Genomic DNA, 72089 nt, shown 5'->3' with positions numbered 1-72089 from the left:
ACAACAATTTGTTTTGTGCCAACAATGCATCTTGGGAGGTTAACTCCAATAAACTCTTTTTGGTAGGAATGTGAGCTCTATCTCTCAAAATAGCAATGTCGCTTGCAGCCATATTTTCAATAAGATCCATGGCTTCTTCAGGGGTCTTCAATTTGATTTTCCCACCTGCAGAAGCGTCTAATAGCTATTTCGATTGCGGTCTTAACCCATCTATAAAGATATTGAGTTGTATCAGTTCTAAGAATCCATGAGTGAGAGTCTTTCTCAATAAACCACGAAATCTTTCCAAGGCCTCACTCAAAGAATCATCGGGAAATTAGTGAAAAGAAGAGATGGCAGCTTTGCCTTTTGCAGTCTTAGACTCAGGGAAATATTTCTTCAAAAATTTCTCCACAACCTCATCCCATGTCTTAAGACTATTACCTTTGAATGAATGAAGCCACCTCTTGGCTTCTCGCGATAAAGAAAATGAAAACAAGCTCAATCGGATTGCATCTTCAGGCACTCCAGCCAACCTAATAGTATTGCATATTTCTATGTAAGTGGCTAAGTGTACATATAGGTCTTCATTTGGAAATCCATGAAACAAATTATTCTAAATCAACTGAATCAATGGTGGTGGATAAGTAATGGTTTGTGCTTGAACTTCTAGTTGTGCAATGCTGGTGAAAAATTGTAGCATATTAGAACTTGAATAATCTTCCAGAGTAACTCTTCTTGGCTCTTCAGCCATGATGTAGTCTTCACTAGGATCTAAATGAGAATGTTCTGCAATAGGAAAACTAGAAGATGTCTCAGAAGATTGAGGTTCTTCCTCTGGAATTGCTGCTGCCTCTAAGTCCTGCAAAAAATTTCTAATTCTCTCTTGATTACGCCTTCTACAAGTGGCGTTAATCTCCAAATCAATGGGAATCAAATCACCTGTGTCATACCCTAATTTCGTCCGAGGATTATTACTTGATGACATGCAAGCTTTGGTTAGCCGCTTTGAGATACTTGGAGTCCTTTGTTGCGCAATGAATGAAGTCCCGAGACGTCTCAGAAATCAAAAGGAAGCAGGCTTGCGCGATCCGTGAAATTCCGTAATGTGGCGGCAGTCGAAAAGAGGTGTTTTTGCGCAATCCGTGAGTTTCCGTAACTTCTTCGAAAGCTAAAAAAGAGTAAATACATAATCCATAAGGATTCGTAACCTTGCGGAAGGAAAATAAGTATCGTTACGAAATTCGTAAAGTTTCATAACATTACGGAAAAAGAATTACCAAAAAATAGGAAGGGGGTGCACTTAGTAAAAAGGGGGGGTGCAAATAGCAATCTGGCCCACTTGGGCCTTCCAGATCCTTCCTCTAGAGGGCTGTCCTTCTGGAGGAAGCAACCTTGCTCGCCTGGGCGACCTGGGTGGCAAGCTTCTCCCCCATTTTGCTATAAATAGGGGGAGAAGTGAAGAAGAAAAGGGTTCAGCCTCTTAGGCACTTCTCTCTCTCTCGAAATTGCTGAGGAAAATTATTTCCGTGAAGAAAATCCAAGCCGAGGCGCTTCTGTAATGTTTCCGTGAGAAATTACGCGAAGATTCTCGACCGTTCTTCAAGATTCATCGTTCGTTCTTCGTTTTCTTAAGTCTTCAACGGGTAAGTACCTCAAACCAAGCTTTTCAATTCATTCTATGTTCCCGTGGTGGTCCACATTTTGTTTCATGTATTTTTATTCTCGTTTTCATTTGCTTCTTATACCCCCTTTTGACGTGCTTAAGCCATTTATTTAAGTCGTTTCTCGCTTAATCTAAAAATAAAATAAATTTCCACCGATCGTTTGAATTGTATCATCCGTTAATTTTGGTTCAAATGAATTCCGACCGTTCGGTCGTGCCGTAACCACGTTGGAAATCAAAAAAGAGGTAAAATAATAATATAATAATCAAAAATACCTTTTAGTAAAATAAAAGCGAAAGATCAATCGGACGTTTTCTCTTTGGGATTTCTCATTCTTAATTGAATTGACTAATAACTAAAGTGAAACTAAGGCTAAAATCAACTCGCCTAGTCAAGCTCGTCCACAAAAATAGGATTTTGAAAGTTTATCATTTCTGTTTCTTACCAAGTAAAATGAATCATTTTTAAGGTCCAACGCCTTAAAATGATCACCTTTCAAGTAAAAAAGAATCGCTTGATTCACGCCTAAGAAAGAACTACGTAGGTCTGATTTCCTCTCCAAAGGAGGGTACGTAGGAGCAAAAGCCCCACTTTTGTCGACCTCAAAAAATAAAAAGAAATAAAAGTTAAGATAACACAATTCCACAATTCTAATAAATAGGTTGTTGTCCTTTGAGACAAACGTGAGAGGTGCTAATACCTTCCTCAAGCGTAAATACAACTCCCGAACTTAGAATTTTCATTTTGACCGGTTTCCTTCATTTTTTCCAACGTTTTCCACAAATAAACATTGGTGGCGACTCCGCGCATCTTTCCTCCTTTGGAAAGCGCACCCGTGAGCCTCGCCCTCGCTCGCCCGCGAAGGGCACGTTGCGACAGTTGGCGACTCCACTGGGGATTGATTTTGTGAGTTAGGCCTATTTTAGGAATTGTGGAATTGTGAAACTTTGTGTGTGCTTTTATTGAACTGTGTAAAATGTAAATAATTGTTGTCTATTTCGCATTCTTTACACTGCATTCTAAGCACCCACGGGTTTGAGTAAAAAAGGGGCCCTACACCCGGGTTCATGGGAATTTAAGGAGTGGAGGTGAATCTATCATCATGCTAGGTCTCCGACTTGCTTGATAATAGTGAAACCCTGTCTAGAGCTTTCTCTCTTTATAATGTGTTGTCGCTGGTATTCCATACCGCCACAATATTATTATCTTGAGTGATGATACCTCTAGAGAACGGCCGTGTGAGTTGTAAATTGTTGGGAAGTTAGTTATTAGCAAACCCCTAGATATTATCCCATAGGTTCCCAAATAGGGGCAAAGAGCAAACACGCTCCGTGCCATCATGCATTTTTGGTAAATAGCACTAGTTTATAGTTTTGCTAGTGATGTTTGGTGTCTTTAGAGTAACACGTAACCTTTTTAATACTACGTTGAGGCGCCATCATGCCCAAAACGTAGCATTAAAATTGGATATCTACAGTCCCGTATGTATAAATTACTCCTTTGTGTTGTTTTCCTCCTGTTTCATGCATATGCATTGCATCATTCATGTCGGAGTCTTGATCCACCCCCTTTTTTTAGGTAAATGATGGGGACAAATCAAAACGGCAAAAGGTTTTATCAAGTCAAGGTTAAAAGTCTGGATGTCACTAGCCTCAAGGAATTAGGACGATTGATGGGACCTCTCCAAAGGCAAGCCTTCCGCAAAGTGTACGGGAAGATTCTAGATTTGGCCGCAGCGGAGGTATTTACGGAAGCTGTCGTATCCCTCGCCCAATACTATGACCAGCCGTTGAGGTGTTTCACGTTTGGGGACTTCCAAATGGTCCCAACTATTGAAGAGTTTGAGGAAATATTAGGATGCCCTCTTGGGGGGAGGAAACTGTATCTTTTCTCCGGCTTTCTTCCTTCCTTGAGCAAGATTGCGGCTGTGGTTGGTGATTCAGCAAAGGAGTTGGATCGCACGAAGCAAACTCGGAACGGCGTAGTGGGCTTGCCTCAGAAATACTTGGAAGGTAAGGCAAGGGATATGGCGAGCCAAGAGAAGTGGGGCCCGTTTGCAGATATTTTAGCTTTGCTGATTTTTGGGGTTGTCCTCTTCCCGAACGTCGATGGTTTGGTAGACTTAGCCGCCATTGATGCTTTCCTCGCATATCACCATAGCAAGGAAAGTCCAGTGGTGGCTATCTTGGCAGATTTGTTTGACACCTTTGACCGAAGGTGTGAGAAAAACAGTGCGCGGATTGTCTATTTTTTACCCGCTCTGTGTGTGTGGTTGATTTCACACCTATTCCATCAAGACACGAGACACCCGTGTCCGCTTCAAAGCTATCGCTCATGCGCCGAAAAAGGAAGAGTCGATTGGGACCAACATTTGGCTAGGATAGGGGGCAGCGCGATCAATTGGTTTCCTCATTGGAAGGAAGGCAAGGAAGGAGTTCTTTTCTCGTGTGGGGACTACCCTAATATTCCATTGATAGGGACTAGGGGGTGTATTAATTATAATCCCGCACTCGCCATAAGACAACTAGGGTACCCCATGAGGGGAGCGCCAACCGAAGAAAGTCTCTCACCTTTCCTTGTGAGGAATCTAGGCGCACAAAGTCTCAAGACGATACAAAGAGTCCACAAGGCGTGGAGAAGTCCATTGAGGAAGGACAAGGAGCTTAGGGGCATCCGTAATGGCGTCATCGGAGGTTATCATGGATGGCTAAGAATTCACACGCGGGGGTTAGATTGGCTCTCCAAGTTGAAAGTTATCGATGAGGAGGACTTCGAAGCTCCGGAGGAAGATGAAGAAGTCCGAGCTCTAAAATTAGAGTTAGGGAATGCAAGACTCGCCAAGGAGAAGTTCAAGTCAGCTGCTACACACATCCGGAAAGAGTGCACCGAGTTACAAGAGGAAAACACGGCCACTGCAAAAGCCCTTGAACAAGAAACCAAAAAGGCCCGCAAGGAGGAATATGGCCGAGAGAAATTCCGAGGAGCATTGTGGGGTAGAAACAATGAGCTCAAGCTCTGAAGAGAGGAGAGAGATCGGTCACGGGTGCATGGCATGATCTTAAAAGAAGAATTAGTTACTTGCGCGAGGTCCAAAAGGAGTTTGGCTCAACACTTGGAAGCCACGGAGCAAAGCATGCTAGCTATCATAGGGCAATACAAGGAAGAATTGAACCAGTCCATGGCCCATGAACAAAAGCTAGTGGAGGATTTTGCACAAGTGTATGCCAAAAAAGAAGCAAGAGGGAGGGTGATTGATGCGTTGCATCGAGAAGCGACTATATGGATGGATAGGTTCACCTTGACCTTGAATGGAAGTCAAGACCTCCCGCGTCTGTTAGCCAAAGCAAAAGCCATGGCCGAAGTGTGTAATGCCCCCGAGGAGATTCATGGGCTAATCAATTACTGTCAGCACATGATAGATTTGATGGCCCATATAATTAGGAATCGTTAGGTTCTCTTGTAGCACCTTTGTATAATCTTGGCTAGATGAAAGCTTTGTTCTTTTTATAAAATGAGAAGTTCTGGACTCATTACGTTATCTAAAAACCTTGTGGTGGATCCAAGTGCTCCGATCATCCATTTGCATACTCATGTTTTGGTGGCATACTCACCGTTGTTTATTTCTTTAGGAATTTCATCATAAATAAGAAAACACCAAGGCACCCCTATAACACTCGATCCAGAAAAATGGATAATGAAGAGGGCGTGCAGGAACAGATGAAGGCCGATCTATCGGCCTTAAAAGATCAAATGGCTTCCACCTCGGATGTCATGTTAAAACTCCAGAAAACCATAGAGGATAAAGCCACGGCAACCGCCTCCAGTACAGTTAGGGAAGCGAAGCCGGTGCTGCAGCCCGCCTTGAATCTGGGCCTAGACAGAAACACGGCCGTGTTCGGTCGAAGGTATAGTCCGCAAGCTTATCCTTATGGCCTGCCTCTGGACTTCACCCCCCGTGCCACCCCGGAAGATTTAAGCCAAGCCCCTACTTTCGAGGGGCAACTCCCACCTTATGAAGACTATCCCGGGCAAGACGATGGGGAAGGAGATACCCATCTTGGCCCCCTCAAAGATCCGTCCCCGCATGAACTACCCCAACCGAACATAGTCAGCCATATCCCGGCCTCACCCACACCCGTAAAAGAATATGTTCCCTTTGCGGAAGATAAGGGAAAGATTGAGGCACTTGAAGAGAGGTTAAGAGCAGTCGAGGGCCTTGGCAATTACCCATTCTCGGATTTGGCAGATTTATGTCTTGTGCCCAACATCGTCATCCCTCCCAAATTCAAAGTACCAGACTTTGATAAGTACAAAGGGACGACATGTCCAAAAGGGCATCTCCGGATGTATTGCCGGAAGATGGGGGCGTATTCCGCGGACGAAAAGTTGTTGGTCCATTTCTTTCAAGACAGCTTGGCCAGAGCAGTAGTGGCATGGTATACCAATCTGGAAGCTTCCCAGATCCGATCATGGAAGGACTTGGCAACTGCTTTCATTAGGCAGTACCAGTACAATACGGACATGGCTCCCGATCGGAACCAGCTTCAGGGTATGACTAAACGAGAGCATGAGTCCATTAAGGAATATGCCCAAAGATGGAGAGATCTCGCAGCCCAAGTCGTACCGCCCATGACGGAGAGGGAGATGATCACAATTATGGTAGATACGTTACCCACATTCTACTATGAAAAGTTGATAGGCTACATGCCAGCTAACTTTGCGGATCTCGCCTTCGCCGGAGAAAGGATTGAATCCGGGCTACGAAAAGGCAAGTTCGAATATGCTGCCAATATGGCCCCCAACAACAACAGAAGAGCCCCAGTAGTGGGCGCGAGGAAAAAGGAAGGAGATGCCCACGCGGTCACCACTGCCCCAACATGGATGAAAGCACCCCAAAATATCCAAAGCTCATACCAGCCCAATCCCCCAAATTTTTTAATCCGAGCTGGGAACTCCCTCCCGACTCAAGTAAAAGGACCACCCGCAGCAGAAAGAGCGCCGGCCCAACGCACAGCTCAGGCCGCACCCCGGCCAGTTAATAATACAGCCCCCGGCGCGACCTATAAATATGCACAGCACCCGAAAGACAACTTCCCTCCTATTCCCATGGCATACTCCGAGCTATGGCCTTCATTATTGGAGAATCATTTGGTGGTGGCCATACCCGGGAAGGTTCTCCAGCCACCCTACCCCAAGTGGTATGACCCAGGTGCCAAGTGTGTGTACCATAGTGGAGTTCCTGGACACAATATTGACTCCTGCATCCCATTCAAGTATAAGGTGCAGCACCTGATTAGTGCCGACTGGCTATCGTTTCAGGAGGAAGGCCCAAATGTTAAAACCAACCCACTAGCTAGTCATGGAGGGACTAGCGTGAACGCCGTCAAAGAGGATGGGCCGCCATGGACGAAAAGGTTAGGAGAGGTAGCTACTTCTAGACGCTTCATCTATCAATCACTGCAAGCGGCGTGCATGGTCTCCAGTGGTGGAGGCGAAAGGGATGAATGCTTGTTTCACCTCGGGGAGTCGCATGACATGGAAACCTGTCCCGCGGTAGAAGAATTGCTTCAGCGGCTCATGGATTGCGGGCAGCTTGAAGTGTCCATAGAAGGGGGGGAAGAACCACAAGTTTGTATGCAGTCGGAAGAGAAGAGGGTTCCTCTAACCCCCAAGGCCCTAGTAATATGTTTTACTAGGAAAGAGACCGGCTCCACACCCATATACCCCCGGGCGGCGCCCAAGCCGACGCCATTTGCATATCAAAGTAATAAGGTCGTTCTGTGGAAGTATACCCCTCCCGCGTCCAGTGAAAGAGTTGCAACCGAAGTTGACTCCCTATCAGCTAAGGTAACCAACATCACCGGCCTCAGTGGCATAACCCGCAGTGGTCGGGTGTTCGCTTCCCCTCACCCGGCGGAATTGCCCTCTAAAGGGAAAGCGCCTGTGGTCCAAGAGCCCACAGATATAGCCACCCCCTCGAAAGAAGTAGATCCTCCAGTAGTAAGAGGGGCCGAAAAGAAAGAAGGACTTCAAGGAAAAACAGTGACTTTGGAAGAGGCCCATGAGTTCCTCCGCCTCATCCAACAAAGCGAGTTTAAGGTAGTCGAACAACTGAATAAAACTCCAGCAAGGATCTCTTTGCTTGAACTACTCATAAACTTCGAGCCTCATCGTGCGCTGTTGATGAAGGTTCTTAACGATGCCCATGTAGCCCATGATATCTCGGTGGAGGGTTTCAAAGGCATCGTTAATCATATAACCACCAACTACATCGCATTTGCGGAAGAAGAGATTCCCGTTGAGGGGAGAGGACACAACAAGGCTCTACATGTGTCGGTGAGATGTATGGACCACGTTGTCGCAAAGGTACTTATCGACAATGGATCGAGTTTAAATGTAATGCCGAAGACCACTTTGGAAAAGCTTCCTTTTAGTGCGTCACGTTTAAAACTGAGCTCGACGGTGGTGCGAGCCTTTGATGGTACTCGGCGGGAAGTAATCGGGGAAATCGACATTCCCATTCAGATAGGGCACCACACTTGCAATGTGGTGTTTCAAGTAATGGATATAAATCCCGCCTATAGCTGCCTCTTGGGAAGACCATGGATTCATGCCCTGGGAGTGGTCCCTTCAACGCTTCACCAGAAATTGAAGTTCGCAGTGGGTGGACTTTTAGTGATAGTGACGGGTGAAGAGGACATGTTAGTGAGTTGCCCCTCCTCCGCGCCGTACGTAGAAGCGGCGGAAGAATCATTGGAAACGGCTTTCCAGTCCTTTGAGGTGGTGAGCTGCGCCTCTGTGGAACCAAGTCCGTCGCTACCTTCTCTCTCCAAAGCGGCCATAATGGTGGCACGTGTTATGCTCAGGAACGGATTTGATCCCGGAATGGGTCTAGGCAAGGACTGCCTCGGGAATGCCGACGTGGTCAATATCAAGGGAAATCCATACAAGTATGGATTAGGGTATGAACCCGGGATGCCGGGGAGGAGGAATGTGCCGACAAGATTTCGGGCGGATAGGATATGGCCTGGCCGTATTAGCCATTGTTTCACCAGCGTTGGAATGGTGTCCGAGGAGGAGGTGGCCGCAATAGAAGAGGAGTTCCCTCAAGACCCACCAAGTTTTGTGCAACCATGCCACCCCGATTCCCAAGTGGGGAACTGGCGCGTGATAAGCCAGTCAGAAGTCTATACCGCTGATTCAATGTAGTTAGAGCCTATAGATTTCCGGACTCTTTTGTTTTGTGAAACCTACCTTATTAAATAAACAAAGAGATCTTGTTTCATCTGTTCTTGCAGTACCACCCTTTCTCATATCATTTTGCATGTTTTTTGTTTCTTTTGTCTTGTTTGGTATAGATATGAGGGTCGATTCTTTGAGGATCCTAACAACGAGGGTTTGACAATCGATTTCGATCGAGATATAAGCCAAACGATAAACGAGGAAGAGGAAGAGGACGTCCTGTCACCAGAGTTAGAGAGACTGGTCGCTCAGGAAGAACGTGAAATGAAGCCTCACCAAGAAGAAACCAAATTGGTAAACTTGGGGACCACGGAGGAAAAGAAAGAAGTAAAGGTAGGAACCGGTATGACCGCGCCTATCCGTCAAGGCTTGATAACCCTTCTTCAAGAGTATCAAGATGTCTTTGCGTGGTCATATCAAGACATGCCCAGTCTCGATTCCGACATTGTGCAGCATAAGTTGCCTTTGAATCCTGGGTCTTCTCTGGTTAAGCAAAAGTTACGAAGAATGAAACCCGAGATGTCTTTAAAAATTAAAGAAGAAGTAAGGAAGCAGTTTGATGCAGGATTCTTAGCTGTGGCGCGGTACCCGGAGTGGGTGGCCAACATTGTCCCAGTCCCGAAAAAGGACGGCAAGGTTTGAATATGTGTAGACTACCGGGACTTGAACCGGGCCAGTCCAAAAGACAATTTTCCCCTGCCACACATTGACATATTGGTAGATAATACAGCCAAATTTTCCCTTTTCTCATTTATGGATGGTTTCTCGGGGTATAATCAAATAAAGATGGCACCCGAAGATGTAGAGAAGACCACTTTCGTCACCCTATGGGGGACATTCTGCTATAAAGTGATGGCCTTCGGGCTGAAAAATGCTGGGGCAACCTATCAGCGTGCCATGGTGGCGTTGTTCCATGATATGATGCATAAGGAAATAGAGGTCTACGTAGATGACATGATTGCCAAGTCTCGGACTGAGGACGAACACCTTGTCAATCTGCGTAAACTGTTTGGAAGGTTGCGGAAATACCAATTAAAACTAAACCCAACCAAGTGCATCTTTGGGGTGAAGTCGGGGAAATTGCTAGGATTTATCGTAAGTCAGAAAGGGATAGAGATAGATCTCGAGAAAGTGAAGGCCATCCTTGAAATGCCGGAACCACACACAGAGAAGCAGGTTCGGGGGTTTTTGGGCAGGTTGAATTATATCGCGAGATTTATCTCACAACTCACCCCTACCTGTGAGCCCATTTTTAAGCTATTACGTAAGAACCAGGCGGTCCTGTGGAACAGTGACTGCCAAGAGGCCTTCGAGAAAATCAAATAGAGTCTCGCGAATCCCCCGGTGCTCATGCCACCTGTAACAGGAAGAACTCTTTTCCTGTACATGACCATGTTGGACGAGTCTATGGGGTGCGTGTTGGGTCAGCATGATGATTCTGGGAAAAAGGAGCAAGCCATCTACTATCTGAGCAAGAAGTTTACCGCATGTGAGATGAATTACTCAATGCTGGAAAGGACGTGTTGTGCTCTGGTGTGGGCATCACATCGACTTAGGCAGTACATGCTCAGCCACACCACGTGGCTTATTTCCAAAATGGATCCCGTGAAATACATCTTTGAAAAACCGGCCCTCACGGGACGAATCGCTAGGTGGCAGGTATTATTATCTGAATTCGATATCGTTTACGTCACCCAAAAAGCGGTAAAAGGAAGTGCCTTAGCGGATTATTTGGCCCAGCAACCCCTCCAGGATTATCGACCGATGCACCCCGAGTTCCCAGATGAAGATATCATGGCCCTATTTGAAGAGAAGCGGACGCACGAAGACATAAACAAATGGATTGTTTGCTTCGATGGGGCATCCAATGCTTTGGGCCATGGAGTAGGGGCGGTCCTTGTATCCCTGGATAATCAGTGTATTCCTTTCACGGCTAGGCTAGGTTTTGATTGTACCAACAATATGGCCGAGTATGAAGCATGCACCCTCGGGGTTCAGGCGGCCATTGATTTTGATGTAAAACTACTCAACGTATATGGAGACTCAGCTTTGGTGATACGCCAGTTGAAAGGAGAATGGGAAACTAGGGATTTGAAGTTGATACCCTATCAAACTCACATCTTGAGGTTAGCCAAGTACTTTGACGACATTTCCTTCCACCACATACCTCGGGAAGAGAATCAAATGGCTGATGCGTTAGCCACCCTGGCATCCATGTTTCAACTTGCCCCACATGGGGATCTGCCATACATCGAATTCAAATCTCAAGGCAGGCCGGCATATTGTTATGCAATAGAGGAAGAGCAGGATGGGAAACCATGGTATTTCGACATCAAGCAGTATGTCGAGAACAAGGAATACCCACCAGGGATTTCTGACAATGACAAAAGGACGTTGAGGAGATTGGCTACTGGTTTCTTTGTAAGTGGTACCATCCTGTACAAACGAAACCACGACATGACCCTCCTCCGATGCATAGATGCCAAAGAGGCGAACTTCATGATTGAGGAGATCCACAAGGGTTCCTTTGGGACACATGCCAATGGGCATGCTATGGCCAGAAAAATCCTTAGGGCCGGTTATTATTGGCTCACCATGGAAAGCGATTGCTGCGCTCATGTCGGGAAATGTCATAAATGTTAGGCATACGCGGACAATGTCAATGTTCCGCCACATCCTCTGAATGTTATGTCCGCCCCTTGGCCTTTTTCTATGTGGGGAATAGATGTCATTGGGGCCATCGAACCCAAGGCATCGAATGGTCACCACTTCATTCTTGTGGCGATAGATTACTTCACCAAATGGGTCGAAGCAGCTTCTTATACTAATGTCACAAGGAATGTGGTAGTTAGATTCATAAAGAAGGAGTTGATTTGTCGATACGGACTCCCCAGGAAGATCATTACTGACAATAGCACCAATCTGAACAATAAGATGATGTAGGAGATGTGCGAAGACTTCAAGATCCAGCATCATAACTCTACCCCTTATCGGCCAAAGATGAATGGGGCTGTAGAGGCTGCGAATAAGAATATCAAGAAGATTGTTCAAAAGATGGCAGTGTCATACAAAGATTGGCATGAGATGTTGCCTTTCGCACTACACGGGTACAGAACCTCGGTGCGAACTTCTACTGGGGCAACGCCGTATTCCTTGGTTTATGGGATGGAGGCAGTACTCCCATTTGAGGTAGAGGTTCCTTCTCAGAGGATAATGGCGGAGTCAGGCCTAGAAGAGTCAGAATGGGCTCAAGCACGCTACGACCAACTTAACCTTATTGAAGGTAAGCGTTTGGCTGCCATGAGCCATGGGCGTTTGTATCAATGAAGGATAAAGAACGCATTCGACAAGAAGGTACGCCCGCGCAAGTTCAACGGGGGGGACCTCGTGCTGAAGAAGATGTCCCATGCTGTTAAAGATAATCGAGGCAAGTGGGCCCCGAATTATGAAGGGTCTTTCGTGGTGAAAAGAGCTTTTTCTGGGGGTGCTCTGATACTCACCCACATGGATGGCGAGGAATTGCCTTCGCCCTTGAACTCCGATGTAGTTAAACGATATTACGCTTGAAGTCTGGGGCAATCGAGGGGACCGTTGCAGTTTCCTTTAATTCTGAGTTTTTTTTTTCTTCTTGGTTTCCTCCAGGGATTCCCTTCCTCTGTATTTTTCTCGTTCTTTTAAGAAAAGATGGGCGAGGTTTTTGTCATTCCTTTGGTTTCAAACCTTGTGTTTTAGATTTGTTATAGCTTGAGCCCTCTTCGCTCGGTGTATGGGGTGCCCCAAACGCTTATTTAAAATTGAATCTAACCGGCCGCCACTAAAAGAAAGTCATCACATTAGGAACATTCATACATGCACATACGCATGCATATTTTGTGGTAACGGGGGTAGGGCCTTCTTAGGTCACAGTTAGAAGTCAAGACAAGTTGACTGCGGAAATCAACCAAGGTAAGATGATGACCGGACACGATTGGCCACGGATTTTGTTTCCTACTCGCAGGTACATGGGGACGGATGCAAGTGGGGATAGGGTCACGACCGACCGGTCGTTTCCCCTTCCCGGCGCTAAACAAGCAGAGAACATCGCTGCAAGGCAGCCCAATATCCTTTGCATTTGCAGTTTCTTGTACTATTGTTTGTTTTAAATAAGTAATCGACACCTAATTCTAGTTTAAGTAGGTTCAAGTAGGCAAACGCTAGCCCGTAAGGGAGGAGGGGACATGGTTAATGTTCCCCTAAAAAAAATGTAGCAGGTTAGCTTGCCTGGGCGAGCAACCCCTGCACCCAAATTATAAAAAACGAGGGAGGGGAACGTTTTGGCATCCAAAAACTCCCCCCCCCCCCCTCATTCAAAAGATAAAGAACACGAAGGCTTGCGGTTTCTTGCTCCCCTAAGCCACTTTTGATCGCATTTTGCTTTCATTTTTGGTGTTTCTATTCACTCCAACAAGTAAGTATTCCATCCTTGATGTTTTTGCTTCCCATTGATGTGTTTTCTTCATCTTTTGGTGCCTTAAATTGTGAGAACATGCTTATATTTGTGAGGCAGTTTTGGTTTGCTTTGGTGCTTGTTTTCTTGAATTGAGGATTTGAATGAAAAGGCCTTAGTCCTAGGTTGTATTCTGAAGCAATGGGGTATACATAGGTAAATATAAGGAGCATGAAATTCCTAGCAAAGTATGAATAATGTTTTCTTGAATGAATGTATGATAGTGTGGAATGCCCTTTTGAATGCAAGTGTGTGCATAATGTAAATAGCTTGCCAATATGAATAAATGTGAAGGAAACAGTAAAAAAAATTTTGATATATATTTCAAACATATGTAGGTAGTTTGTGATAACAAATGTTTAGGATATAAATTGGGTGTAAAGTTGGACGCAACACTTTGAGCATAAAAGTGTGTTTTCTTTTTAGAATGTATATAGGTTTATGGCAATTAGAATATATTGGATGTTCTTGTATGTCGACATGAGTAATAGAATATTTTCTAAACATGCGCGTGTGCATAAATGGATTACATAAGTTTGGTCTAAATTAGAGGGATTAGCACGACCTTTTTGCGTTAAGATAAACGTTATCTTGTAAAGCTAACTTCTGAATGTTTGTTCTCGCAGGAAATGGCCCCGAGGAAACTTGCCTCAAAGAGATCCAGGAAGGATAAAGCGGCCGAAGGAACTAGTTCCGCTCCCGAGTATGATAGTCACCACTTTAGGAGCGCTGAACACCAGCAGCGCTTCGAGGCCATCAAGGGATGGTCATTTCTCCAGGAGCGACGCGTCCAGCTCAGGGACGACGAGTATACCGATTTCCAGGAGGAGATAGTTCGCCGGCGGTGGGCATCGCTGGTCACCCCAATGGCCAAGTTCGATCCAGACATAGTCCTCGAATTTTATGCCAATGCTTGGCCAACAGAGGAGGGCGTGCGTGATATGAGGTCCTGGGTGAGGGGTCAGTGGATCCCGTTTGATGTAGATGCTATCGGCCAGCAACTGGGATATCCTTTAGTGCTGGAAGAGGGCCAGGAGTGTGAGTATGGCCAGAGGAGGAACTGGTCCGATGGGTTCGATGAGGAGGCCATCGCCCAGTTGCTATGTATACCGGGGCAAGATTTTTCCCGGACTGCTGCCGGGAGACGGGTGCGGATCATGCGCACCAACATGACCACCCTGACTCAGATATGGATGACTTTGCTGCTCAGCAACATCCTGCCCAGCGACCATAATTCCGACCTCCCCCTGCCGAAGTGTCAGCTGGTGTATGCCATCCTGACGCGGATGAGCATTCATGTGGCTCAGTTAATCGCTGATGTCATCTATATATTTGCAGGTATGGCGCCTACCAGGCACCCTCTGGACTCGGATAAGTCCAACAGGGCTCTGGGATTTCCCGCCTTGATTACAGGACTCTGCCAGTCGTTTGGCGTCCCCGTCGCACCTAGCAAGGTAATTCGGCCGCCCATCACCCGAGCTTTTATTGAGAAGTACTACACGCAGAGACAGGTCCAGGGTGATGCACCACAGGCCACGGACGCGCCGCCACCTCATCAAGTTGGTCCAGCCGGATCGTTTGATACGGAGCAGTATTTGCGGCATTTGGTTCGCCAGCAGGCGGCCAACCACCGGGCACATGTACAGACCCATGATTGTCTTTATCAGATGAGTCTCAGCCTGCAGAGCCAGGGCTTTACTTCTTTTCCGTGCCCTACTCCGGACCAGTTCAGGGCAGAGGTCGCATGGCCTGGAGATTGGCCTGAGGCCCAGGCAGGAGAGGCACCAGCAAAGGCACCAGCAGAGGCTCCCGACGAGGCAGATGAGGCCCGCGAGGACGAGGAGATGACCGATTTACTGGATTTCTTAGGAGGGAGCGGGGCCACATGATTGGGAGATCTCTTGATCTATATTTCTTTTTGTTTCCATTTGTTTTTTCTGTTACATATCATCTTATTTTTGTTTGACTAAGGGACTAACGTTTGTTTCATGTTTTGACTTTTGTTTTGTACATACATATCGTTTGAGTTGTTACGTCGGTACTTGTTTCGTTGTTGTCAATAATATTTGTTGAAATTCCGGAACCGTGTAGAGTTTTTTTTCATTTAGGAACGTCGTCCTAAAAAATCAAATGAACCAAAAATCCTAATAAAAAGAGAGAAGCATTGTGAATAAAATGTCTGCGTATACAAAGAAAAAGGAAAGTGTGTATAAAAGGATTTTTGTGTGAATGACGCGTGGAAAGGAATTCTTGTGTGTGTGAGTAACGAGTATATATGAAGGAACTTTTGTGTGAACCATAAGTGTGTGTTGGGAAAAATGAAAAAATCTTTGAATGTAAATATGGTTTGTATATAGACCGTGTGATGTAAAAAGAAGAGTTCTAATGCGTGTACAAAAAAGTTTGTCATATAGATGTACAAAGAAAGGTTTTCCTCATGAAGGACCACAGGTGTATAGTTTTAGTGAACATATATGAAAAGGAAGCAAAAAGTAAAAAGAAAGAGAGACCACGAAGGTCGACATGTTATAGTTAAGAAGTATAAATCATTCGTAAAGAGCAAACGTATCTTCTGGAAACAAGGGACTGATGCTAAGAGTGTATTTTCCGGAATGAACCAAGATAAAGATGGATGAATTCATTGAACTGATGAAAGAACATAACTTGGAAACGTGGGGTCTGTCTGTGTAAACTCCCAACCGTAGTATCACAATGCCATAAACAGGATGCTTGAGTGCCCACCTGGCTGTAGCCATGACTAATTTTGCACGTTGTTTTCAAATCATCATTGTCACGCGTGCCTTATGGAATAATATGGAAGTTCGGCCCGAAATCGACTGACACCCAAATTTGTTTCGCCCCAGATATCGAGATTGGGGTTCCCGCGATAAAGGACCCCATTGAAATACAACCTTAGACCATTTTGAACCTTGGCCTGTAAAAAAGGAATCCTCATTCTTTCCCCCGAAGCAAAGGACAGTGGAATCTCCTCAAGGGAGAGCAAATAGAATGATAAACCCGATTTCCCAAAGAAAGGGATGGGGAAGGAAAAATGAAAATAAAGAAAAGAACAGAAGAAAGGAAAGAAGGATTCCCGATCAAAGATCGAAAAGAAGTGAAAAGGGAAAAGAAGCAATTCTCGATCAATGAAAAAAGAGGACAGAAATTCTTCAAAGCCAGATTGCCACTCAGAATCATTCTTGACTGGCAATATCCCACCCCACATGAACAAAGAGGAAAAGACCGAAACACCCAATTTCCTCTCCAAAAAACACTACCCTCGAGAAAATCCTATTGATCCGTGATCGTACGTGTGATCTCTTATTCGATAGGAAATCGTGTGCAAAATGAAGTCCTGGTGCAGTTATGGTTTGGGAATAGGATAAAACACTTGCCTTGTGAGTTTTATACACTATGAGTGATTTATTTTCAGCTCAGCCCGATGTTTCCCCAGCATGTTCATTTAAAAGCTAAAAGTTGACGTCCTGCCCTTCATTCTCGGTTACAAGGAAGATTACCCTTGGCACAAGTATATTGTTTCTCTAAGATATGGTGCTCTCACGAATGATTTATTTTTCTTTACAAAAAGCATGCTTGCCTTTCAGGTGGAAAAACCCGGTGGATCGTTCGGTCCCACCAACACCCTTTTTCGGAGCCACATGAATGTTATTGCTTAGGGCTGTTCATGTGTCCTCCACTTTCGAGTTTGAAGCTGTGTTTCATGATTGCCTAAGTGAGGACCCTCAAGGCAATCCTCCATTTTCAACCTTTTTCGGAGCCACATGAATGTTATTGCTTAGGGCTGTTCATGTGTCCTCCACTTTCGAGTTTGGAGTTGTGTTTCATGATTGCCTAAGTGAGGACCCTCAAGGCAATCCTCCATTCTCACCCTTTTTCGGAGCCACATGAATGTTATTGCTTAGGGCTGTTCATGTGTCCTCCACTTTCGAGTTTGGAGCTGTGTTTCATGATTGCCTAAGTGAGGACCCTCAAGGCAATCCTCCATTCTCACCCTTTTTCGGAGCCACATGAATGTTATTGCTTAGGGCTGTTCATGTGTCCTCCACTTTCGAGTTTGGAGCTGTGTTTCATGATTGCCTAAGTGAGGACCCTCAAGGCAATCCTCCATTCTCACCCTTTTTCCGGAGCCACATGAATGTTATTGCTTAGGGTTGTTCATGTGTCCTCCACTTTCGAGTTTGGAGTTGTGTTTCATGATTGCCTAAGTGAGGACCCTCAAGGCAATCCTCCATTCTCACCCTTTTTCAGAGCCACATGAATGTTATTGCTTAGGGCTGTTCATGTGTCCTCCACTTTCGAGTTTGGAGCTGTGTTTCATGATTGCCTAAGTGAGGACCCTCAAGGCAATCCTCCATTCTCACCCTTTTCCGGAGGCACATGAATGTTATTGCTTAGGGCTGTTCATGTGTCCTCCACTTTCGAGTTTGGAACTGTGTTTCATGATTGCCTAAGTGAGGACCCTCAAGGCAATCCTCCATTCTCACCCTTTTTCGGAGCCACATGAATGTTATTGCTTAGGGCTGTTCATGTGTCCTCCACTTTCGAGTTTGGACCTATGTTTCATGATTGCCTAAGTGAGGACCCTCAAGGCAATCCTCCATTCTCACCCTTTTTCAGAGCCACATGAATGTTATTGCTTAGGGCTGTTCATGTGTCCTCCACTTTCGAGTTTGGAGCTGTGTTTCATGATTGCCTAAGTGAGGACCCTCAAGGCAATCCTCCATTCTCACCCTTTTCCGGAGGCACATGAATGTTATTGCTTAGGGCTGTTCATGTGTCCTCCACTTTCGAGTTTGGAGCTGTGTTTCATGATTGCCTAAGTGAGGACCCTCAAGGCAATCCTCCATTCTCACCCTTTTTCAGAGCCACATGAATGTTATTGCTTAGGGCTGTTCATGTGTCCTCCACTTTCGAGTTTGGAGTTGTGTTTCATGATTGCCTAAGTGAGGACCCTCAAGGCAATCCTCCATTCTCACCCTGTTCCGGAGCCACATGAATGTTATTGCTTAGGGCTGTTCATGTGTCCTCCACTTTCGAGTTTGGAACTGTGTTTCATGATTGCCTAAGTGAGGACCCTTAAGGCAATCCTCCATTCTCACCCTTTTCCGGAGCCACATGAATGTTATTGCTTAGGGCTGTTCATGTGTCCTCCACTTTCGAGTTTGGAGCTGGTTTCATGATTGCCTAAGTGAGGACCCTCAAGGCAATCCTCCATTCTCACCCCTTTTCGGAGCCTCATGAATGTTATTGCCTAGCGCTATTCATGTGTCCTCCATTGTCAAGCGCGAAGCCTCTGGTGACTGGGAAACACGTTATTCTGTTGTTTTCTGGATCGGTTCCTTCGCCGGATATGTGTATATGTGTATATGTATATTATATTCGTTGTTCTTGTTGTTGTTTGTATTTTGTTTTATGCAGAAGAAAAAAGAAGGAATAGAGACGAGAGTCGTCATCACGGAAACGGCAGGACGGACGAAATCAGTGTCCTATCTTTGCTTTCCTCTTATCTCCGATGAGAGGCAAGTAAAGAGGGGCAACTGTCATACCCTAATTTCGTCCGGGGATTATTACTTGATGACATGCAAGCTTTGATTAGCCGCTTTGAGATACTTGGAGTCCTTTGTTGCGCAATGAATGAAGCCCCGAGACGTCTCGGAAATCAAAAGGAAGCAGGCTTGCGCGATCCGTAAAATTTCGTAATGTGGCGGAAGTCGAAAAGAGGTGTTTTTGCGCAATCCGTGAGTTTCCGTAACTTCTTCGAAAGCTAAAAAAGAGTAAATACATAATCCGTAAGGATTCGTAACCTTGCGGAAGGAAAATAAGTATCGTTACGAAATTCGTAAAGTTTCATAACATTACGGAAAAAGAATTACCAAAAAATAGAAAGGGGGTGCACTTAGTAAAAAGGGGGGTGCAAATAGCAATATGGCCCACTTGGGCCTTCCAGATCCTTCCTCCAGAAGGCTGTTGCTTCTGGAGGAAGCAACCTTGCTCGCCTGGGCGACCTGGGTGGCAAGCTTCTCCCCCATTTTGCTATAAATAGGGGGAGAAGTGAAGAAGAAAAGGGTTCAGCCTCTTAGGCACTTCTCTCTCTCTCGAAATTACTGAGGAAAATTATTTCCGTGAAGAAAATCCAAGCCGAGGCGCTTCCGTAACGTTTCCGTGAGAAATTACGCGAAGATTCTCGACCGTTCTTCAAGATTCATCGTTCGTTCTTCGTTTTCTTCAGTCTTCAACGGGTAAGTACCTCAAACCAAGCTTTTCAATTCATTCTATGTACCCGTGGTGGTCCACATTTTGTTTCATGTATTTTTATTCTCGTTTTCATTTTCTTTTTATACCCCCTTTTGACGTGCTTAAGCCATTTATTTAAGTCGTTTCTCGCTTAATCTAAAAATAAAATAAATTTCCACCGATCGTTTGAATTGTATCATCCGTTAATTTTGGTTCAAATGAATTCCGACCGTTCGGTCGTGCCGTAACCACGTTGGAAATCAAAAAAGAGGTAAAATAATAATATAATAATCAAAAATACCTTTTAGTAAAATAAAAGCGAAAGATCAATCGGACGTTTTCTCTTTGGGATTTCTCATTCTTAATTGAATTGACTAATAACTAAAGTGAAACTAAGGCTAAAATCAACTCGCCTAGTCAAGCTCGTCCACAAAAATAGGATTTTGAAAGTTTATCATTTCTGTTTCTTACCAAGTAAAATGGATCATTTTTAAGGTCCAACGCCTTAAAATGATCACCTTTCAAGTAAAAAAGAATCGCTTGATTCACGCCTAAGAAAGAACTACGTAGGTCTGATTTCCTCTCCAAAGGAGGGTCCGTAGGAGCAAAAGCCCCGCTTTTGTCGACCTCAAAAGATAAAAAGAAATAAAAGTTAAGATAACACAATTCCACAATTCTAAAAAATAGGTTGTTGTCCTTTGAGACAAACGTGAGAGGTGTTAATACCTTCCTCAAGCGTAAATACAACTCCCGAACTTAGAATTTTCATTTTGACCGGTTTCCTTCGGTTTTTCCGACGTTTTCCACAAATAAACGTTGGTGGCGACTCCGCGCATCTTTCCTCCTTTGGAAAGCACACCCGTGAGCCTCGCCCTCGCTCGCCTGCGAAGGGCACGTTGCGACAACCTGCAAAAGATCTTCTTTGCATACAAGAACAGTACAACAGTTATCCAATTCAAAAGAACAATGAATGTACTAAAACTACTATGTTAGTCAATGTGGCGTCCCTAAATAATGACTGGTTTAATAGTAATAATTTAAATAACAGAAACCATGGGAAATTTTTTTTTCTTTTCTCTCTCTTTTCACGGTAATTAAATTCAGAAGGAAAATTATCACTATAGAGTCCTGAATGGCCAGTTCACAACTCTATTCGGAGTCATTTCTTTCTGATCACTCATAACCTCTAAACTATTTTGCTATTTCAAAAAGAAAAATATACCAGCCATCATTTTAGGTCGTCATGTGAAAAATAATAAAATGCGGTCGATAAACTCTTTTTAATGAAGTTTGTTAACACTTCCTTTTCAAATAACAAGATTAAACATAATTACATTCATCATCTAAAACTGTCCAAAATATGGGAGTTTGCAAAATACATAGTGACATCCAGAGCAAAGGTATCAACTGTGGTGGCTTCAGCCTCATATATACAATCATCAAAATTTCTATACAATAGGTCTACCCACCCAAAAATCAAAAGAGTAAACCTAGCAGTCTGTATTAGATACACCCACCCACAAAAAGTATGTAAACCTAGTCTAAGGAGCCGTCTGCTATGATGAAGAGTCTTCACTATCTATTGTCCCTCTAGGGCCGCTCTCCTCTGTAGAGTCTGCCTCAGATGCTGACATGATATCCTCTGGAAAATCAACATCAAGGAGTGGGTCTTCATCATCCTCAAGTAAGTCAAGAGCATCCACAGTAGGCTCAGGAGGTAACTCCTCTGGGTCCTCCTCAGGATCCTCTTCAGAGGATGACACCTCTATCACTTGAACTGGCTCCACTAGTCGATATGGAGTAGGTGTAGGTAGTATCCACTCCACAGGCTGCTGAAGCGTGCGTGCGGGTTCCTCTCGATGTACCAATGAAGTAGTAGTGAGTCGAATCGTGCCACGGAATTGGCACCTCTCATTGCCTTCGAGGGTCTCCCAAAATCCCTCTAGGCACTCCATCACCACGCGATCATGGATTAACTGCGCTGCCATCGCGATCTACAAGAAATAAAAGAAAGGGGGTAAACTCTTTCACAAGAAATCTAACTACAGGAAACAATACAATGTGTCCCATAACCGCTACATATAGTTAAAAGGTATGTCTCAGGGGTTTTCTTCTCTGGTAATCGATTACCAAAGTATGTAATCGATTAACAATGTCCAAACTCGAGTTACACAGCTTCTGCACATGGAAACCTGCAATTTACACTGTGTAATCGATTACACATAACTGGTAATCAATTACCAGTGTCCTATTACTCTGTGTAATTGATTACACAGCATTGGTAATCGATTACCAGAGGCCACCTCAACATCTTGTCTCCATTTCTAAGCCTTGTAATCGATTACACCCATTGGTAATCGATTACCAGAGGCCATCTTAACTTCCTGTCTCCATTTTTAAGCCCTATAATCGATTACACACCCTTGGTAATCGATTACCAGAGGCCATCTTAACTTCCTGTCTCCATTTTTAAGCCTTGTAATCAATTACACACCCTTGGTAATTGATTACCAGAGGCCAAATTCCAAATACCCCTCAAGATTCATAGCTAGCCAGCCACCACACAAGCCTCCTTGCTTTGTGGTCTTTGTTCTTTTATTGGTTGACTGCCAGGAGCTCGCCTGTTTAGGTACGTCACAGGTTCTCACTGACTGACTATGCCCGGGTTGGGTCAGGATTGGTCAAGCTTGGTTTTGGGCAATAGCACCCCACCTGACGTCCCCAAGGTCTCCTGACCCTCGCGACATATCTCCAGGTACCACTCTGTGGTCAACAAACAAAAGTAGGAAGACTGACTCTTCCACGCTTTCTCACATCAAGCTTGTTGGATTATGGGGTACCCGTCATATGTGGTACTAGGTAGCGATTGAGCGATGGTGCAAATCAACTCTCCCACATCCACACATCAAACATGAACCCACCATCCCCAATTGCCCACCTTCAATTGAGCTCACGTACTCCTACGTAGCCCTTATCCTCGTTCCCCTCAGCATCGGGTCCCCATCAACCCCTCCAAGCTTCCACAATATCCAAGCAATTCAATTCCAACTATCATGAACTACCCTAAACCAAGAAAACAGGGCATAGGCAGAAAACTCTGCCCAAAACACATTCACATATTATAGCTTTCCTTACTCAAATACCTCAGTAACATTCTCTTCGTTCCGATTCGTTAACCGTTGGATCGACTCTAAAATTTTACTGGAGGTTCCCAGTACATAAATCTACATTTTGACCTTTGGGATCTTCTAGAAAATGTCCAGAATGCAATATGTACTACCTTTCCCATAACCAGAAATGCACAAGCATTTTTCTGCACATTTGGTCAAGTTGGCTGCACAATTTGACAGCTTTTTGCTGCAAACTTTGGCAGATTTCGAAATCCATCTTACCCACATCCAATTTTGCTCAAATTGGATCCTACAAGTCCTAAATCATGTATAAATCATATTTAAACCAAAAGCAAGCTTCATATCAAGGTAAATCAAAATCTAGGTATCCAAAACCCATCAATTTAGTGGATTTTCAAGGTTTGAGAAGTGAAAATGAGAATTGGGTAATTTTGGGGTAAACTCTCATCTCAAACAAGTCTATAGTATTAATTTAGACTTGCTCAAACTGATTTTTAGGCGAAAACTCCACCGATCCAAGATTTGACCCCTCAACACCCAATTTATCCTAGAAATGACTCTTGCTTTCACATTTATCACTCATTTTTCTCATTTGCTCTGCCCAAGCTTTCCTACAAGTCCTAATTGACATTTTAAACTAGGATCAACTCACTTTAGACTCCAATTTACACTAACCCCAAATTTAGCTTCTCTAACCCTCAAAATCTCACACTTTTCTACCTACCACATTGTCATTCTCACATTTAACCCTAAATTAACTTTCCCCATCATCTCTACCAGTTTTCTATTAACAATTTCAGCACACAAACATCACAAAGCATCATCATAAAACCCTAAAACAGAATGGGTAGCTTTACTCACATCAAACATGTCAAGTTTAGCATGCTTTCAACAAATTCCTTCACAAATAACTACCATAAGGCATAAACCTAGTAGAACTACCCACCATATCTCCCAAAAACCCAATACCCACGAATTTCATGTGAGAAGAAGTCCACCCATACCTGAAATTCGAAGTCCCACAACGTAGAGGTGCGCTTCACGACTCCGAAAATGGCTTCCTTTTGCAATTTGGAGTAGAAATGGTGAGCAAAGTTTGGAGCTTTAATGGAGGCTTCAATGGAGAGCAAGAAGAAGAGAAAAGCAACGTAGGAGATGAGGGAAAAGCTTCTGAATTCTGCTGAGTGAAGAGAGAGAACGTGGCTTTTATTTTAAAAGGATTTTCTCTTTCCTTTCTTTTTTTTTTAAAAAAAAGCTATGCCACATGTCTTCTTTTGAGTGGAGCAAAAAGGGGCCCACCTCTTCCCCTTGATGTGACTTCATACTCAGCCACAAGGAGAGAAAAATTTGACCTTTTGAATGCTAAAATCCTGCCTCGATTTGCGTGTTATTTCTCTAGTTCCAGTCCCTCGCGTTTCTCTGCACCCGTCGGGGCCCGTTTTCGAAAGTAGGCAATATATATATCAAAACGCTCAGAATGAAACCCTGAGCGTGGCTCAGAGGTTGGTTTTGTTAAATTTTTAGTTGCACGCAAAACGATAATTTTTAGACTAATTAATTGAGAATTAATCTATAATTGTCCAGTTATGGATTACTCTTCGTTAATTAGCCTAACCCGCGCATCTTTCCCCCAATGTACATTCTTCTACCAAGAGTATATATATATATATACACACTGAATAATACTTATATATATAATTATTTAAAATATAACGCTTACAAAATTCCGAGTAGAAATTTCCAGGATGTCACAGTCAAAAGAATCAAAAAAATTGAAAAAGTAAAATTAAAGCAATGCTACAAAACTAAACTCAACTCTACTAACAGTTTAATTCCCCGGCAACGGCGCCATAAATACTTTTGTTGGCTCCCCAATGTAGTTACTTTTTGTTCATTTATGTCTCAAGGAAATTTCAATGGGGTTTACTGGAAAGCGCACCGGATCGTCAAGTATTTAAAATTTGAAACGGATGAATCCGAGTATCAAACACAGGGAACTAATGTTAGCCTAAATTAAGTTTAGAATCGAAGCATTGTTGAGAAAACATGTATGAGTGATAATTTCAAACAGAATTTAAACTAAACTTTTATGCTAAAAACTATAAAATGCAAGGTAAATAAAATGACAACAGTAGGTAGAAATGTTGGGTCTTTCTAACAAACAAGCTGATGCATAGAAATATATTTCTCTAATCAATCGTGCTCTTGTGTTCTATGTTATAGCCTAAATTACTAAACCCTCGATCCCTCGTCAGGCCGAATTAATCCAAGCTTTGTCCTCAGATCCCTCTTGTTGGACTAAGCCCAATTTAGACAGCCCTCTTAGGTTTAGACTAACTTAAACTGAATTTCGTCCGCAGATCCCTCATTTAAGACTAGACTCAACTCAAGTAGCTTACGAAAGTTTAGCCTAATTTAGCCTAAGCTTCGTCCGCAAATCCCTCATTTAAGACTAGGCCTAAACTAAACAGCATTATTGTAATAGCATAATTAAAACCAAAACATAATCCGCAGATCCCTCATTAAAGACTAAGTCTTGATCCTGCTTCAATCAAGTTCTAAGGCAACAGTACATTTCCCAATGCTAAAGTCACCTAACTGTGCACACAATTGGGTGATCAAACCAAAAGCATACAAACATTAAGCATTGAACACAGAAAACACAATCAATTAGATATTACGTATTTGCATTAGTTGTTCATTAGAAATCCCTAACTAGGGTGTTTAGCCAGCCATTACAAAGAAACCCTAACAATAAATGAGATTAAAAGCAGAGAATGATAGTTTCTGACACAAGAAGGGGGATTCCTCCTCCCCTTCTCAACATCTCACACTCACTCTCTACTCAATAATCTCTCTCAAATGACAAAACCTAGGCTTCAATGCACAAGCTGCTCCTCTTTGCTGCTTCTAGGGCTCTTTTCCCGAAATAGGCTCTGTGTTTGAGCGAACGGATGTAAACCTAAGAGATCTTAGAACAGCGCCGCGAGGAACTAACAGAGAGATATAGATAGGTGAAAGAAGTTTATTGTGTTTTTACAGCTTTTGAAACCATAGTTGGGGTCAGGGAAACCAATTATGGGGGTATGTTTGTCCCTATGCATGCTGATTTTCAAGAAATAAATGTGTTTTTAACTAATGGGATGTGATATATTTGTTATTAACGAATAAAACTGTGAATGATCTTATTGATGTATTGATTGTGATTTTTGGGAAAAGTCTTAATTACAAAGGAAACTCTGCCCAAAAATTTATATTTGTTATCTTATTTACTTCTTTTACTAAATGTTAAATGGGCTTAAGGGTTGCTTGCATACTATAGTTCTTCTCTTTAATTTAGAATTTTCCCTAGAATATTAGTCCTGTGGTATTATGAATTATTAGGATATGTGATGTATGTTGTCTGAAGATCTGGGAAATGTGAATCTCAGGCATGTGTTATATGTGGAATGCGATTTCTTGTGATGTTGATGGTGATATTGAAATGAGATGATGTTGATGTTGATGACGATATTGAGATGAGATGATATTGATGTTGATGACGATATTTGAGATGAGATGACATTGATGTTGATGACGACATTTGAGATGAGATGACATTGATGTTGATGATGACATAGATGAGATGATGTTGATGATGCCACGTGATTGATGTATGTTGTGTATGTACATGGGGGGGGGGGGGGGAAGGGTGGTAGTGACCTATTGGATATCCCAGGAGAGGGAAGGGGATTGGTTTAAAAATTTCAAGCGTCCCTAGAGAAGGAAGGGAATTGCTTAGAATTTTCCACTATCCACGGTCAGTGCATTGATGGTACCCATGTTTCGTACTTCAAAATTGCACGGAAATAGTATAAACTTTGTCAGTAAGTACTTGTAGTTTTTCATGAGGAAAAGTACTGGTACTTGGGGGCATGTCACTCGGTTTAGAACTTCCTTGAGACTCATGCTAATCACCAAGGAGGGGAGTGGCTTGTGCACGATAAGGTGACATACACACTTGTTGCCTAGTTTTCCTGAGTAAGGGTGTCTAGTGGACACACTTAGGCTATTTCCTGATGAATGGTACCACGTTGCATTTGAGAGTTGAGTCAAGTGCATGCATCATTTTCAGCATTGTTGGATCGAGTGGCCTCAGAATAATTAAGAAGGGGGGTTGAATTAATTATTCCTAAACCTTTACTAATTAAAAATTTACTCTTCTAAGGCTTTTACTATGTTGTTAAGTAAATGAAGAACAGAAAAGAAACTTAATCAAAAGTAAAAGCCGGAATTAAAGTGCACAGTGGAAATTAAAAGAGTAGGGAAGAAGGAGACAAACACACAAGAGTTTTTATACTGGTTCAGCAACAACCCGTGCCTACATCCAGTCCCCAAGCGACCTGCGGTCCTTGAGATTTCTTTTCCAACCTTGTAAAAATCCTTTTACAAGCAAAGATCCACAAGGGATGTACCCTCCCTTCTTCTCTTTGAACCTAGTGGATGTACCCTCCACTAGAACTAATCCACAAAAGATGTACCCTCTCTTGTTCTTATTCAAACCCAAGTAGATGTACCCTCTACTTGTACCACAAAGGATGTACCCTCCAATGTGTTAAGACAAAGATCTCAGGCGGTTAAACCTTTGAAACTTTGTGAATGGGGATAGAAAAGAATTCTCAGGCGGTTAGTCCTTTGAAATCTTTTATATAAGGGAAAGGGAAGAATCAAAAGAATTCTCAGACTGTGTCGTTTTGAATTCTTTGACAAGGGAGAAGGGAGACACAAAAGAATTTAGGCGGTTAGTCCTTTGTTCTTTTGGAAAAGGGAGAAGAGAGACACAAAAAGAATTCAGGCGGTTAGTCCTTTGTTCTTTTGGAAAAGGGAGAAGAGAGACACAAAAAGAATTCAGGCGGTTAGTCCTTGGCGAATTCTTTTTGGCAAAGGGAGAAGGGAATGAAAAAGATGAATAGCACAAGTTTTCAAGGTTTGGAAAAACCAGAAAACATTGGAAAGCTTTTGGCAAAAAGAAGAAGAAGAAGAAGTTCAAAGAGATTAAAAGATTGTAAAGGATTGTATTGTAAAGGTTGTTTTAGATAATTGAAATGCAAAACAAAGTCTTGCTTTTATAGACTCTTCATGTCTGGTCAAGAGAACCATTTAGAAGAGTTATGACTTTTAGAAAAACTTAAAACCAATTTGAAAAAGTCAAAAACCATGAGAAGAGTTACATCTTTTGATTTATTCAGAAACAATCACTGGTAATCGATTACCAAATCAGTGTAATCGATTACACAAAGATTTTTTGTGAAAGGATGTGACTCTTCATATTTGAATTTGAATTTCAACGTTCAAGCACACTGGTAATCGATTACCAAAAAACATTGTAATTGATTACAGCTTTTTGAAATCAATTGGAACATTGTAAATTCAGTTGAAAGCTTTTTGAAGAACATTTTTGCTACTGGTAATCGATTACAATAATCTGGTAATCGATTACCAGAGAGTAAAAACTCTTTGGTAAACATGTTTTGAGAAAAATCCATGTGCTACTCAGTTTTTGAAAAAACTTTTTCATACTTATCTTGATTAAGTCTTCTCTTGATTCTTGAATCTTGAGTCTGGAATCTTGATCTTGATTCTTGGAAGCTTGAACCTTGAATCTTGATTCTTGATTCTTGAAATCAAATTTCCTCTTGAACCTTGAAATGTTCTTGATTCAATCTTGAACATCTTGAACTCATCCTTTGATTCTTGAGATCATCATCTTTGTTATCATGAAGTGTTCTTGTCCTTTGAGCTTTTTATCATCACCTTTGTTATCATCAAAACTTCTTTGAATCAATCTTGATTCATCATGAAGCTTGCTTCTACAAGCATAAATGATTTGAATTGTGAAAAAAGTTGATGACTAGTTTGTTAAGTGTATGTTAAACTGATGGATTACTGAAAATGATTATGGTTATTGTCTTTGTTTTCATGCTAACCATTCTCATCTGGTGTTTGTTGATCTTTTATCATAAACTTACCCTTGAAATTTTGTACCGTGTGGTTGGTACCTGTGATGATTGTGAACCTTCGTTTGTGGGAGCAGATGATCAATAGTAGGTGATGTTGGAGGGAGATTCTTTTGTAGGAGCTGCCAAGTTGATGTGATAACTTTGGAATTTATTTTGGGAGAGATTTGTATTTTGTTATCAACTCTTCCTTAGTTGGTTCGTTGATTCCTTTTTATTGGACATGCAAATCTTGGGTTTAGAAACATGTAAAATCTGAATTATATTTGGACATGTGAATGATGTATAGTGGTTTAATATATATATATATATATATATATATATATATATATGGGTTTGTGTGTGTGTTTATGCATTATCTAGTGTATATCGCGAGAAATTTACCACCATTTTCGTAATCAAATTAATAGAATTTTCTTTTAAAATTGAAATTACTCATTGTAGAGTAGTGATATTGTAGCGATGAAGCGGGTCGTTACACTGGGGGTGTTTGATCCTCGACAAATTGTTTGTTATGAGTGGTTAGATAGCTATAATTATAGTTGTTATGTTGTTCGTTTGTTTGTGTGGCAAGTGGTTTCTACCGCTTAAGGGATCACGACTGATTCCCTGAGAGTAGTACGTAGGCTTGAATCCTGTCTCTCTTTCTTGTTTGTTTGTTTGTACTCTTTCATTGATGTACATGGTACGAGGACTGTGCACGCGATATGGTGACAAGATTCAAGAGGACTAGACAGAGAGTAAAAGAATTAGTGGTTCTATTTCCTTGTGAGAAGGTGAGGTTGTGTTGAGGAAGTGGATGAGGGACAAAGATACACTGAGGTGTAGTGGGCGGAGAGGTTCGAAGAACCTAGGGGAATTAGCGAATGGTGACTACCCAAAATTTGGTGCACTCATTTGGCGCAGGTAATTCACAGGCCTCACTTTGCTACTCTTGATGGGCTCCGAGACTATGCTTTTTCAGTTGGAAGATGAGGGGTCGGTGCATGATGTACCCGTATGTAGCGATCACTCCTGACTGTCATCCACATGATTTTGTAAGACCATCAAGACCTGGGAGGATTGGTGGCAGTGATTGGGCCCAATGGTGAATTAAGTGTAATAGTTAGGCGCTTAGGATGTGAGAGTGTTGTTTGTTTAGATAACCACACACAATGGTTATGTAGATTGTATGTTTTAATTTTGTTTTACTATTGTCTGTTGTTTATGGCGTTCGAGGAGTAGAGGACTCACCCTTGCAACCACCAATTTCAGGGGGAGGTCATGGAGCATCCATGGAGGATGTTCACTTGGATTAGTAGCTACCGCTACAGCTACACGGTGGAGGAAGAAGTGCGCTTCCACGCACACTATGATTACATCCGGCGCCACTTGTTGCTATTATATGAACCCCAAATACCACTAATCATCATAGAGGAACACGCTACATATCACTTCTAGGTCTTGGGTAGTGATTGCTCTGAGTGTGTGATTGTTTTCCATTTTTTATGTATATTTGGGGTGGGAAGAATTCTATACTCAATGTCTTGATATTTTGTTGTATGAAACATTTTGGTGATAGTGTGTAATATTTTGAGGGGTGGTGGATATTTTATTTTATTGTTAATAGTTGAATAACTTTGGTACATCCATGTTTATATATTAAGGACCATAGAGGGTCATTATGTATGATTACATATTTCTTTTAGTTTATTAGTATTTTGTTTGCTGCAAGTTAATTCTTTATAAGTTATTTTTTTTTTATAGCATTGTGTAAAGGTGGAAGAAAAATGAACAAATTTCAAAATGGTTTTTAAATAGAAAACGTGTTTTGACAATACCCTTTATTCACGAGCACTTTAATTATACGTACATGTTTTAATCAAGCGCAACATATATATGTATACATGTTCCTTCTTTTCTCAGAAAAAACATGTAGAGATATTTTATCAACTTAGAAATAGAAACTATATTTAGTGACGTTTATTCCGCAATATTTATTATTTATACGATTTTAATGTAATATTTCAAAAAAAGGATTTTAAGGTGTTACAACCACCCTTTCTTAACCATACCTAATGAGAAAATGTCCCTCTGCACATCACCCTATAAAAGGAACTTATCTTTCTTTCATGTCACTTCATCTCATCTTTCATGCTACATACACTCTAGAAACTTCTTTTCTCTCAAAAATATCTAATATTTCCTTTTCTTCCTAGAACTCATTTCAAGTTTACACTGATCTACCACAACTGCATCTTACATCTCCCTTGATTGTTTTCTGAGGCAGCTTTAACAATTTTTATTTTGATGGTCTACGTGGTGATCTTTATTTCATTTATACTAGGCTTATATTGCTTTAGATATTTTATGTTGATTATGCAATATGCCTAGCAGTTGTGGGTTCTATAATTGAATAAGCATTATTCAAAAAAACTTTTTTGATTTGAAATGGTCCATCACAATTCAATCACCATTTGCCGAAACTTTTTGATTTTTTATCCATGGGCAAAATTACTTTCCTAACTAAATCCCCTTGATTGAATGCTTTCAATTTTACCTTTCCATTGTAAAAATAGGCCACTTTCTCTTTTTTACATATCATGGTTTCTAAGGCAAACAAATATTTTTCATCTAAATTGAACAAATCATCAAACATCATGTTTGGTAACTCATTTTGTCTTTGTATTTGAACAAACTGAAGATTAATCTCCATTGGTACAGTGTAACGAGTGGTGTTACATGGAGAAGGTTTGAGGCGTAGGCCTATAGTCAAAGTAAGATTTTGCATATTTAGAAGCAGAACCACTAGAAAGAAAGCTATTCAAAACCTAGAAGGTGATAATGGTTTTTGGGTTAAAAAGAAAATATCAAAAGTTGTGCATAATCAAAATCATGATATTGGGGGTACCATTAGTCAAAGGGTAGATATCAACTACTCATGACTAAGGGATCATTAAAAGTTACACTCATAATACTTTAGTGAGGACCGACGTGTCTACAATATTCAAAAGCATCTTTAGAAGACATGTTGCATATCAATCTTCAGAAGACTCCATATGACTCATCTCAACAAGTCATGAGGATCTACTATGACCATAAGCTAAGCACACAATAGATACATTTCAAATTTCAAATGTGCAAGTTGTCAATAATGGTGGAGAAGAAATAAGAGATGAACGAAGCAACTCAAGAAGATTACGTAGCACATTTTGTACACATATGGATGGCACATGAAAACCGAAGGTTGCCACATGTCTAAAAGTTGACTTTTCAATTTAGTTTATGAACTTAACCACATACTATCATTTTGGTCATGAACTTAACCACTTGTTAACATTTTTGTCTCTAAATTTAATCATTTACTTTCATTTTTATCTTTTGAAGTATTTTAAAACTTTTAATTAAGTCCTTTGTTGTAGGTAAATTATTAGCATACCATCACCATATCATCTTACTTCCATTCCTTCCCTCATATTTTTCACTTTCCTCTTCCACACTTTGTAGTTCATCTTTACTTTTACCTCCACCATTTGCATGCTAAGTCCATCATTGAATCAACTGAAACATCAATTCTAATAGGAAAATAACACAAAAATATCTATAAAAAAACTTTAAACCTTTTCTTAATAAACATTGTCTAGCTTATTTAAGAAGTTACATTTTATTCAATTAAAAATTTTCAAATAGCTTCTTTAGCACTCTTAAGTAACCACTACACATTCAAAATCCTTTCATGTCTATATATACGTTGCGGTAGTAGTTCATGAAAATAGCATCTTTCATTATTTATATTTTTTGCTTTGCTTAATCCTCTTACTTTGATCATCAATCTTATACCTAATGATCGCATAGATCATGTGTCATTCCATATACTTGCACCTCCCTTGTTTTTAGAAATTTTCACCCACTACACTTCAAAGGTGAACAAAAGAATGGAAAATAACATGTACTTCGCATGCCACTAGAGGACTACGATCATGTTGTAACACCCCTCATGACATTATCTCAATTCATACATCAAGTGTTTTTTATTCTAATTTTTAATAAAACTCTTCAATTAACTTTGCTTATGAAACTATGAAAAAAAATTCCATGCCATAAAAATTAATAATAAAAGTGGAACTAATCTTACATCAACAACAAGGAAACATAGCATTAATATAACCACCATAAGATTGTAGTATAATAAATTTGAAATGATTACACTAATATGAAAATATATCAAAAATAAAAAAGAAAATACCATCATATCCCAACCTATTACAGGTATGTTAGTTTTTTTTTAAGATGTTATTTTTTATTTTAATCCTTGCAAATAACTCACATTTTAATTTTATTCCGAGAAATATGTCATTTTTTTTTTAAGTTCAGGACCAAATTAATCAAAGTTAGAGTAATGATATTGTTATGGTGTTGATTACTAGAATGTGGAGAGCGTAATCGAGGGAGAGTATTCTGAGAGAGAGTTGTTCTTAAGAACTGAATCAGAGTCCCCTTATTCGTGTATAATTACAATATTTATTTATAGATCGTTTAGAGGCCTTTCGCTGGATAGTTATGCCACAAATCATCTATTATTTGTGTTTCATAGCCTACATCGGTGACTTCATATGTGCCTGTTTCTTTACATATGTCAGCATACTTTACATGTATTTGGCCTAATATATCTAACGTGAGGTAATCCCCATAACAATAGCCCCCAAGTCGGTATTGCATCGGAGAAGTAATGTTGACATAGGAGTATAGAAGCAAATGTCTTTCCCATAACAGAAGTCCCCAAGTCGGTGTTGCTTCCCATGTACCATGATACTTATTTGTAAAATAGCCTACACTGACTAAAGCAATAAGGTACAAACATTATTTAGAAATTAATTCCTTAGCAAATTACTTATTCGAAATCCCTACTCTTATGTACGAGACCTAATTTAGTATCTACTTTCACAAAGTGGGTACCATATTCCTTAGCAACAAGGACGTCATCATTGTCAAACCATAACGGAGTGAACAACCCTTGATGGATGATACCTTCATCAAACACAATTCTATGCGTTAATGTCCATGATACAGTGGCTGGATATTGAACCATTAACTAGATTTCTAATTTCTGTTCGAATGCCTACTGATCAGGTACATTAAAAATTGTAAGCATACCAGTGTTGTCAAATGGTGGTTATTTCGGCGCCATGGCGGTATGACGTGGTGGATTTTTGGAAAAACGCCACCAAATAGCGGTGGCGTTGTGGGTTTCAAATGGCGGCACCATGGCGGCCGCCATAGGTTTAATGGTGGTTATTGAGGAAGAAACGTCGTTTTTTTTTTAAATTTTCCCAAAATGACAAATTGGGCTGTCTTGAGCTGACCCGACCCAACCCTAAACTTGGTTTTGGAATCAAAATGGGATGAGCAGCACGCACCAGCACGAGCACCACGTGAACTCCTGAACTCCCGAAGTCGACGACAACACCACTCACTAGCGCAAGTTCTTTCACAGTCTCACCCGAAGTCGATGATGGCACCACGCACGCGAGCAACAGACGACGATGGCGACGGCAACGGCAACGGCTACAGCTACAGACGGCAACAGCAACACCCTGGTTTTGTTTTTTTTTTTTTTGTTCTGTATTTTTTGTTTCTATTTAGCCCTCTTCTACTAATTACAATGGCTAAACCATCATCACGCATTATGCTTTTATCCTTTTGTTATTTTGAACTCTTGAATGAGTTTATTTGGTGTTGGTTATTGTGTGAACTCATGAAACTTTTTTAGTTTATTTGAATGCAATCCATTGTTTTTTTAATTTTTTATTTATTTATTTTTTATCTATTGTTTTGTTAATATATATATATATATATATATATCATGACATCCGCCATTTGCCTCTACGCCATCCGCCATATTTTTATGGTGGATTTTTGGCTTTCCACCATGAACCACCATCCGCCATTAACAACATTGAAGCATACCTTGATTTGATCAGTGGTCATTTGAACAGGAATTAGAAATCAGGTCAATGGTTCAATATCTAGACACTGCATCACGGACATTGACGCATACAATTGTGTTTGATGAAGGTATCATCCATCTAGGGTTGTTCAATTCAATATGCTTAGACAATGATGGCCTCCTTGTTGCTAAGGATTATGGTACACAATTTGTGAAAGTAGATACTAAATTGGGTCTCGTACATGAGAGCAAGGATTTCAAAATTAGATGTTAACTCGAGGCACCCTTTTTCTACACTGAGTCTATATTTCCCGTTTAAGTCTGTACCTTATTGCTATAGTTAGTGTAGGTTATTTTACAAATAAGTGTCATAGTACATGGGATGAAATCTGTTATGGGAAAAACATTGGCTTCTACACTCTAAGTCCTATGAAGCAATACAGACTTGGGGGCTACAGTTATGGGGATTACTCAGTTAGATATATTAGGCCGAACAGATGTAAAGGTATGCCCACGTATGTTAAGAAACCGGAACATATGAAGTAACCGACATGAAACACATATAATAGTTGACACGTGGCATAACTAACTTTCCTGCCAAAGGCCCCTAACGGTCTATAAAATTGTAACTATACACGAAATAGGGGGACTGTGATTCATTTTTAACAACAACTCTCTCCCTCAATTACGCTCTCCATGTTCTAGTGATCAACACCATAACAAATACTAATACAATTTTTATTGAGAAAGTATAGGATTAAAAATATATTTTACCATAATATTTGTTCAATTGAACTAATGGAATTGTTATAGACAGGACCATATGAGATAACTACAAGTTGGGCCATGGTTGTGAAATTCGTGCTACTTCCGTGGAAACCACAATTGATCTTTACAGAAACTTCCATTATGGGCATTAACCCAGAAAATGGCAAGTTTTACAGCCATGTGGTAGGTTCCAACTATCTCGTAGTGGTGTTGTGCTATCAAGTGATGAGTTTTTAAAGGACAATATTTACATGTTTGGTGCATTTGATGCTATTTTTCACCTTGGTAAATGCTTTATAAAGGTTTAAATGAAACTCTCACTACAAGAAAAATAACCTATGCCTACGGACGCTTTTTTGCTACAGACATAAATTAGTGTAGGTAAATCTCAAAAATACTTTTACCTACAACTGACTAATGTAGGTAAAACTCAACCACTTGTACCAACCATTATTTGGTGTAGGCAAATTCATTAAAACTAAAAAAATACTTCTACCTACAACTATGTTGTGTAGGTAAAACTCCAAAAAACTTGTACCTATGGTTGATTAGTGTAGGTAAAACTCAAAAGAATTACTACCTATAGAAACACAGTGTAGGCAAAATTTTAAAAAACTTATACCTACAACTACTTGATGTAGATAAAACTTCACAAAATCTATGCCTATAATTGGTTGGTGTAGGTATAACCTCAAAAGTCTTATACCTACAATTGTTGGTGTAGGTAAAATTCTTTAAGACTATTTGAATTTGAATACTAGTCTCTTGTTTTTTTTAGTAAATACTCAATTTCAAAAAAATAATCATTCAATTTAAATTAATTTTAGTTAATAATTATTCAAAATTTTCATTGACATTCGTCGGGACACGTGACACGTGTGTGACCAAATTTCCCATTTGAACTTCGGACCTGAGCGTTGTTTTCTCAAATCCACTTTAATCTAACCCAACACAACTTTCTCTTTATTTTGGGATTGAAGAAGAATAACAAAAATCGTGACTTGTTCGCCAAAGAGAAAAGTGTAGAAGAAGAAGTAAAACATTAACCTTTCTCAATTTTTTAAAATTCATAAACAAATATTTGATAGGTTATGATCCTTAAACTATTCTCTAATTAAGTTTTTAGTCCCATACCATATTAAGTATACCAGTGATAATATGACAAACATTTTGTAACCTAAAAGCCGAAAGCAAATTACCAATTGCCCAATTGTGCGGCCCCTTGACTATGAACCAAAACAAGCGTCCCTTGTAAAAACTTGTAATAAAACTCCTGAAACCAATTGCAACCTCCCTCTCACGCACACATCTTTACTCATTGCTTGTTTCCTTGTTGAAAACCCCTGCTGCCCCACAGTCCTATGCTACCCTTCAGAACATTGATTCACTTTACGCACATGCACAGTGGCTTGGGTATTATCTTAGTGCCCAGGGAGTATAAAATGCATGTGGCTCTGATTTTTAATGTTTTGGCGCCTGTCCTTAACAAATAACAATGGCTTCGAACAAAAGGCATTTCACGGAGGAAGACGACGATCCTCACTCGTTCTCCAAGAAATCGAAGGAATCTGAATCTGAATCTGATGCATCCCCTTCTTCTCTTCGCATTTTTCTCAATCCTGCGGACTATGACTTGGGTATTCATTCTCACTTCACTATCATTCTTGTTACTTGTTTTCATTGAAAACCTAACATCTTATCCAAGGCACTGTAAAAAATTAGACGTTGAATACTTAAAATTGATAGAATTTGAAAGGATCGCTAGTTATTGGTCTCTTAGGGGGAAGTGGTTTGGGGTTTTGAGAATTTATAACGTCATAATATTTTCTCGAGCTATTAACTATTCTTGTTCCTAGTGCATAATTCTCCTTTCATTCACTGTGTTTCTGCATACAAGCACTAGAGTTACTTCCAACTAAATATTATTTACAAATTCATCCTCGTGCTCTAGATTGGAGTTTAAAGTTTCATTTTCAGCAGTTTTCTTCCTGATTTTTTGGACATATTTCTAGGTGTGGGATTACATAAGTGGAAAGCTGAAGAAAGATCTACAGTACCAGGCTGATGTGAGTGAGTTTTTATTTGAACGACTTTACCTGCCAAGAATAAATAAATGTCTTGTATGTGATAGTTGATGATGAATTTGGAAATAGATATTTGGTTGATATATTTCCTTGGTAAGGTTTACTTAGCCCCAAGGTTACCAAACACTTTTGTTACCTTGGTACCTTTACATTTATAATTGCATTCAAAGCTGTAGAAAAGATATTTCACTCAGATCTTTGTTGTCATTTTGGGAACTATTTCAACTTTGACTGTAAATAAGTACAGATTGGTGGTAAATAAGTACAGATTGGTGGTTCTGTAATATATATATATATATATATATATATATATATATATATATATATATATATATATAAATTTATGCACAGATTACACCTTTTTTTCATGTGATTGTATTTTCTTTCATGATATGATGTCTTGTTTTGATAATATGTCTCTTGCTCACTTTGTGTTCAGTAAGTGTATGAAGTTATGAACATATCTGCTTGATTTATGCTGTCTAAGAATATTAATACTATTGATTTAAAGGAAATTTCTTATAGTTTATCAAAAGTCTTTGCCTTAGACATTTTCTGATTCTATGAACTTGCAGGAAGTGTTCATGATGCATGATGATGTTGTGCTTTGTGTAGACTTTAGCACAGATTCAGAAATGCTTTCATCTGGGTCTCAAGATGGAAAGATTAAAGTGAGTAATACTTGTCTGCATATAAGGCTGCATGAGCTAACCTATAGAAGAAATTCTTGTATCCTTGATTTTGTACATTTTATATTTTCAGGTGTGCACTGCACATATAGCTTTGATATTTCTGTGAAATAGAACTGAGCTACCAAACAAAATTCATTTGGTGAAATTTAGATTGTATGACTTTGAAGCATGGGTTAATAGTGAATAGCGTCAAATTGTGCAACAATAGTATAGTGATGATGTGGGGAAGATTTGCCTCTGGTAGCTATAATTTGTGGTTGCATTGTGTTTTTGCTTTGCACTGATTGCAATCTAGATGGTGGTATTTTATGGACAAAATTGTGAAGTGGTTGCAACTTTAGGCAATGGCGAAATCACGCATTTTTGTAGGGAAATTTTTGTGATTTTACTCCATTTTTTGCAACAGTAGGATTTTAGGATTAGAATCCCTTCATCCATACAGATAACCCAGCCACCCCACCCTGTATTTGTACCTCCTTATTCTTCCCTCATCTTTTCTGGCTACCAAGTACCACCCAGCAACCCGAGTGTTTTCTGGCCATTGGCCAAACCTGTCCTTTTTTTTGGCAGCCAAAACTTCTGTACTCTGGTCTTTGCCCTATCACCTTTATTTTGCATAGCTTAGTTAGTCCCACCTTCCTGTCTTGCATGTTTTTTTTTCATGGATGATAGTCTGTGCTGTCTTTTTCTTCCCTTATGCTTGACTATTGTTATGGACTTATAAATTACGCCTTGGATTAGTGGTAATTGTGTCTAGGCTGATTTTTATTTTTTAATGATGAATATGTCTTTAATTTGGTTTTCTTTATTTTTTTTATTTTAAAAATGAGCATTTATATGAATGTGGTATAAATTATTTATTGTGCATGTTGGGCCATCTTGCATTCCATTTCACTCTATGATTTGTGTTTATAACTTCATATGGTCCTACTTTGTCTCATTATCTTCTGGTTCCTTGAATTTTTGCTATCTCCAATTCTTGTCGATGTTGTAGTTGTTGACTTGCTGTTTTTGGAAATGTTTATGTTTTTACCCCAACTGTTAATATGTAAAACTTAAAATTGTATATTTCACATTTCATTTTAGGTTTGGCGTATTAGGACTGGTCAGTGCTTACAGCGTCTTGAACGTGTTCATTCTCAAGGTGTCACAAGTGTTTCCTTCTCCCGTGATGGAAGCCAGTTATTAATCACTTCATTTGACAGCACAGCAAGGTTTTTCATTTAATTTTACTTATTTAATGTTGTTTTGTTATAGATAACCGTTTATATTCCATTAGCTCACCTGACATAAAATTTTGGCTTGAAAGGTTCTTTTAACATGTTAACAAGCAGAGCATGAATGACCAAGTGATTAGAAGTTGGCATTATTATTAGTAGATAGTAGCAAGCCTAAAATCCACCATACAAATGTCGAGTTGACATTGCGGTCAATGGAGGAAAGCATGGTGGTTACTGGTTGCAATATATTTTTCTTTTCAAATGCTAAAATAAATCTACCAAATATAATTGTCATATACTAACTATCTGGAAAGGCTAAGCTTCTAGCTGAAAGGACATGAATGGTCCTCCTTTTCCTCGATATAATCATCATTTTATTGTCTTCAAGTGAGACATATCCTTGTTCCTGTAGTTCCTATTCTTCATAGCCTCTTCTTCATTCTTCTTCCAAACAATGGCGCTAGAAGCTTGTGAAAGGATTCTTATTAGAGATATTGGAGGAGATGCAAATGAAATTACTCATTTCTGTGCTGCTCTTTATTCTTTAATTTAGAGCACAACTCGTTCAAATCTTTAATGCTTTATTACTGCAGTATATTTTATATCTTAACATTATGAAATGCTTTGATAAAATGTTAGCAACTGTTAAGTGAAAATGTTCCTCTTTTTGTAATACAGAATTCATGGCCTCAAATCTGGAAACTGTTAAGTGAAAATGTTCCACTTTATAATATGGCTATATAGGGCCACCCAAAAGGAGGAATATTTAACCTATTTTTTGGAGAAGGCTTATGACTTTGGTGGGACCACTTGGGCCATGACTGAATTCAGTTGGGACGTTAAGTACGTTGGTGTTCAAGCCATTGCTTCCATGGTAATAATTCCCTCACACACACTTCCCTTCTCCTTTTTTTTCTTTTCCTTTATTGTAAATTGTAATTTGTAATATCTCATTGATCATTCTTCTACCTTTCAAAGTTTTAAAATGCCAAAAAGGTACATTAGAAGTACTATACTGACTTTCAAAAGAAAAAAAAAAGAGCACCATGGTTTATTTCTTTATATATTTCTTCATGGGTTCAATTTACATTGAGAGTAAATTCTCACCAGGTATATATATTAAATGTAAAAAGTTATAATTGACTAATTAAGACCAATTCAAACAAGTATCTGAATCTTATTTCATGGTTTATGATCCATAACAGCGTGATTTAAAACATACGAGGTGAATATGTAATGTATAGCATGTTTGGTTTCACTTTTCACGTTTAGAACATGAGTTTCTTACTTGGATCTGAACGAGTTGTCAAACACGCTAGTAGTGTAAATTGCTTACCGACATTTTTCATGAGCTTGGTCCATCATATTCATTCATCTTATTGCATGACAACTGACACTTGTTTCTTTTCTAATTTTCCAGATGAAAAATATTTAGCTATTGTCAGCTCTAGACCACGGGTTATAAGCTGGGAAATTGGGGAAGAGATTCTGAAGTTCCCTAATGATTTGGTAATCTTCATTACTTATTCTGGATACGAATATTTGTCTTTACAAGTTAAAAGCATCATTACATTTTAGTTTTATTCCTCAACAGGGAAATGTAGAGCACATTTCTATATCGAGTGATGCCAAAAATTTAGTTACATTAGATTTTAAGGATAAACATCTTCAAGTTTGGAAGTGTGATTTAAATTCAGGAAGTCTGTGTAGAGGTCCTACACTTCCCATAAGACATCCTCCATTAGTTTATGTAAAATTTACTCTTTGGCATGATGAGCAGTAGTACTACCACAGTACCACTATCTGAGTATATTTAAGAATTGATTGGTATTTTTTGTACTATCATTTAATGTAGATCAACATGAGGCTACTGAAGGAGTCCTTCTTGATGATGATTTGAATGAGCCAACAATGGGAGAGAAACTTGCTAGTCTAAGTGTTCTGGATGGGAACAAATCAAGGAGTGATATAGAGCAAGAATCTTTTGTCCCAGCAAAGCCTCCAAGTGCAGACTCTGTACATGTTTTGCTTAAGCAAGCATTAAATGCTGATGATCGCACCCTTCTGCTAGATTGCTTGTTTACACAAAATGAGAAGGTTCTCTTTCTCTCCTATTTCTATTGAACATTATGTATATTTGAATGGAAATTGTCCACTTGCTCAGTTTCTTATATGTTATACATGATGTAACTCCTTTTGCAGGTTGTTGTAACTTTTCAAAGGCCATGTTGCAGCAGATCTCTAACTTTGTGCAGCATAATAATAAGCTCATGTATATTTAATTAAAAATTATAATCAACAAAGAGTGTAATTAGGAACTAGATTTATTATTATTATATGACATTTACCTACAGAACACCGTAGGTACAAGTAAATTGACTTTTACCTACAGTTAGAAATTATAAGTATAAATTAATATCTTTTACCTACACATTTGAAATAGTAGGTGTTACCTATAGTGATAGTTAAATTTGACTGTAGGTAAAAATATATCCGTAGGTAAAGCCTATAGTGACAGACTATTAGTTGTCACTGTATACCCCCTCAAAGTTGACGCAAAAAACGTCTGTAGGACAAAGTCCTTTATACTTCTACCTACGGATTTTGGACTTCTAGTGATAGATCTTGACAGTAGGTAAAAGTCATTTTCCTTGTAGTGTCTAGTTTTAATTGGAAAACAACACTCAACGGTGCTTAAACTGCATCTTATTTTTGTAAATGTAGAGATATTACTACTTCCATATTGGCATTGAACTTCTTATTTTTCAATTTTCCCGAACTTTTGGGATTCAATAGAGAAAAATGAGTATTTTTCTTTTGAAGGTTTGTTGGATGTAATCAAATAGGTAGCCCTTCTATTTCACAATATTTGGATGTATGCCTTGGATGTTCTTTATCTCAAAGTCTCCTGAAAGTTATTCTAACTTGGAAGCCTTGGCACTTTGCAGTTGAGGATTTACAAGACACTAGAATTGGAATCACCCAAATATCAAATATTGAAAAGGATGGCAAATTATGAGGTCAATCTTGTCATTCATCAACATAGATGTTCTTGCATTGATACTGATAGTTTAATGTATTTTCTGTCATTTCTGATGTAGTAGTCTGTTCCATGATAATAATGGGCCATTTTGTTTAAAGGACCGCATTCATAGAGTTTCTAGTCTAAGAGAATAGAGAGAGAGAGAGAGAGAGAAAGGAGAAATGAAGAAGTGAAATATTATTCATTAACCCATGTGACTCAGATTTACAAAGAGTATATATAGACAATTCTATTAGAGAGTCTAACAGAATTGTCTAACTAACTTTCAACTACTAACAACTAACTAACTTCTACTAGAAGCTAGATGAGTCTGCAGTTGATTAACTGCAGCTCCATATAATACTCTAATACACCCCCCCCCCCCCCTCAATGGGGCTGAGTCTTTGGAGGAGGCTCAAGGACACTGAGTTTGGATCTCTAGAAAAGAAAACTGGTTGGAGATAGAGCTTTTGTCAAGGCACCTGCCCATTTATCTATGGCAGGAATGTGGTAGACTTGCAGTTTTTTAGCTAGAACTTTCTCTCGAACAAAGAAAATATCAATCTCCATGTGCTTTGTACTGGAGTGAAGAACAGGATTATGAGTGATGACAACAGCACTTTGATTATGACAGAAGATTGTTGGAGTAGTGAAAGGAATAGAGAGTTCAGTCAGCAGAGTTTGAATCCTATTAGAGTAATGTACAGAGAGTTGCAATATTCAACTGCACTCCAGTTAAAGGGAGTTATTTAGAAGTTAGTTAGTTGTTATAACTGACTTTTTTGGTCTATAAATACCAGACTGTACTACACTATTAAGTGGCTTAATATCATTTTTCATTCTCTCTTTCTCTCAAAATATCTCTATGATACTGTTAGAATTCTAATAAATCCACACTACTTCAGTTGTAGCTTGAGATAGGTTTCGATACTCAGCTTCAGTACTTGACCTTGCAACAATCTGTTGTTTCTTAGACCACCAAGATATAAGGTTAGGACCAAAATAAATAGCAGCTCCTAAAGTAGATCTGTGATCATCAGGGTTAGAAGCCCAATCTGCATCACATAGGGCCTTAATAGGAATGGTAATTCCTGGAGTAGCAGCTTTGAGAAGTAGGCCATGGTGTAAAGAGCCTTTTAGATACTTGAGAATTCTTTTCACTACTGCTCAGTGAGTTTCAAGAGTATGACCATGAATTGACAGACTTTGTTTACAGCAAAACTTAGCTCAGTTCTGGTTATGGTGGAGTATTGGAGAGCTCCAACTACTGATCTATATAGAGTAGGATCTGAGAAGAGATATGCTCCTGTTTTAGTAAGCTTGCATCCAAAAACCATTGGGGAAGCAATAGGTTGAGCCTCAGCCATTTTGGTTTTCTGTAGAAGGTCTCTTATGTATTTACTTTGAGTTAGAAGAATAGAGCCATCAATTAGAGTCTTGACTTCAAATCCCAAAAAATAGTCCAGCTTCCCAAGTTGTTTAAGTGAAAAATTAGAATGAAGTTTGATAATAAATTGTTGGACTAAGTTGATAGAACTACCAGTGATTATAATATCATCAACATACACCAAAAGATAAATGATATGAGAGGTATCTTTGAAAACAAAGAGAGATGGGTCACACTTGCTTGCAGAAAAACCAAGATGCAAGAGAGTAGATTTTAGCCTGTCAAACCACTGTCTTGGTGCTTGCTTAAGCCCATATAGAGCCTTATTCAGTTTACAAACTAGAGAGGTATTGGGGTTTTCAAAACCAGGGGGTTGCTGCATATAAATGGTTTCCTCCAGAAAACCATTTAAGAAGGCATTATTGACATCAAGTTGAAAGAGTTCTCACTTGTTGGTTAGGGCCAAGGTTAGAATCAACCTTACTGTAACAAGTTTGATGACAGGGGAAAAGCTTTCATTGAAATCAGAACCAGCCACCTGATGAAATCCTTTTGCTACTAGTCTAGCGTTGTATCTATTCACAATCCCATCTGCATTTTCTTTTTCTCTGAACACCCATTTGCAACCCACTGCTTTCCTATTGGATGGAAGAGATACCAAATCCCAAGTCTTGTTATTCATCAGTGCCTCATATTCTTGTTTCATTGCAATAAACCATTTTGAACCAGCTAAAGCTTGCTTTACAGACTTGGGTTCACAGTGAGCAAGTAACAGAGTTGGATTAAGCCTAGGTAAATGAATTCCAGACTTTAATCTGATCTGCATAGGATGAGAATTAACTGTAGGAACATTTTCCAATGTTGTACAATGTGAAATTTCAGAAGGAGACTAATCTAATGACTGAGGAGAATTAGCTTGCACAGAAGTAGATCCAACTTCAAAGATAGGAGCTACAGGCTCAATAGTAGGACTAGAATCAACATTGACAGGAGAACTAGAGTTGGAATTTGAATCTGCTGCGGGATCAACAAAAGTAGGACCAGCAATAAAATTGCTAGAGAGGGATGGAGAAGAAAGGGGTTGAGGAATAATAGGTATGGAGGGAATTAAAGAAGTGGGGTTAATAAGGGGTGACACAGGCTTAGGAGAAGATAAAAACAAATCTGAATAAGGAAATTTAACTTCATTGAAAACAATATCCTTGGAGATGAAAAGTTTGCCAGTAGGAGAAAGGCACTTGCAGCCCTTAAGAGAGGTGGAATACCCAAGAAAAACACACTCATGAGACCTAAATTCAAGTTTGTGACGATTGTAAGGTCTAAGGAAGGGAAAACAAGAGCAACCAAAGGCTTTAAGGAAGTTATAATCTGGGTTTTTGTTGAATAAAACAGTATAGGGAACATTAAAGTTTAGAGAGATGGTAGGTAATCTACTAATCAAATATACTGTTGTAGTGAAAGCAAAATCCCAGAACTTGAGAGGTAGGGAGGCTTGTTTTAGGTGAGTCCTAATTCCACAATACGTTTGTGTTTCCTCTCGACTACATCATTTTGACGATTAGTGTGAGGACAGATCAATCTATGAGTGATACCCTGGCTTGCTAAAAAATTGGTTAGAGGTCTAAACTCCCCTCCCCAGTCTGTTTGAACACTTTTAATTTTGGAATTAAACTGAAGTTTAGCCATTAACTTGAACTGTTGGAAAACAATGAAGGTTTCTGATTTATTTTTGTAAGCAGATAAATCCATGTGAACCTAGAATAGGCATCAACAAAGGTTATGTAATAGTAAACCATTTTTGGAAGGAATATGTGCAGGACCCCATAGATCACTATATATTAATTCCAAAGGTTGATTATAAATTGTTTCAGATAAGGAGGCATGTAACCTTTGAGATTTACCAACATAGCAAGTTGTACAAAATTCGAAGACATTTTTCTTAGAGATTGGTATCTTACAATGATTGAGAACAAGTCTCAAAACATCAAAACTAGAGTGGCCCAATCTAAGGTGCCAAAGAGTTTGAGAATCTGTTCTAGTACGTGCACTTGCAACAGAAATAGTTTTTACATCAGAATTAGCATTATTTACATCAGGACAGACATTGGTTACAGAATTTGAAACAAAACAAGAAGCTGAACTGGCAACAATTGAGCCTTGGAGATGAAGGTTTGGGAAGACATATAAATCATCAAGTCTAAGTGAGCCTTGAAGCAAGATCTCATTGGCTCCCTGTGATTTCACAAGACAATGATTAGGATGAAATTCAAAATATACACCATTATCTAGAGCAAATTTATTGAGTTGTTGTATGTTTTGTGATTCCCCTATCACATGAAATGAGGCACCTGAATCTAGTAACCAAGTTATAGGGGTACCAGTCTGAAAGTTAGAATTAGAGTTTGCAATCATTGCACTTGGAGACTGTTGATTCTATTGATTGTTTTGCATTGACCTGTTTTGATTGGTACCTTGACTCCATGAATTTGATGATCTGAACCCATTGTTTTGTCCATAGTTATTTTGACCAGAACCATTTCCTTGACTAGAATACTGATTTTGACTAAAGTTGTTAGTCGGAGTATTTCCTTGATTTGAAGGATCATGTAGAGTGAGTGAAGGATTTGGTTGATAGACCTGATCAAACCTATAGTGACAGACAGATGCAGTATGACCATATTAATTCCGAAGCATCCTCCCTTATAGCCACGACCGCCACCGCCACCTCCACGGTGGATGTCGTGGTTAAAATTTCCATGACCAAAAAAATCATACTATTGTGAAGACTTGTTTGACGCTACATGAGAATCAAAAAAAAATGACGAAGAAGAGTTAGGGTTCACCTGAGTGAGATTAATTGAATGCGATTCAGAAGTATGTTTTCGTAACTTCAGCAATCAAGCTTTGTGAGCTAGCAACAGTGCTTCAACTTCTTCAATAGGAAGTGGTTGAAATTTACTTTTTATAACTGAGAAGATACCAATGACTACTCCTGTATTCACTCAAGCCAATGATGCTGACCTGTCCAAACTGTCAATCCAAATAGTTCTTCCATTTGACAAAGAAACAGAAAGGTATGTCTACTGAGTTTTGCTTGTTTTGAAATTTGAATAAATTTTGTGCTAAGAGATGCTTGCCTTGGCTTAATAAAGAAATACAGTTTTGTAGAAAATAATAAACATAAAAAAGTGTAATATCTTTAGTTGAATTTAAAGGTTTGTGCTTACTGTTTTAATGTTGACCAGTTTGCCAAATCCTAATCAAGAAACAGCTCGCTTGAGAAAGGTTGAAGGAGGCATTGTTGCAATAATGAAGTTTAGCGGAAAACCCACAGAGGATATTGTTCGTGAAAAGGAGAAAACCCTGCGTGCCAATATTATTAAAGATGGTCTTAAACCTCAGCCTGGTTGTTTGCTTGCACGGTACAATGATCCAGGTCGAACATGGACCTTTATAATGGTATGCTGCAAAACCTGCTTGAGTGTGTCAGTTGATTTCTAATATGTGCGGTGTTTGCTCTACTGTGACTAATAGATATCTGATGTACGCTTTGGATGAATTATTTAGTTATAGAGATTAGGTTCGAGAATAATAAAATAGAAGAAAAGAGAATGAACCCATTTTTGGGAGTGACCTTGTGTTCTTGATGTTCTCAATATTTTCCCCAGCATCAAACCAAGAACTTGAAATATGTCCAATCACGTTTATATTCTACCAAAATTTGATAGTATAATCTATCTCAGTGGAGCATATTCATTCCTTGATGAAATCAGACTAAGCAATAGATAGTTTGAGGGTGTTATAGGTAGATCATGAGATTCAAGATGGGATCTCTCTCAAAATCCCTTATTATGTGCCTCTTGATGTCTATTTATACTTCTATTTTCCTTCAGAATCCCGTAGGTAAGTCTTTGTTTTCTAGCCAGTGTCTGTCAAAATAGGGGTATGATAGGTCTTTTATTAGGCCTTGGGGATTTCTTCTTCTATTATAATGTGTTGAAATTGCTACAAATTTCTAGAGTATTCTTAAATATAATATGTATGAAAATAGTAGAATATCCTAGAACTATAGTGAGTATGAATATGGTAGAACAATCTAGAACTATAAGTGTATGTATAAGATAGAAGAATCTAGAACTATCATGATACTAATCTATCATGAAAACTCTAGAAAGACCTAAAGTAATGTAGAAACATTCACCACCATTGAGAGGTTGGTGACTTGAGCCTATAAATAGGCAATTGGTATGTTGTAATTTATCCAAGAAATCAATGACATAGCCTTCTTTCTAAAATAATTCTCTAAAACTATCAACTATCAACTATCATCTAACCAACTTCCAACAGTGGTATCAGAGCTACGTTCGATCATACATTGGGCGTAGTTATATTACCTACCTACCATTCCTAAATCCTCCCAACTACTTCAAAAATCTCCTTTGTACTATTAACCCACTCCAATAATATTTTTTCTAAGCTATGGATAACACTACTCAATCGTCAACTATTTCTGTCCCTATCTTCAATGGTGAAAATTATGATTTCTGGGGTGTTAAAATGGAAACATATTTTTCATCTCAAGATTTATGGGACATAGTAGAAGAAGGCTTCACCGTTCCCACAGATACTTCAGCTCTTAATGCATCTCAAGAAAAAGAGTTGAAGAAAAATAAACAGAAAAATTCAAAGGCGTTGTTCACCTTGCAACAAGCGGTGACTGATCCAATTTTCCCAAGAATTATGGGAGCTAAGATTGCCAAAGAAGCGTGGAACACATTGCAGGAGGAGTTTCAAGGAAGTGTTAAGGTACGTGCCATTAAACTTCAATCTCTAAGAAGAGATTTTGAACTATTGAAAATGAAAGAGTCTGAGACAGTTAAAGATTACTATTCTAAAGTTAAAGAAATAGTTAATCAAATGAGAACTTTTGGGGAAGATATTCTTGACAAGAAAATTGTTGAGAAAATTCTAATTACTATGCCTTCCCGTCAAAGTTTAAATTTCAGCCCCAAAACAAAGAAAATGGAGGAAAGAAAAATTATGGAGAAACTTCCAGAAGAAGAGAAGGTTCTAGGAATTTCCTTAAGAACAAAACAGATAAAAATTCTCCATGCAATATATGCAAAAGGCAAGGCCACGCAGAGAAAAATTGTTGGTTCTGTAATATGCCACAATGCAACCATTGCAAGAAGTTCGGGCACGTAGAGAAAAATTGTCGCAAAAAAATAGGCATCAAGCTAATATCGCAGAGGAGCATGATCAAGAACAATGTATGTTCTATGCCACTCAAGACTCAATAAAAGAAAAGGGAGGAAGCTGGTACTTGGATAGTGGATGTAGCAATCACAAGGCCAAGGATGAGACTATTTTCAAAAGCATTGAAGAGTCTGTCAAAGTCAAAGTTTGACTGGGAAATGGAAGTGTGGTTGAATCAAAAGGCAAAGGCACTGTCATAGTGGAGACAGATAAAGGTACGTGACTCATCCATGATGTCTTACTAGTTCCCATCCTAAAAGAAAATCTTCTAAGCATTGGTCAAATGATCGAGAGAGGCTACACACTTCACTTTGAAGGAGGTGTATGCAAAATCTTAGACAACAAAAATAAAAGGTCTTAGATAGCCCAAGTAAAGATGAATAAGAGCAATAGAAGCTTCCCTCTAAATTTAAAATATGCAACAAAAATTGCCATGAAGGTACAAGTTGATGATTCATGGATATGGCATCTAAGATTTGGCCACTTCAACACACATGCCTTGAAGTTGTTACATAAGAAGAACATGATGAGAGATCTTCCAAGCATAAAGGAGAACAATGAAGTGTGTGAAGGATGTCTCCTTGGTAAGCAACACCGATTTCCTTTCTCAACAAGCGGAGCATGGAGAGCAAAAGATCTATTGGAGTTGATACATACGGACGTCTGTGGACCAATGAGGACGCCATCACATGAGAACAACAGGTACTTCATACTCTTCATTGATGACTTCTCTAGAATGACATGGGTACATTTTCTAAAATAAAAATCAGAAGTCTTTGGGGTATTCAAAAAGTTCAAGGCCCTTGCTAAAAATCAAAGAGGAAAACGGATAAAAGTACTAAGAAGTGATCGCGACAAAGAGTACACCTCTCGCGAGTTTGAAAGATTTTGTGAGGATGAAGGCATTGAGCGACAACTTACATTCGCATATTCTCCTCAACAAAATGGAGTGTCCGAGAGAAAGAATCGCACAATTATGGAAATGGCTAGATCGATGCTCAAGGAGAAGGGACTACCTAACACATTTTGGGCTGAAGCAGTCTACACTGCTATTTACATACTCAATAGATGTCCAACTAAGTCTGTAAAAGACAAGACTCCAATTGAAGCTTGGAACGGGAAGAAACCATCAACAAAGCACCTAAGGGTCTTTGGATCTATATGCTACATTCATATTCCAAACGTGAAGAGGCACAAGCTTGAAGACAAGACTATACGAGGTATCTTCCTTTGGTATAACAATATCTCTAAGGGCTACTTTGTCTATAACTTACAAACTAAGAAACTCGTCATCAGTCGAGATGTTGAAGTTGATGAGTAAGCTTCTTGGAATTGGGATGAAGAAAAAGTAGAGAAGAACGTTCTTATACCCGCTCAACTACCTCAAGAAGAAGCTGAGGAAGAAGACCCAGGTGAACCACCTTCACCTCCACCACAACAACAAAATCAAGAACTATCATCACCAAAGTCTACTCCGAGACGAATAAGATCTTTGGTGGACATATATGAAACCTATAACTTGGCCATACTTGAACCTGGAAGCTTTGAAGAAGCGTCAAAGCAGGAAGTATGGGTCAAGGCAATGGGAGAAGAGATACAGATGATCGAGAAAAACAACACATGGGAGTTAGTAAATCATCCCCATGGAAAAGATATCATTGGGGTTAAGTGGGTCTATAAGACAAAGCTCAACCCTGATGGCACCATACAGAAACACAAGACGAGGCTAGTAGCTAAGGGTTACTCACAACAACCCAGAATTGACTACAATGAGGCATTTGCACTAGTAGCTCATCTTGATACCATAAGAGCTCTAATAGCTCTTGCATCACAAAAAGGATGGAGTATCCATCAACTAGATGTCAAATCCACCTTCCTTAACGGCGTACCTGAAGAAGAGATCTACGTGGAGCAGCCACAAGGATTCGTGTCTGAAGGCAAAAAAAGCAAAGTGTTAAGACTAAGAAAAGCACTCTACGGTTTGAAGCAAGCACCTCGAGCATGGTATAGTAGAATCGATCAATATTTCATGGATCGAGGATTCAGGAGGAGCAAGAGTGAGCCTACACTTTACATCAAGGCTCGAGGTAAGTACACTCTCTTACTCTCTCTATATGTAGATGATCTTATTTACACGGGAAACAATACTAAGATGATGATGGAGTTTAAAGGAGACATGATGAAGACCTTTGAGATTACCGACCTTGGTTTGATGAGTTACTTCCTCGGCATAGAGGTAAGTCCAAGAAATGAAGGGATATTCATCTCGCAAAAGAAATACACAAAAGGCTTACTTAAGAAATTCAAGATGTATGGTTGCAAACCTGTTGCTACTCCACTCATAACAAATGAGAAACTACAGAAGAATGATGGAGCACCAGAAGCTGATGCATCCAAATACCGAAGTCTAATTGGAAGCCTCCTATATTTGATAGCTACACAGCTTGACATAATGTATGCTACAAGTCTTCTATCAAGATTCATGCAAAGCCCAAGTCAAATACACTTTGGAGCAGGAAAAAGAATTCTGAGGTATCTACAAGGAACAAAAGAGTTCGATATATGGTATACTACCGAAACCAACTCAGAATTACTTGGCTACACCGACAGTGATTGGGCAGGTTCGGCAAATGACATGAAGAGTACCTCTGGCTATGCTTTCTCACTAGGATCGGGAATGTTCTCTTGGGCATCGAAGAAGCAAGCTACAGTAGCATAATCAACAGCAGAAACAGAGTACATGGCAGCTGCTGAAGCAACGAGTCAAGCTATATGGCTTCGTAGGATACTTGAAGACATGGGAGAAAAACAAGATGAGCCTACTAAAATCAATTGCGACAACAAATCAGCAATTGCAATGGCGAAGAATCCAGTTCATCACAGCAGAACAAAACACATAGCAATCAAGTATCACTTTATCAGAGAAGCTGAAGCAACTAAAGAGATCAAACTCGACTACTGCAGAACAGAAGATCAAATTGCAGACATATTCACAAAGGCGTTGCCGAGACCAAGATTTGAAGAATTACGAGCTATGCTCGGAGTCACAGAAATTTGCATCAAGGAGGAGTGTTGAAATTGCTACAAATTTCTAGAGTATTCTTAAATATAATATGTATGAAAATAGTAGAATATCCTAGAACTATAGTGAGTATGAATATGGTAGAACAATCTAGAACTATAAGTGTATGTATAAGATAGAAGAATCTAGAACTATAATGATACTAATCTATCATGAAAACTCTAGAAAGACCTAAAGTAATGTAGAAACATTCACCACCATTGAGAGATTGGTGACTTGAGCCTATAAATAGGCAATTGGTATGTTGTAATTTATCCAAGAAATCAATGACATAGTCTTCTTTCTAAAACAATTCTCTAAAACTATCAACTATCAACTATCATCTAATCAACTACCAACATAATGAGATGAGACAGACTAATGTTGTGTCAGACTGTCAGTTACTAGAAAAAAGCATGACTGTGTTCTTTGATACTATTTTATGAAAACAAAACAATGCAACTAGCTTTCTGCCTAAACATGAAAATTATAAATATGTTTTTGGTCCTGTAAGTTAGCATTTTTTTCATTTTTGGTCCTTGTAAGTTCATTTTTTTTCTAAGTTTAGTCCTTATAAATTTGTACCTTATCAATTTTGGTCTTTGTGAGATAATTTGCTCATTTTAGTCCTTGTATGTTTATATTTTTCCAATTTTGGTCCCTGTAAGCACAAACTTATGGGGACTATAAATGAAAAAAAATTAAAATCATACAGGAACCAAAATTGGAAAAACACAAACATAAGGAGACTAAAAATGAGTAAAATATCTTATAGGGACCAAAATTGGAAAAACATCAACTTATGGGGAGTAAAATTAAAAAAATGAACTTATAGAGACCAAAAATGAATAAGCACTACCTTACAAGGACCAAAAACGTATTTAAGCCAATGGTATAACTCTGTCTTTAGATCTCCAACATTGTTAGAATCGCCTTGATTGCATTTGAGTAACTCTAGTTATACCCATTTTGCTGAAGCAATGTTATTGATCAATTCCATAATCAGTACCATTTTACCCACTCCAGCTCCACCAAAAAGTCCTATTTTTCCTCCACGACTATAAGAAACTAAAAGATCTACTACTTTTATTCCTGTTTCAAAAATGGCTAATTGTCAGAATCTGCAGTTGATTTGATCTAGAACTGAAGTTTATTCACCAAATTCTCAATTAATTAATTCAAATATGCTATTACAGGCCAAATATAATAAACTAAATCATTAATTCATCTAAAATGTGCAATAAAAAGCATAGACTTATTATCTAGATTCTTTCCATAAATATGACAAATCACTCTATAAATGTATTTACAGATGGATTTGATATGTTAATTCACAAAAGCTGTTTTTGCTTCCATTTGTCATACTGCAACTAAACAACTTTCTCATAAATTTGTTTACAAGTGAAGAATCAGCAGTAAAAGAAAACAAATTGAAAATAATTGTTTCTTGGGGGGTATATGCACGTCATAGTGGAATTGAGTGTCCATTATGGTTGATTTTTTCTGCTATATGCATGATTCGTAATTTATATCGGTGAGTGGTACTTACTATTCCCATCTATTTTCTTAGTTTAATGAATCCAATGAATTTAGTTTTCTCAAAGTATTATATTTTCCCTATTGGAGATATTGATTTCAACTTTTTCTTTTCTTATTGCTTGTATACTGTACCTGCATTTAAGCCTTCTACTGTAATGCAACTGAAAGAACATGTGCAGCAATTAATGTACCATGTAAGTTAGGGTGCATGGACGCACTTTTACATTTTAGTCCTCGAAACTTCTTACATTGTAGTATTTTACTCTTATTTTTACAATTTAATCCTCAATAAAAAATTTATCGGCTGTGCAAATTTGGTGGAACTTGGTTAGTAGAAGCTTGACTGTGTTAACTCCACCCATGTGTGAAAGGAGCAAGGTTGTAGTACACCCGTGTTAGAAACCTTTCCCCGCCCCTTCATGAAGAAGGATGTGAAGTTGGTAAGTGATTAAACTTTATATTAAGGACTAATATAAAATGTAAATAAGTTTTGAGGACTAAAATGTAAATGTTCATCAATGCACTTTAACCTACATGATGCATAGTTGAAGGCAAATTTTCCTAAAGCGGGTGCTTTTACAAAATATTTCCCCAAAGGGGGTCCTTTCGAAAAATATTACATGAGGGGGCTCTTTTCTACGTCCTTTGCATGGATAATATAGCAAACCGCCACTCCTAGTGGCGAGTTTGCTGGGAAAACGCCACGTGGCACGGAAAACGCCACTCGTAGTGGCGAGTTGCCCAGCTACAGGCCTAAAGGGGAGTTGCAGCTGCAACTTGCGATTTGAGTGCAAGTTGCAACTCCCATTGGCAACTCCCATTGTATAATTAAATTAGTTTTATATTTTATTTTGTAGTTTCCAGTAAAATAATTTGTATGATAATTTTTTTTAAGTAATTATTAATTAAAACTAAATGTCAACTTTCAAGTAATTTTTTTAAATACATACATAAATTTAAATAAATTATCAATTTATTTTCCGATAAACAAAGTTCAAAGCTAAAACAAATGTCACAAATCTTATTGATTAATTTTAATATAAAAAATAAAACTCTTTTCAAACTTCTGTTTTCTTCGTTGAGTTATATTTGAAAGGAGAAAAGGATTTTAAACTTTTCGTAGAGTTATTTTAAACTCTAATTTATGTATGTATTTAAAAAATCCCAAAAATACAATGGAAACAGCGTGAGGAAAACTGATATTTGAGTATGTATTTATACTGCCCTAAATTGCCAATGGGAATGATAACCGCAAAATTAGAATAACTCTACGAAAAGTTTAAAATCCTTTTCTCCTTTCAAATATAACTCAACGAAGAAAACAGAAGTTTGAAAAGAGTTTTATTTTTTATATTAAAATTAATCAAGAAGATTTGTGACATTTGTTTTAGCTTTGAACTTTGTTTATCGGAAAATAAATTGGTAATTTATTTAAATTTATGTATGTATTTAAAAAAATTACTTGAAAGCTGACATTTAGTTTTAATTAATAATTACTTAAAAAAAATCATCATACAAATTATTTTACTGGAAACTACAAAATAAAATATAAAACTAATTTAATTATACAATGGGAGTTGCCAATGGGAGTTGCAACTTGCACTCAAATCGCAAGTTGCAGTTGCAACTCCCCTTTAGGCCTGCAGCTGGGCAACTCGCCACTACGAGTGGCGTTTTCCGTGCCACGTGGCGTTTTCCCAGCAAACTCGTCACTAGAAGTGGCGGTTTGCTATATTATCCATGCAAAGTATGTAGAAAAGAGCCCCCTCATGTAATATTTTTCGAAAGGACCCCATTTGGAGAAATATTTTGTAAAAGCACCCGCTTTGGGGAAATTTGCCCATAGTTGAATTACTCCATGTTCATCGAAGATCAAATTTCTCCTTTTTAAAGTTGTTACCTTAATTTGATATTCATTTGCTTAACTAGTTACAATTGCTTCATTTGTTTTGTGGTTCATGACATGGAAGAGGAATGAAATGCTCATATGGCTCGATGACTTCTCGTTGGATTAGCATCAATGCAGTAACCGTACCTAGCTGCGTTTTATCATCACTGCACATAGCAAATTTTCTATCATATCTTTTGGCTGAGTATATGAAAGATATGATTAGAAATTCTCTTATCAAGGAGGGATGTTTGGAACCAAAATGGCAAATATACTACGCATTGAAAGTAGAAAGTTATATAGGGGAGGATTAAGGTACTTGTTTATTAGCTGCTATTCATTAAATTGTAAAAGAACAGAGAGCAATAATATATTTATTCTTTATACACCTGTTATTTATGTATGGCATAATTTAACAAAAGAAAAGGTACTGCGTTATGATTACTTTTAAATTTGAATCATCTTATCTATTCAAGATACTTTACACCGAAATAGACCCCTAGGAAATGCACATGGATCGTGTCAAGATAAAAATGAGTAGGGTCAAATCTCACAAAGAATTGAGTAAATTATCAACTAATAACAAATTAGATTATTTGAGTAATTGATAAATGAGTATTGAGTAATGAAAATAAAAGAAACAATCACAGCAACTAGAGAATACGATATTCTAATTTCTGAAGGCAATTTTGGTGGAAATCTTCTTCTTCTTCATCCTAAGTAACAAAGTTCAATTTAATATAATCTAATCTTTGCATTAGTTTAAATCAGTGAAAATAGATGTAGCCTCTTCGGCCTATTTGTAGTTAAATCAATAAAACTTTAAATCAAAAGTTTTATTATGCTCTTTTATATTTTAAAATATCATTTTAGTTTTTTTTAATTCTTTGTTAGAAACTGTGAACTTTTAAATTTTAAAATGGTTTAATATCGTTTTTGATTCATTACGTTTTGTAGTTGTTTCGCTTTGGAATATTATGTTTAAAATTTTTATTTTAGTTTTTTATGTTTTTGGAATATGCGATTTTGGTTCTTTTTTTCAATTTTTCGTTAGAAAAATTAGTGTCAATAAGTATTTTAAATTTTAAAATAGTTAAATTAACATACTGATGGATAAAAATCGTCACTATCTTTTTTATTTAAAAAGTTAAAAATCACTAAGTGAATGAAGTAAAGATGAATTTGAAACCACAAACAACAACAATATTCACTCTCCTATTATTGTTATTATTCTCTTCATTTAGTTTAATCATTTAATAACGATAATAATTACATTCACCAATTATTCACAATCACAATGGGTAAGGACATCTTCTCCTTTTGCCACTCTACCTCTCACCGTCGACCCAAGAATACTACTGCTCGTCCCTGCTCTCATCTCCATCTCAACCTCCCTGCGCGACCGGAATTGTCGCCTCACCTAACAACAATTGTCTCATTACCATCACCGGCAGTAGCATGTTGACGAAGGCAAAGAAGAAGACACAACAATGCTCAGTAGTGGATGAGGTTTGACCAATCGAGCTAGTCAGAATCATCTTCCAATGAAACGTACCTTCAACCCCTCTTTGTATTGCTCATCTTCGCGCCGACCTGATTGTAAATGTTAGATGAGAAATCCTCTACTTGCCAAACCCAATCATGTGCAACAGTGGAGGTCTAGCTCGCAAACCTCACAAAGAGTCACATTGTGACTTCCTTGTTTAGATATAGGTTAATTGGCGAGTTATGATATGTTTTTGTCTTTCATGGAAGACAACTCTTGCTTCGATCTCGCTTGCTTTTATTTCCAATAATATAGTTGTGTGAAAGGTTGTGATTTTTCAATGAAGAGTATAAATTTGTTGTGGTTTCAACGAGATTACGTGTGACGTCGTTTGATTTGTGTTGTGCTGCTTATCTTTTCAGATATGGAAAAAGACGTAAAAGCATGACAGATAAGAAGTGTGAGAAACAATTATTAACCATATAAACTTCTTTATACAATTTAGTAAAAAAAAATATAAATTAAAATTTGATTAATATTACACATTTCTTTTATATCAAAATAAATTTATTTATAATATTTTTTTGAGAAATCTTTTTATACGGAAAAATAAATAATTAAAAGGTGTTCTAGAAAAAAAAAATGGAGTTATACCGTGGAAGAATATTGGGAGGGCATGAGATTTCTAGCACACCCCGACCTCAAGTCATAATGATCACCAAAGAATGAATCACAAACAAAATGAAAACAAAAATGATCTAATGAACTAATTTTAGAAGTTTCTTCTTTATTTAGATATTTTTAATATATAAAAATTTATAAATTTAATTTGTGTGCTTTGCATAAGTAATTTTTTTATATCTGTTACTTAATAATATCCCGTATGAATAAAATAACTTATGCAAATAACGGTTTTAAAAAAAAATCAAACTAAGAACGGTTTTAAAAAAAAATCAAACTAAGAAACAGACAAAAAAAATATTGCATTGTCTAACAGTTAGACACGTGACAAGCTCCTGATCAGATTTAATATATATTAGCAGTGGGACCCATGCAAAGAACAACTTAAACAAAAATCAAACTAAAAAACAGAAAAAAAAAAGTGAAAAGTGAAAAAAAAATTGCATTGTCCTGTCGTTGACATCTGCCAATGACAAGCAGATGGACAGAGAAATTTCATATATATTGAGATGACGTATCAATATATTATCAAACAAAAATGTAATTTTATTTTACATTAACTACATATTGTATTACTTATCTTTCTTAGATAGATTTAGAAAATACAAATCAATCTAATCTACTATCTATCTACTATATATATTATAAAAGAGAACCCCAAAAAAATTACTGGTGTGTCCCTTCTTAGAAAATTGACACCTGTCTCTTTTCCTGTATTTATGGTCATTTTAACCTTGCTTCATTTGTTGGCACATGTATTTTTTCCTTGTTCATTTGTTGACACATGCAGTTTGTCCTTCTTCATTTGTTGACGCGTAGGTTGAGGGATTATACAATTGCATTTCTCTCCTTATTTCTCCTGTAGAGTTGGTTGTCTCTTCCTTCCTTTCTTTCTTTCTTCTTCTATTTTCTTCTTTTCTCTTCCGATTCGAACACAACCAGCTGCAAGAAAGTCATTTTCTTTGTGTTGTGCATGTTGCATTTTCTGTTTTTAATATGATTCTCTTCTCATCTTCATTCTATTCTTTGGTCTGATTTTTTGTGATTTGATTTTTGGGACAGACTACAGTAACAACGGCGGTGCTAAAGGTCAGGACGGTGTTGAATAATAAAGGTGTCATTTTGAACTATTTTTCCCCTTTTTTGGGGTTGTTATTTGTCTCTATTTGCAAGGTTTTAATTTTGTTTGTTGTTATACATGTTTTCTTTTTAATAATATTTATTTTTTGTTATTGATTTTTCAACTGTGTTTTTGGTTCCTTTTTATTTTTCCGGGCTACCGACGAAGAAGCATTCAGCAGGCAAGTTGTTTCTATTTGGAAGGTTTTAATTTTGTTTGTTGTTATGCATGTTTTTTTCTTAATAATAGTTATTTTTTCTTACTGATTTTATAACTTTTTTTGTTTTTTATTTTATTTTCTCGGGCTATCGACGAAAAAGCATCATGCAGGCAAGTTTTTTTCCCTTTTGTTGTCATGCATGTTTGTTTTGGTACTATTTGTCTCTATTTGCAATGTTTTAATTTTGTTTGTTGTTATGCATGTTCCTTCTTGATAAAGTTATTTTTTCTTACTGATTTTTACAACTCTATTTTTTGTTCCTTTTTATTTTCCCAGACTATCGCGAAGAAGCATCCACTAGGCAACTTTTTTCCCTTTTGCTGTTATGCATGTTTGTTTCATTACTATTTGTTTCTATTTGGAAGGTTTTAATTTTTTTTTTGTTATGCATGTTTTTATCTTAATAATAGTTATTTTTTCTTACTGATTTTTCAACTTTGTTTTTGCTCCCTTTCTCCAAATTTCTTAGATTTGGTTCTATCTAATTACCTTGGACCCATTGATTGCAGAAAGATATTCATAGGGGGTTTAGCGAGAGAAATGACTATTGGTGAGTGTTTTCTATTTGTATTGCGTTGGTTTGTTTTCTTTCTGGGTTTACCAATGAGCATTCGTGTAATCAACTATTTTTTAAAAATAATTTTGTGTAGCGCAATTCATCAAGCACTTAGAAATCGTGGAGAAGACAGTTCTGGTTACCGTGGATTATTGTTTCAAAATGTTAAATTTTTCCAAAAAAAATTTCCTGGAGGCTTTTATTTTCAATTGTTAAAAATTAAGCCCATTGCAGTGTGTCCACATGTTGATAGGTTTGGCATTTGGAGAGGAAGGAACCACAGGCATATTGGTTTAAGGTGGAGTTTCTTCTGCAGTGGCAACACATGAAGGGAATTTCCTGGCTTTGGAAACTTCCATTAGCTGGAAATCGAAAATGCAAGAGTATTTTAAGATTTACCGCATCAAACTTTAGGTATCAATGACATTGGTTACCACTCTCTTCTAATATATTGTCTTTAAAACACAGGACAAAGAAAATGTTTCCAGGCCTTGAAGGTTTTCCCAATCATACTGAAAATGCTACTGATGTACAGGATGGGATGGATAGGCTATCAAAATTACTTGACGGCATAAGTTTTGTGCACAACGAAGCGGTTTTTATAGGATATTTATTAATAAGCATAATAATTGATGATCCAGTTTCATTGGAAACAAGATTGAATGTTGTTGTTAATCATTATTCGCTGTTTCAGGTTCCTATATCTATAAACTATAGACTGCTTGATGATCAAAGAGGAAGTGAGGTTTTGACATGGTTTTCTCAACAACGATCATGGAGGCATACTTGGAGATGACATGTGAGTTGCAAATTGTATCTGCCTTCTCTTTTTGGTCCTTCTTGGCTTGCGACATCTTTCAATCTTCTGCAATTTATATTTATTTTGGGTACTCCCCTAAAGCGTGTACCAAGGGGCATGCATTTTAAGTTACATTCCTTTCCTTTAAATGCCATATCAAGCTACTCATAAATCGTTTTGCCATGCGCATTTTTGTTTCTTTGCCTTTGTTGATGCACTATCTGATTTTGTCTCTTTTCAGCATTTAATAATTAGGCTCTTTTGGTTCTCTTAGTCAAAAGTTGAGAAACAAAGTGAACAATTAGTTAACAAAGGAAAATAGGAATGCAGCAAGGATGCCTCATACATATGCATATCAGATTTTCTGCAACTTCAAAGGACATGGCTTTTTTTGGAGTAAACAAGTTTGTGCATTCCGTTGGTTCTCTTCTAAGGTTTAAAAGCCACAATTCATTGTTCTCTTATGACAATTTTCCTATTTATTGTAGAAAGAATAACCTAACATTGAGTCATATCTAATTTAAGAGGAAAAAGTATATAATCTTATATTTAAGATTTTATATTAGAAAACCTTTTTTCTTTTGGTACTTGAGATTCAACATTTTTACCCCTAAAGTTTCAATTTTTTTGCAACAAGCAAAAAAAAACTGAAATAAATTTACGGGTACTTGAGATTCAACATTTTTACCCTTAAATCTCAATTTGTTTAAAGCAAGAGTAGTGTTGTTTTCATGTATGCATTCTTACATGCATGTTAGTTTTTCATTTTTGTTTGTGTTGGACGAGGTTTGGCTTCTCTTCCGATGCTATTTTCATGCATCCTTTCTTACATGCATGTTAGCTTATCGTTTTTCTCTGTTCATGGTACTTTTGTTGTTCTGTTTTTTAATGGTAGCTTTGTTGTTGTATTTTCTTTTATCTTTGTTCAGTGGGGCAAAAAAAAATGAAGTTTAGAACAAACACATGTCTTCTTTGTACTCTTTCTTAATTTTTGTTATTTTTTGTTTTGATTAATTATTATTATTATTATTATTATTATTATTATTATTATTATTATTATTATTATTATTATTATTATTATTTGTCTTTCTTCTTTGCAATTCCGCTTCTTTGCTTTGGCTTTCTTCTGCATCATTTTTGTATAACCCAACAATATTATTTTTATTGAATCAATGAGAAGGTGTGGGGGTTCGATGTAATTTGATTACGTGAAAAGTGTTGTTTACATGTTTTGTTGCTGAGAACAGTTTAATCGTAGAGAGGGAGCAACCATACCTCAAGAAGGTTTAGAAGGGTGCAAGCGAAACACAGAGCAATGAACAATATCAATGATTATGCAGAATCCCTCTTTCAGGTTCATGATGCATTTTCTCTATTATTATTATTATTATTATTATTATTATTATTATTATTATTATTATTATTATTATTATTATTATTTGTCTTTCTTCTCTGTGATTCCGCTTCTTTAGTGTGGCTTTCTTCTGCATCATTTTTGTCTCGAACGTTTGTGGTGGAACACATTTTTTAGTAACAGGATTACTGATATTGGTTGTGATATGTGTAATGTTCTTGAAAAAATGATCATTTTTGTGTTTAGGGCTCGAGTTTTATGGATAAGTTTTGTGAATATGAATAACTTTTTACTATTTTGTGTGTTGCTGGTAACTTTGAGAATGTATATTAATTTTGAATTATTAGTATATTTACATGGTACAAGGATAAACTGCTTGCTTCAATTTATTTATTATTTAGGGCCTTTTTCTTTTTTGAGAATGCTTATATGTTTTGTCCACTTATACATTGTTTATTTTTTAATGAGTTTCCGTCAATGTTTCTTTGATTTCATTGTGATGAGTGGGGAATTGTTGCAGATGTGCTCAGAAAATGGTGCAAGGCCAGAAAGAGATGAGCTTGATTTTGAGTTTTTGGGGAACAAAACAGGAGAGCTTTATTTGATTCAGACTAATGTATACAAGAATGGAACTCGTGGGCGTAAGATGAGGCACATGCTTTGGTTTGACCCCACAAAGGACTACCACACCTATTCCATTCAGCAAGAATTAGAATGAGATCATGCTAAAGAGACATTTGCTTAGTTGATTCTAACTAATTAACTGCTATATAATTTTAATTTTTGGAGTTATTTGCTTCTAGCTAGGGGACTTATTAGGGAATAATTGAACATGAACATGCCATTTGAACCTTATGATCAAAATTGAAATATCTTGATTATTTTCTCAATAGAAGCATGATCTCAAATGTGATTGTTATTTTAACTTTATGGTTGAAACACATTTTGCTAGCATCTTATACTACACCTTTGAATAGTTATTCAATAGCCCAAAAGGAATTACAAATATGTTATAGCAATGAAATTAACACTAAAATTTGATTATACTACAAATTATATATATTCCTATAGCGCTGATAAAAAAACTATATAATCTTATAGCATAATTGTTTACTTTGCGGGGTTACTTCTCTTTATTTCTATCTTTAAACATGAGTAACCAACAAGTTGATTGGAAATGGATAGAAATGCAACTATTTTCAAACAGGAGAGATGTAATATGGATTCTATTATAGTTACTATTAAATCTAGAGCTTGGAATTGGATATCAACTTTCGGGAAAGGACTAGAAATTTCTTTGTATTTGTGGTGCTTGGATCCTACACATTACATCAAGTTTCTTGCATAAGGTTATTCATAATAATAGTCATAAAGCATTAATATTTTCAACTTTAACATTATTCCACGCACATGATCCTTGGGTTACAAGGAAAATATTCAATGTATACTTTAAAAAACCAATAGATGTATATAAAAATAAATAAATAAAAACATGAAATAAGAGTAAAATAGTGATGAATTTACCATAATGAGTGTTGGTGCCAGTGCCACTGACTCAGGTATCAACCTTGGATCTTGAAGAAATGTAGCTTCCAATGAACCTCAACCTGACCCAACACCCAGCCTTAGGCGCATCCCCTTCATCCCCCTTCTTCTTCTTCTTCTTCTCCCTCCCCTTTGATTTACACACATCCCAAGATTCCACCACCTTGCCATTCTCTGAAAATTATTATTATTATTATTATTATTATTATTATTATTATTATTACTAAGTCATGTTTTAGGAAATTGGAGGATCTCATGGTGCAACTTCTCCAGCAGTTGAGGCTTTAACCTTCTCTCATACTTACTATTTGCTGCTAGCTTTAATTCAATTTAGTTGTCCATCATTTTTTCCTGCATTATTTAAATTCTACTCATCTTAATTTTTTGCTTAATATTTTTTAAGCATTTAATTTAAACCTGATTCTTGCCGAGTTTCAGTTGGTGATATCTGATTATGCTACGATTGACAAGGTAGTGTGCTTATTAGATAAAAGCATTATGAGTGCACATGCTCTGATGCATTTATTTTTCATCTTTTCTAGATTCTAGAATGTCATGTCTCGTGATAATTGAGATTATCTAATTTTGAATTTTGTCATTAAGTTAGACCATTTTTTATATAATCTTGGACTACTTTGGTCGTTCAACTTCTTTGTAAGGAAAGAAAAGAAGAATACCCTAATTGTATTTTTTTCTCTTATGTATATTATTATTATTATTATTATTATTATTATTATTATTATTATTATTATTATTATTATTATTATTAAGTCATGTTTTAGGGAAAGAAAAGAAGAATACCCCAAATTAAATTAGCAAATTTTAATGTCTAATGAAATTTGACTCCATTTCAGAAAATGAAATTCTATATTGTTTGCAATTAAATCTTATATAGTTGAATCCTGCTATTGGTGGAAAAGGTGTTGTCCAATCATGGTACGATTTTCTTAAAGAAATGGATTTTGATGATGGAGATGAAATCTCTATTTACTATAGGTATTATGAAAAAAACTTGGGATATCATAATTAGGAGACAAGAGGATTGGGAGCATACTGACAACAATTAGACTACCTTTAGTTCTAACAAACTCTGTTAATGTTTACTTATCCTATTTTGCTGTTAATCAACTTTGTTTTCAATCAACATTTTGCTGTTAATCTTCATTTTCCTTATAATCAACTCTATTATCTTGATGTCCATCAACATTTAGAAAACACTTACCAAACAATCCGTGCATGTGCATCGGTTACAGACTAGTATATTATATAAAGCATAATGACCAAATGTGTTTGTCTGTTCACATGTTAAATACTCGTTAATACGGGTAATCATTTCCATTTTAATTTTTGATTTTTTTTCTGAAAACTTTGTTATGCAATTATATTAATTGTTAACAAATCAATCAATTATCCCATTTCAAATCAATTTTTATTATCATCATTTTATAATAAATACAAATTGATAGTATTATTTTATATATTATTTGATTTGATTACTTTAATATATTAATTGTCAACAGTTTTGATTCAAATTTTAGCAAATTCATATTTAAATTAGAAAAATAAAAATTATTGCATGATTTGAGGTTCATGAAACAAAAAGTAATATGAGCAACTCATCTATAAATATCTGAAGGTACGTTGTTGTTTTTCAATTTTATTGTTATTTTGTTCTTTTAAAATACCTAATTAGTAGTAATTTTTATCACTTCATTCAATTTTAATGGAGGGATCGATTAAATCAAACAAAAAATGCAAATCCATCAACTTTTTATTATTTCTTAATCGTAATCCTATCCGCCTTTTTATTTGACTTTTTTTTTTACACATTCCAATGTTAACTTTTTTTCTCTGCAATTTATACATTTAGAAGAAGATGCAAAAAGACTTCAATGTTATTGCAACAAGATCTAGTTTTTCTTTAATTTTATTTTATAGTTTTCATTAATTTATTTTCATTTTCTTTAATAGTAATATTTTTTAAAACATTTTATCTTTTTATCAATTTTCATTAGATTTATATTTTGTTATTACTTTTAATTATTTTTGTTTTGTATATGATATTAAAAATTTGGTTGATAATTTTTTTTCTGCTGTTTATATATTTAAGAGTGTGTTTTGCGAATTAAAAAATTATTTCCAGGAATATTCCCATGGAAATGTAGTATTCCCATGGAAATGTAGTATTCCATGTTTGTTTGAAGTCTTAGAAAAATATTCTTGGGTATTGTTCATTTTCGGAAATATGATTACCACATAATTTGCTTCATTCTTATTGCCATGGTGAGGTTAGGGGTGAGTAAGTTTGATTTCCATGCGAATGTGAGTAGTTATGTTTTCAATCCTTCTTATAACTTCCTTTTCTATTTTAATTATTTTAAAATTTGTAAATATTCTTGGGAATATTAAAGCACAACCAAACAAATTTTTAAATATACCTAGAAATAATACTTTCACTTATAATTTCTAAAGATGTGATTCCTACTATATTGTCAGGCCTTGAAACAAACGCAAAACATGATGCAAAAGACTTCAAAATTATTCCGATGAGGCTTAGTTTTTGTTTTATTTTTCATTTGTTTATATGTTTTTTCTTTAATAGTAATATTTCTTTTATTGTAAACATTTTATTTTTTTATCATTATTAATTTGATTTCTATTTTTCTGTCTTGGATTAGAGACCACATGTCTTTTTTTTTTTATGTAAGGTAAGATTTTATTTTATTTAATTTTTTTGTTCAGTATATGGTATTGAATTTTTTTGTTCAGTTTATACATTTAGAAGATGATGTAAAATGTTTCAAAAGGAAATTTCAGAAAAAGGACAACTATTCTATCATACTTAAAAAAATAACTTTACACAATTATTACATCTCAAACCAAACATCTCAAATTTTATAAATACTGTCAATATTTTTTACGGTATCTCTAAGGATTGAAATTTTGTTTTAAGTGATAATTTAAAGGATAAGAATTCCTTACAAATGCAAATATTATTTCAGTTATAATGCCAGTAATAAATATGCACAGAAAATCTACTATATTTGAATTCCTTAAAAATCAAACATTATTACAGTTATATTATACTGAATAATTATTTTTTTTGTATATTATTAAGTGTAATCTATATTTGTTATCGAGCTGAATTTTTTTTAATTGATATTTTAGAGGTTGATAATTAACGATGAATGACGGAAAAAATCATTTTTAACACTAAATGGATTGATTTATTAATATTTAATTATAAATAACTATTATATTGTTTTGATTTGATTGCATTTAATTATTATTTTGAATTATAATCTGGTAAACATTAGAATGAATATTATAAATTTGATATTTTAAAATAATTTTTTTATATTGTATTCATTCTTATATTAGTTTTTCATTTTTTTTACTTTAGATTGACAAATGTTAATTAATTAATACATTAATGATATTTATTAATAAAACTGATTTAAAAATTGATTCTATCTATTTTTATTACGAGACATAAAAATAAATATGAATTTCAGTGTATAATATATAACTAGATTTTATAATCAATTACATAAGTAATTAAAATAATCACTTTTTAACATGGATAATAAAAATCAATACGAATTTTGGCGTGGAACATGTATTTTAATAACATAAGTATAATTTATTTTTATAACCAATTTCAAAGATAATCTATTAATTTTTATGTGTCATAATGTTATCATTAAAATTATATATATATATATATATATATATATATATAATAAATTTATATTCTCATAATTCACCGTGCATCTCATAGGTCATATCTAGTATATAACCGAATAGAAATATTCTTTTTCTTAAAAAAATAATTAACAGTTGTTAACTAAATAAATAACGATACAAATCCTAACATTAAATATGAAATAAATTATATTTAAAAAATATTACCATATATGTGTTAATAATTGTCAACAAATATTAGTTATTAGTGTTAGGAGTATTTCGTACCGATATTAAAACAAAAATTACAGAAGGGGGGAGTAGGACAGACTGGAACAGTAGGGTGGACGGAGGCAGCAGGACAAACAATAACAACCGTTGGATGTAACGCCAGTGACCGGCTGTGATGCGAACGGTCAAAGTTGGACTGCGCCGCCCTTGAAAAAAATAATGCGAATGAATGAATCACTACGCGTTCTCAATGCCGTTTTTGCCTCAACGTTCGTTCTTTCGAACTTACTTCCCTCCCACCCTTCTTTCTAGTTAGTGCCTCCCTACATATATATTTTACGTTATAATTAGATCATAATCCTATAATGCAACTTCTTTACTAACTCTCCTTCCATTTTATCACCGCGCCCCCCCCCCCAAAAATATATATATATATATCTCCTTCCATTTCGCCACACTCTCTCTCTTAACCAACAGATTTAACTCCATTTTACTTTCGTCATTTTAAACCACTGCTTCAAATCTATTTAACTCTTTCTCTCTCTAATCCGCGTCTCTTTGCGTTTCACGGCCCACATTGCTGCGTTCTCTGGAGTCTTTGGCCTTTCAAGGTACATTTTTGTTTCACTGCTAGATTGATCTGTTTCTTATTTGTTTTATTTATTTTATATCTAGCTGAAATGTTGTCGTGACACTTTGGAGATATCGATTGATTGATGCAAATGAATTTTTTTTATTTTTAATAAAACAGTTCCCCATTTTTTGATATGAAATTAAGATCTGGATTTACGCCTTGGTCTGCCATAGAAACAACTTAGTTAATTATCCAAGGATGTTTGATAACTTTGTCCTTTTCAATTTCGTTGACTTTGGTGAAAGCAATGAAATTGTTACCAGAGAGACTTTATTGTGTCATATCATTGTTAAGTTATAAAACTGTTTCACCTCTCAATCTATGTGCATAAATGCTCATTTAATGTTATCATAAATTATGGAAAGCAACCCTTTTTTGACCATATTTTCAAGCAAAAATTGTTACTGGAGAAGGGTTATGTGTATTTTGGATTAAAGTTGAGATAACCCAAAAGTACTTTTACTCTCGAAGCAACAATTTTTTCCTTCTTCATTGGGTGTATTGAAATTTGTAATTGTGCATTGGAAATTGGAATTCACTAAAGTAGTTTCCAAACTTCAATCCAAACATATCTTATTTCAGGGGCTTGATTGCATTGTATGATTGTAAGCTACGAAATTGATTCAGCTGTATCTATGCATAAATGCTCATTTTGATCGTCTCAACTATCAAGTTATGTAAGCTAAATATATTCAAATCAAATTTTGAACAGGAAAAAATGGCAGAGACAAAACCAGACACACCGTTGATGCCACCATCATCGCGGAACCTTCCAGATTTCAAGAAGTCCGTGAAATTGAAATATGTGAAGCTTGGTTATCATTACCTCATAACACATGGCATGTACCTCTTTCTTTCCCCTCTGGTGGTGCTCATTGCTGCACAGCTCTCGAGCTTCTCCCTTGAAGATCTCCATGTCATTTGGGAGAATCTACAGTACAATTTGATATCCGTTATTGTTTGTTCCACTCTCATTGTATTTTTGTCTACCCTATACATTATGACTCGTCCACGGCCCGTGTACCTTGTCAATTTCTCATGTTACAAGCCAGAAGAAGCTCGCAAATGCTCGAAGAAGATATTCATGGACCAGTCCCGGAAGAGTGGTTTTTTCACAGAGGAAACTCTTGAATTCCAGCGGAAGATTCTGGAGAGGGCTGGCCTTGGTGAAAGCACTTACTTTCCAGAGGCTGTTCTCAATGATCCTCCCAACCCTTCAATGAAAGAGGCAAGAAAAGAGGCTGAGGCTGTTATGTTTGGTGCAATTGATGAGCTGTTTGCTAAGACTTCTGTGAAGCCTAAGGACATTGGAATTCTGATTGTGAATTGCAGCCTCTTTTGCCCCACGCCATCGCTTTCGGCAATGATTATCAATCATTATAAACTTAGAGGGAACATAAAGAGTCTCAACCTTGGTGGGATGGGATGCAGTGCAGGTCTCATTTCGATTGATCTTGCTAAGGACCTTCTCCAAGTCCACCCCAATTCCTATGCATTGGTTGTTAGCACTGAGAACATCACTTTGAATTGGTACTCTGGGAATGACCGATCGAAGCTTGTTTCCAATTGTTTGTTCCGTATGGGAGGGGCTGCCATTCTGCTTTCAAACAAAGGCTCTGATAGGAGAAGATCAAAATACCAGCTGGTTGACACCGTTCGCACTAATAAGGGTTCTGATGACAAGTGCTTTGGCTGCGTTGTCCAAGAGGAAGATTCCAATGGCAAGATTGGTGTCACTTTGTCAAAAGATTTGATGGCAGTTGCTGGCGATGCTTTGAAAACCAACATCACCACATTGGGGCCTCTTGTCCTTCCAATGTCTGAACAGCTCCTGTTCTTCGCCACATTGGTTGGGAAGAAGCTTTTCAAGATGAAGATCAAGCCTTACATTCCAGACTTCAAACTGGCTTTTGAGCACTTTTGCATCCATGCTGGAGGCAGAGCCGTGTTGGATGAACTGGAGAAGAACTTGCAGCTGTCCACTTGGCATATGGAGCCATCAAGGATGACGCTTTACCGTTTCGGAAACACCTCCAGCAGTTCCCTTTGGTATGAATTGGCTTACACAGAAGCCAAAGGGAGGATCAGGAAGGGTGACAGAACATGGCAGATAGCATTCGGTTCCGGATTCAAGTGCAACAGTGCAGTGTGGAAGGCTCTCAGGACCATCAACCCTGCCAAGGAGAAGAATCCTTGGATGGATGAGATCCACAAGTTCCCAGTTGAAGTTCCAAGGATTTCGCCCCTCTAAACAAAGCAGTTTTACGTATTTTTGGGTCAGCATTAGGTGGTAGCTGTTGAGGTGGTGTAAGGGGATGAGGGGTAGGTCTTGTTGGGATAGATTTTGTTTGTTATTAAATTTAATTAATTTAGTCAAGGACTTGTGCAAGAGCTTTGGACTGCCGGGGTTCTCAGCAATCTATTGCTCTGTGGTAGTGAATTGTAATTACAATTCTATTCGGGATTTGTCTGATACATTTACAATTCTTTCCCATTTTGAACATGTATGAGTCTTTACAATGATTATGAGCTATTAGACAGAAAAAGCCATTGAATTGAAATAGAAATACTCTGGTTTCTAATGAACGTGCACCTGTGTCCTGTACGGTGCCAACCATCGAATTGATATAGAAATTCTCCGGTTTCATGACATTCCCTTTTTTTTGGGATTTGGAAGGTATACTAATCGGTAATCACTGCAACCATAAAAGTCTTTTTTCCATTAATTTAAGTAGTGTCATTTAGATAGAAGTTCTTTTTAATAACTTCACTCATTTTTTTTTATTTCTTTTATCAACAACTCCTCTTTCCTGGCCTTCTTTTGTCTTCTCATATTTGCCACATCATCCTAAACACACTGTTATCATATTTTCTAGAAATCACGTAATAAAACGCCAAGGAAATGTTGAATTATATTTTAAAACATCTTTGCAAAAGAAAAGAATTGTTTTTAAAAGTAAGCGTTTAAGAGAATTTTTTTAAATAAGACAATAAGATAGTGAGGTAATTTAAAGGTATCGTCTAATGTTTCAGAGGATGTCTTTTTTTTTTTTTGGGTTGTAGCAGACAATGTCTTTGAATGTTAGTTAAAGTTAAAAAATACAAATAAAAAATAAAGTCTACTTTTAGAATGTGGGTTTGGTAATAATTCAATCCTACAAAAACCTTTTAATAATCTAGAATAAATTTTGATATCATCAAAGTATAGATTTAAGTCTAATTCAATCCTACAAAACTAACTTATAAAATAAAAATGACCATAATTTATATACTTTATTTTACACTATATTCAAATTATGTGAGACATGAATTTTTTCTCAACATTGACCCCAAAATAGTAATATTGAAGCTTAAGAATAGAAAGAAGAAAATCATGCAATAGATTTATCATATTTCATTTTCAAACTATGTGGAACAATATTAGTACATCCAAATATTATAGATTAGAATTTTTCACTATATATAGACTAAGAATAAAAATAGTTTTCTCACATTCTACTATTCTTTTCACAAGTCTCTATTTTCTAAACTAATGTATTCTTTCTTCAAGAAACCTCTTTAGCCTCACTTTAAAGAAAAAATTGATGTTATTAGGAGATAGACAATAAATACTCCATGATAACTGAAAGTATTCTCTAAAACTGCACAAAAGGTGCAAGAACTAATAATGAAACTTAGAAATGAACAAAGGAATAATGTTTCTTAGCTTTTTTGATATGTAGCAAGATCATTATCCTCTTTTATATAGAATTTGGAGAAGATGAATGTTGTGACTTGGGGTTCTAGAATTGGAGGAATATTTAAATTAGGGTGTGTTTAATTTAAATAATAAAAATAGAAGAGACATTTTTGAATTAAACTATAGTGTAAAAGATATGGGTTTCAAAAAAAAAAAATACAAACACAACCTTAATACATGGAGTAATTGTCTTGCGCACTTGCTTTATGCATTGGGCAATTTTATGTCAGTTTTTTTTTTCTTTTTTTTTTTTTAATGTCATGATACTGCTCCATTTAGTTCTTCCTCTTGTCTTTCATATTTTTTGTACTGAAGCTCGGTCCTAGGTGTACATATGAGTTTTTTTTTTTTTACCAAAACTGCTAACTACATCAAAAGATCAGCATTAAACATTCTAATCAGGTTGACACCCTTAACGCAAATCCGCAAAAGCAACATGTT

The 72089-nt window shown here is 37.3% G+C and overlaps 3 protein-coding genes and 1 non-coding gene across 4 annotated transcripts; all 4 read left to right on the top strand.

Moving 5' to 3' along the window:
• The first annotated feature begins 39682 nt into the window (after positions 1-39682).
• On the top strand, positions 39683-41989 carry LOC102660181 (uncharacterized). Its single transcript, XR_003266804.2, has 4 exons — positions 39683-40320; positions 40867-40955; positions 41302-41543; positions 41649-41989. It is a non-coding gene; the product is annotated as an uncharacterized protein (transcript).
• A 4529-nt stretch (positions 41990-46518) lies between these two features.
• Positions 46519-55726, top strand: LOC100795335 (uncharacterized). Its single transcript, XM_006579126.1, has 4 exons — positions 46519-46599; positions 46832-46929; positions 47101-47314; positions 55682-55726. Exons 1-4 carry the CDS (start codon positions 46519-46521, stop codon positions 55724-55726), a joined length of 438 nt encoding a protein of 145 aa, XP_006579189.1.
• A 5550-nt stretch (positions 55727-61276) lies between these two features.
• LOC102660100 (probable xyloglucan endotransglucosylase/hydrolase protein 8) lies at positions 61277-62652 on the top strand. The gene is made up of 2 exons (XM_041014695.1): positions 61277-61815; positions 62336-62652. Exons 1-2 carry the CDS (start codon positions 61777-61779, stop codon positions 62531-62533), a joined length of 237 nt encoding a protein of 78 aa, XP_040870629.1. The 5' UTR covers positions 61277-61776; the 3' UTR covers positions 62534-62652.
• A 4869-nt stretch (positions 62653-67521) lies between these two features.
• On the top strand, positions 67522-70470 carry LOC100794273 (3-ketoacyl-CoA synthase 11). The gene is made up of 2 exons (XM_003522868.5): positions 67522-67886; positions 68622-70470. The coding sequence occupies exon 2, from the start codon at positions 68628-68630 to the stop codon at positions 70158-70160; it is 1533 nt and encodes a 510-aa protein (XP_003522916.1). The 5' UTR covers positions 67522-67886; positions 68622-68627; the 3' UTR covers positions 70161-70470.
• The last annotated feature ends 1619 nt before the right edge of the window (positions 70471-72089 follow it).

This window comes from Glycine max, chromosome 4 (assembly GCF_000004515.6).
Source record: "Glycine max cultivar Williams 82 chromosome 4, Glycine_max_v4.0, whole genome shotgun sequence".
NCBI lineage: Eukaryota > Viridiplantae > Streptophyta > Magnoliopsida > Fabales > Fabaceae > Glycine > Glycine max.
This window is presented reverse-complemented; position numbering and strand designations above follow the sequence as displayed.

What these genes read in the sequence shown, in the direction of transcription:
- LOC100795335 (XM_006579126.1), top strand. Translation starts at nt 46,519, where the DNA reads ATGCAGTATGACCATATTAATTCCGAAGCATCCTCCCTTATAGCCACG. An exon ending in CCTCCACGGTGGATGTCGTG is followed by an intron (nt 46,600 to 46,831) that starts GTTAAAATTTCC and finishes ATAACTGAGAAG; the next exon opens with ATACCAATGACTACTCCTGT. An exon ending in GAACATGGACCTTTATAATG is followed by an intron (nt 47,315 to 55,681) that starts GTATGCTGCAAA and finishes ATGACATGGAAG; the next exon opens with AGGAATGAAATGCTCATATG.
- LOC102660100 (XM_041014695.1), top strand. Translation starts at nt 61,777, where the DNA reads ATGAACAATATCAATGATTATGCAGAATCCCTCTTTCAG. An exon ending in ATGCAGAATCCCTCTTTCAG is followed by an intron (nt 61,816 to 62,335) that starts GTTCATGATGCA and finishes GAATTGTTGCAG; the next exon opens with ATGTGCTCAGAAAATGGTGC.
- LOC100794273 (XM_003522868.5), top strand. Translation starts at nt 68,628, where the DNA reads ATGGCAGAGACAAAACCAGACACACCGTTGATGCCACCATCATCGCGG.